General features: G+C 34.6%; 3 protein-coding genes across 6 annotated transcripts in view; 2 read left to right on the top strand and 1 right to left on the bottom strand.

Moving 5' to 3' along the window:
- Positions 1 to 11,322, top strand: part of LOC128549696 (uncharacterized) — an 11,415-nt gene extending 93 nt beyond the window's left edge. Inside the window, exons 1-7 of one of the 4 annotated variants that reach the window (XM_053527025.1) lie at positions 1 to 1,590; positions 5,183 to 5,257; positions 7,126 to 7,155; positions 7,662 to 7,697; positions 8,849 to 8,938; positions 9,445 to 9,565; positions 10,803 to 11,322. The exon at positions 1 to 1,590 is cut by the window's left edge and continues 93 nt beyond it. In XM_053527025.1, the coding sequence (XP_053383000.1) occupies positions 1,536 to 1,590; positions 5,183 to 5,257; positions 7,126 to 7,155; positions 7,662 to 7,697; positions 8,849 to 8,938; positions 9,445 to 9,536 (378 nt within the window). In that variant the 5' untranslated portion in view covers positions 1 to 1,535 and the 3' untranslated portion in view covers positions 9,537 to 9,565; positions 10,803 to 11,322. Of the gene's footprint in view, positions 1,591 to 5,182; positions 5,258 to 7,125; positions 7,156 to 7,661; positions 7,698 to 8,845; positions 8,939 to 9,444; positions 9,566 to 10,802 lie in introns of all 4 variants that reach the window. The other 3 variants (XM_053527027.1, XM_053527026.1, XM_053527028.1) reach the window with 3 other exon arrangements.
- Positions 11,323 to 12,744: 1,422 nt separating this feature from the next.
- On the bottom strand, positions 12,745 to 13,188 carry LOC123540816 (cuticle collagen 1-like). Its single transcript, XM_053525934.1, has one exon. The coding sequence runs from the start codon at positions 13,186 to 13,188 to the stop codon at positions 12,745 to 12,747; it is 444 nt and encodes a 147-aa protein (XP_053381909.1).
- An 18,329-nt stretch (positions 13,189 to 31,517) lies between these two features.
- Positions 31,518 to 47,973, top strand: LOC128549334 (uncharacterized). The gene is made up of 7 exons (XM_053525933.1): positions 31,518 to 31,633; positions 33,594 to 33,707; positions 39,935 to 39,954; positions 41,589 to 41,645; positions 45,211 to 45,303; positions 45,676 to 45,806; positions 46,269 to 47,973. The coding sequence occupies exons 1-7, from the start codon at positions 31,518 to 31,520 to the stop codon at positions 46,551 to 46,553; spliced, it is 816 nt and encodes a 271-aa protein (XP_053381908.1). The 3' UTR covers positions 46,554 to 47,973.
- Positions 47,974 to 72,089: the final 24,116 nt, after the last annotated feature.

The following is a 72,089-nucleotide window of genomic DNA, read 5'->3' as shown; positions in this document are numbered from 1 at the left end:
GTAGTTTTTAAATAACGTATAAAACATAATATAATTATATTGAAATACAAATTTTACAGACACGTATAAAATGAGGACAACACAGATCGAACCATATAATAAATATAAGATATATTCTGATGTCAATCCTCCAAAGTAATAATAACACACTTAAAATTTCTAAGGCGATGAAAATGAAAAGTAACGAAATATAAGTCTCGCTCGAATCTGTTTTCTTGTAAAAATTTATCATGTTTCAATAGACTATATAAACAAAAGCTGGAGCCGAAAATAGCTCTTTTCTAATTATTTTGAAATAACGATCCTTTGTAGTCGGTTTAAAGTGCTACAAGTCATACGGCAATTTAAATCCCATCCATATTATGCAAATTTTACCATTAAACACGAAAACAAATGAATGATAGACACTCTATCTAAATATGTAGATGGTTACACAGAATATAGTGTGAATAGTAAAGGACCAATTATTGAAAAACTGTTTTCTAAGTGAAATGTTATGCTATCTTGATTATTGTCGGAAAGGCATGTAATTCTCATAAAACTTTATTGTAGGTTATCCTAAGCAAAACATATTTTTAACACTAGGCATGACAAAAATACATGATAACTTAAAAGGGATATGCGTAGAGAACCATTAAAAGGCCACAGAACAGTGTTTTGTAATGACGCAAATGTAAAATTCATATCAAGAAAGTATTCCAAAATAACTGTGAAATTCCTTTTTAAACAAAAATGTCAATTATGAATACATTTTCACACATCGTTTAATTGACTAAACTTGAAAAGTTGGAATATGTTGAAAATGCTACAGATTGATAGAGCAATTGATAATAAATGAATAATTTAAGAAATGTAAGTAGCGTGTACGAATTATTCTCTGATGAAAGTAGCGCATATAAACAACTTTGTAGCTTTGCAATAGCACAGAATAATGATTGGAAATCAATTTTTTTGAAAGGTATGAAACATGTCGTTTCTTTTGAGTAAAGATGTTTTATAAGTTGTTGTTATATGCATTTCAATAATTCTTAATAAATAATACATTTTAAAACAAAATTCCTGGAATTAGTACCGAGTTTTATATGCATTTCAATAATTCTGTACGTATGCATTTAATGCCACCTTTTCGACAAATTTGAATAAATAATACATGTACATTTTAATACAAAAACACTGGAATTAGTACCAAGTTTTATCTAATATATCGTGTCAAATTAAATGACTTTTAATATTAGAAGTAGAGCTAGTTTAATTTCAAAATTCAAAGCAAATAGGATATATGCATCTGTGTGCATCACGTAGGCTGCTGCTTCAAAAACGTAACGTATTTATTGGAACACTTATCTTTTAATATTTTAGATACAATTACTTAATACGGGACATTTCTCAAATGACTTTGAGTCACTGTTTCATCTAAATGCAGGATGTAAGCCAGAGTGAACTGGTATTCTGTCAATTTATTATTTAAAACTTAGTACAAATGTACCTTGTAATTTTTTGATTTGGAACAGGAGCAAAGCCAAGCGACTTAGAAGATGTACATTTACAAGCTTTTACTTGCCGTTGTGTTAGCCTGTGTCTTGAATGAAGGTATTTGTACGAGGGCTGTTAGAGAATAACGTAGACTTTGTCAATAACATTTATGAGCTTTAATGTGTTAGAATGATGATAAAAATATACACCATTATTCGCAGTCTAAATTTGACGCGAGAATGACAGTATTGCAATATACCACGTCTCCTCGTCTCCTCGAAAACAATCACTTACTCGGACCCGGCGCACTGTGACTGTTTTTAACGCCGTTAACGACGCGAATGATCGTCTAGTGCGTTACATTTTTTTTTCTTTTCAAAGTCCTCGCCGTTGTTCTTAAAACATTTCTAATGCTGGTGTATCCAATGTTGGAAGACATCACGTTAGCATAGCTGGTACTGGGCACTGATGTTCTTCGTTTCGGTCCGTAGCTCGTACAGAAACTTAAGTTTCTGTCATGGTTGCAGCTCTATGGAGTGAAGGTAGTGAAATGGAACATCTGGTTGTATTTTTCGGAGCGTCTGAGTTAAATCATGGCATATGACCTGTAGAAACTGCGTGAATCAGATATAATGATGAAAAACTATTATATTTATCATTAGTTTAATTTTAAGTCCTTTATTATTTCCTATATTTTATTCTTTGTGTGTTACCCCCGACCTATTATGACCTAGACATTTTTATAAACTGCATTCAATGGGCCGTAACTTAAATAATAAATAGGTTTGTGTGACGCTGTAATGAAACTAAAGATGACATTTCGTTGATAAAAAAATCGTCGTATCTTGTACTAACGACCCGTTTTAGTCAGTTTCAGAAATGTCTACCGAAGTTAAGAGGTAATGATTTTTGTTAGTTTTAACGTCGCACCGTCACATATGGTGACATTCCAGTTTTGATAGAGGAGGAAGACCCCGGGTGACCCTCCATGCATTATTTTATCACGGGTGGTAGAACTACCCACCTTCTGTAAGCCAGCCGGATGACTTCCTCACGTGAAGAATTCAACGCCTCGAGTGAGGCGCTCAAACCCACATCGGTGATCGGCACGTGATTTTTTTGCTTACTTTTATTTGCTTTATTTACTTGCGACCTTATAAGGTTGCATATTATGTGCAACTGCATACAAAAATTATAAAGGTAGTAGATAAGATGTGGCACTAAAACGATTGTAAAAAGGTGTATATATGTCAATGAATTTCTTGAAAAACTTTATTTTGATAAATGTTTGACAAATGGTACTGTCACTACTTAAAAACTTCAGCCCTGGGGGTGCAGCTTGGAACAGTTGCAGTAAGAAATTTGTAAAAACAAAAGTGCTTCTTTCAAGTGCTGTTTTTTCCTTATGACCTTTTCTTTCTAGAACCTCAAATTGTTACAACAGGGTTACCGTTATCATAGCTACGGAAAGCTTTTAGTAAATTTTACTACAGATCGTCTGAACTGTTAGAAAAATACAATACGACCCTTAAAACACTTTTTAAACTTGGACTTACACACCCGAAATACTATGGAGATGTGGTTTATAAAATTCGGAACATTAAACATACCCCTTATTTTAATCAAATGTTTGTAAAATTGGTTAAAAAGTTTATCAAAAGAGGATACGATGCGAACATCGTGAAGCACAGTCTTGTTTAGTGTTTGACCCCTCTACAGTTAATGGCTACGCTTTCCTATTTGATGGTGCGATGACTAATAAAGTGTAGGACTGTTTTTCTCCTAAATCCTACATACAACGGACGGATGGAGTCGATTTTTGTCTTACAGTTTTCTTAGTCGTGCCCTTAAAGTTAGGCTCTTGTTGCTCTGACTTCAGACAAGTTGTTGAGAACATTGGTGAAATTGTTCCTTAAATTTACCTTAATTTTATGTTTTGCTTTATTTATCTGTTACTTTTGCACTAATGTTAGAGCCTTTCTCAGCGGGGATTTTATTTACATTGTGTTGTTTAACTTGTTGAAAATAGGGTAAGTGCGAGGTTGGCATGCCCTAAACGCGTTTAAACCCCCAGTTTCCTTTATGTAGATTACTGACCGTTCCAAGGCGGTGCCCCTATTTTCAACAGGTTGTTTTGTCTGTCTTGTATTGTGTATTGCGTATGTTTTCTTGTTTGTTGTAAGCGTTTTTTTTTCCTCCGCCCCACTCCCCCTTTTGCCCTCTCCTTTCCCTTGCATTTACGCTACCTTTTGCATCCCCCTCCCTTTACTTTTAGGAAGTTTTCGTGGCTCTCCTTTGTTTTGGCAGCCGAATCCCAAAACGGTTCTTGATTGTTTTTTCCTACTTGTGTGGGTGCGTTTGTATGCTTGTGAGTCTATAACGGTGCCCTACTGTTTGCTTATGTGATGCTTGTTCGTTTTTCTATGTTATTCAGTTGATCGTCGTTGTGTTTTTATCTTTTGTACATGAGTGTCTGCGCTATTGTGGTTTACGTTGTAGTGCGACTGTTTTTAAAGAACATGGCATTCCCTTGTATATTCGTCCTTGTTCAACTTTCCCCTTCGGATTCCTCCCTCCACCCCCGACCCCATTTCGCCTCTTACCATTTCCTTCCCCTTTATCAATATTTAGCTTAAATTAATATGTACTTGTTGGATGTTTGAAGCAACCCGTCTGAAATATTTTTCCATTACAGCTTCTTTTCGTTGTGGGCCTACTATGTAAATGCGTAGCTCTGGGGCTGTGTTTTTGTTGCTCTGTGCTTCCGAGAAATCTACCCTTACCTATTATCTTTTGTGGTAAACAATGACTTAGCCATCATCAGTTGTTCAGTTAGGATACAGTAAAAAGTCCAAGCATTTAAATCAAACATCACAGACACGTTGCGCAACGAGAGTCGTTGGTTTTAATCCAAAACGTCAACGTCAGATCATTGATTTGGGTTTTCTGCCTCCTCTTTTAGCTGCAAATATTCTACCACTTAAGGATCAAGCCAAATCTTTGCAGAACTAAATAACTGCTCAATTTTCCGACGACGACATGCCATGCGCTATCAACAACAACGCTCAGTTTAAACGTTTTCTTCGCCTACAACGTCCGGATAACTACATAATTTCGGTGCACGTCACCCGTATACCGTCTATCGTAATCACGGGCATCTATGAAAACATTAGATAAAAAGTTGACTGTGCCAGTCAAGCGTAACCATGGCAATTAAAGCGTTGTATGCGCTCTACTGTCAGCAAAACAAATGTTACAATCAAACTTGAAATTCCAAATAGCGAGAAGATTGCAAATTACAATGATATATTTTTCATTGTTATTAAAATAGTTGGAGAATTTGACAGCAAAAGTCTACTTTATTTCTTAACATCAATAAGAAACAAATCAGACATTATTCATCATACATCAGTAAGTATCAGACATATATGTTTCGAACTACAGGATATATATTCATTTAGTAATAAGTTGAAAATATAAATAATCAGGGAGTTCATGAAGTATATATATTAATTACTAATGAAATGTAGTAAGAATCTTATGTTAACATATATTGGCTGCATCGATATCAAAGTAATAAAATATTGATTTTTTAAATACCTCCATTGCTATCTTTCCAGATTGTTTTTGTATTGTAATGCATATTGAAAAGAAAGAATGTTTGATAGTTCTGGAACGCAAACAATTCATATTTATATCAAATGTATAGGTTTAGCATGGTGGGGCGAAAGTAGAAGAAGCTCATCCCGTGGGGGCACCAGCAGGAGAAGCAGCAGCGGATCTAGTATGTTAAATACATTAGAAATTCTATCAATAAAATCTGTAAAAAAGATCCTTTGGAAGCAAAGAATGCAATCAAGCAGAATAATAGCAGATTCGGTTTGACTGAGTCTATTCATGAAATATGCAACACCTCTCAAACTCCCTAGCACCGGCTTAAGCGGAACTCTATTACACATCAGTTGAATGGACTACATGATCTATCAAGCCATGATGCTGTTATGGTGCTTCTACCAAGTCCTATGCTATGATTCTTCTGCCAAGTTACAAGCTTTGTGCACCTACCTCCATCAACGCCATATTTTATGATGGCTCTACCGAACGACTGGCTATGAGGTCTAAACAAGTCATATGTTATGTTACTTTCTTAGCCAAATACCAAGGGACATGCTATGGTACGCCTACCATGTCATATTACATCTTTCTATTACCAACCCATATGTTATGGTGCTCCCGTCAGTACTTATAACATAATTAAGTGATATGTCATTTTTATATGCTAAAATATAAAACATCTGTATATAGTTTTTTTACTAAGCTATATGCAATGATGCTTATACCAAGCAATATTGTGTTCCTATTAAGGCATGTGATATGGTGCAGCAAATAAGCCATATGCTATTTTTAGCTCACCTGAGCCAAAGGCTCAGGGTGAGCTATTCTGATCACTCACAGTCTGTCGTCCGTCGTCGGTAAACTTTTACTTTAAACGACATCTCCTCATAAACCGCTAGGCCAATTTCACCTAAATTTCACACGAATGTTCTTTGGGCAAAGCTCTATAAAAATTGTTCAAAGAATTGAATTCCATATAGAACTCTGGTTACCATGGCAACCGAAAGGAAAAAGTTTAAAAATTTTCTTCTCAAAAACCAGAAGCCGTAGAGCTTAGATATTTGGTGTGAAGCATTGCCTAGTAGACCTCTACCAAGTTTGTTCAAATCATGACCCCGGGGTCAAAATTGACCCCGCCCCAGAGGTCACTTTATTTTACATAGATTTTTACAGGAAAATCTTCAAATGTTTTTAGAAAGTAAACTAGAAGGCCTAGAGCTTAGATATTTGACATGTAGCATTGCCTAGTAGACCTCTACAAAATTTGTTCAAATTATGACCCCCGGAGTCAAAATTGACCCCGCCCCAGGGGTCACTTTATTTTACATAAGAAAATCTTCAAAAATGTTCTAAAAATAAACCAGAAGGCCTAGAGCTTAGATATTTGACATATAGCATTGCCTAGTGGATCTCTACAAAATTTATTCAAATTATGACCCCCGAGATCAAAACTGACCCCGCCCCAGGGGTCACTTGATTTTACATAGGAAAATCTTCAAAATTTTCTTAAAATAAACCAGAAGGTCTAGATCTTAGATATTTGACATGTAGCATTGCCTAGTAAATTTCTACAAAATTTGTTCAAATCATGATCCCCGGAGTCAAACTGACCCCGCCCCAGGAGATTACTTGATTGTACATAGAAAAATCTTCAAAATTTTCTAAAAATAAACCAGAAGGCCTAGAGCTTAGATATTTGACGTGTAGCATTGCCTAGTGGACCTCTACTTGCCTAGTAGATTTCTACAAACGTTGTTCAAATCATGACCCCCGGGGTAAAATTGGCCCCGCCCCAGAGGTTACTTGATTGTACATCGGAAAATCTTCCAAAAAATTTCTAAAAATCATCAATTTGACATTTGAAACATGTAGCTCATATTATTCAGGTGAGCGATCCAGGATCATCATGAAACTCTTGTTACTTTATTGCGTCATTTGTTTTGCTGCGACAATCCATCCATTTAACCAGTTAAAGAACAAATTTTCTTCAAATTGTTAGCCCTATTCTATATAATATTTTGTTTTAATACGTTTTAGGCTCAAGCCGGCGAAGCTCGGGATGGTTGGGTAAGAATGTAATAATATTTTATTGATACACCCGCATGTCAGATATTGTAAATCTGAGATAACTATTAACACTCAAGGCCACAACCGAGGGTTTCATTATTTTTCCGAGGTTGACGATCTGCTATATCACACGAGTAGGTCTGTGTTAGTTGTTTAATCATATCAAAATTCACATCCCCAGATACTTACCAAACGGAAAAGTTAGCATAATAAGAATCTTAAACAGCAACGTCGTTTGTTTTCTCGAAACATTGTATAATACTTCAAGAGAAAGAAGTCATTATTTTGAGGTAGGGACATCATAAGCGTCTCAACCGACTGTGATCGGACATTTGGAATGCTTCTCTGCACTTGGTGTTTTGGAATGCAATTATTACATTTTGATCGAAATGTAGTATTCAAAATTAACCCCTGTTGATCTTTGGACATTGAGTGTTTACTAAAGGTATGATAATATTGTATATTTAACAGAAAAATAATCACTTGATTCAACTTTTTATTACCAGGTAGACGTAGAAATCAACAATCAAATCCCGCTCATAAGTTGTTTTGTTGTTTTTTTTTAAAGTGGCTTGTTGGGTTAATTAAAAAGACGACGTCTTAACGTTTGTTAGATATTATAACGTCTCAATGTCAGAGGTAGACCTACATTTTATTTTTTCTCAGCCAAGAAAGAAAAAAGTTCAAGGTCAGCTGTGAACGAGTACTTATGGCTTTGATTCAAAGACAGCTCTTTTTCTTCCAGTTGATTACTTGCAACGGTATTTACCTTTCGATACGAAGAGGGTATACTATTACTTTATCTGAAGTACGGATCTCGTGAAATTTGCATCCCACTTCATCATGCTATAGACTGGAGTCAAATAATGCTAGATGAATGGGTACAAAGTGTTAGGAAGTTGCACAATTTAATCAATTCATAGTTAGAACATAACCAATATCTACAAATGTATCATTATAAGCTCGTGCTTACATTCTAGGCTACAAGATAGGTCCATTTCAATGCCACATTTTGCTTTTCAAAATCAAAATTCATGAAATACTTTAAACTCTGCCTGACAAAATATTCCGAAACCACTTCGATATAATGTTTTATGCATCTGTTTCCTAATCAGACTTGACTACTTTTTTCCGTCTAAAACAAAACACTAACTGAAAACAAAATTCCAAGAGAAGAAAATCTTAGTATCAATTATTTATCAAAAAGTATGCATCGGATCTAAAAGGTACTTCCTAAAATGAAATTGTATATAATTACATTTTACGAGAAGTAAATTCTGAAGATCAAATGTTGCACTGAGCTTTTTCTAAAATATTTCCAAAATAAAAGTATATACAAAGAAATCAAGTAAAAGTCACATGAGGAAATATGTGTTAAAATTCGCTCTGTCAGTATATTCCTCGCCCGCCCTATAAGCGAGGGGTCCCGGGTACTAGCCCCGCATTGACTGCACAGTTTTCTCACCCTGTGATGTTGGACCGTGGCATGCTTGCTTGGTCAGTGTGAACGCTTAAAGTAGTGTGAACCTCCCGAATTCGGGAACGAATCTCTAATATGTTGAGATTTCAGCAAGCTCAGTCGGTAGAACACAAGCCCTGCAAGCGATTATCTGTACTGCATTAGTCACAGTTAAAATCTAACATTAACCGCAGTGTTTGAAAGATGTATATTATATATATTTCCATTTAGATATGAAGGAAGTGATAGAAGGATACGAAGGGATGAATTTAAAAACATACGATGCTCAACCGAATAATTCAAAAGTTAATGACACGACCATAGGTAAGTATACAAATTACTTCCCTTGTCAATTTTGACACTCTGTGTGAACTCTCTTTGCTCGTTCAATATTTACAGTACTACAATATTTAGACTCAAACGATGAATTTAATTTCTAAACTGTAACAATTCCAGTAGTTAATCTGCGGTATTTAGGTACTCTGTTAACTTTGATAAACTGCATTTTAAACAGTTTTGCAAGATATCCTTAAATCATTGTAATGTTATATCTCTAATCTGTGTACTGAAATATACTTTTACATACCAATGAATCATTTTAAATAACAATGCATTAGATAATGTCATGCAAATTCGAATTCCATTTAAATACCTGCATGTCATGTATATGTCCTGTAAACTCTTCTGTTTCTGTTCAGTTAGTGTGAAGAACCATAACAAGTTTACTTCAATATATACTTCTGTATAAAACGCATGATTGCATGTCTAAAACAATAAAGAATTTGCAGCAAAAATGAAAAGTAAATAAACTTGAAAAGTATAATTTTCAGGAATAGGGTTTAATTTAAACAGAGATGATGCCAAGAAAACGTTTGAGATGGGGTTGATTTCAACAAGGTCAAGTCGGGAAAGCAAACAATAACGGAAGACCAAGCTCGTGCTCTATTCAATGTAGTTAAAATTATACATATAATGTATTTCCCCAATATTATTTTTAAGAAAACAATTACTAGTATACAATAATAATTATGTAAACGTTGGTTTAACTATAACGAGAAATGATTTTATTACTGTCTGCAAGTTCAACAGTCACGTTGGCTTAATTAGGTCGAAAGTCAGTTGAATTAATAATCAGTTGAAAGTTTTTTTACGAAAGGTTATAGATGCGCTAAATATCAGTAATGCAGCCGAAATGTGCAGCATTATTTACGTTTAGAGCCACTGTTACAAAGCTGTGTAAAGGAATAGTCGAGTCTCAGAAATTTATTACTTTCCTGTCGTTCTTTATCTATTCTTATTTTAGATTAAGGTATTGGACCCCTAATGTTTAAAAAACGGCATTTGCTTGGTATATTCTTAAAGTTGACCACTGTGTTGCAAATTTTAAACAACTTTTACCGTGCCGTTTTTTTGTAAATTTTATATAATTTATGGTATTTCCTCAAGATAAAGTAGAGACAAATTTCAGTGTGATGGCCACTATCTAAAACGTTTGCAGAGAATTCATTACAGCATTAATTTTGATAAAAGAAACATCCAACTATTGTTAAACAATTATAAAACACAAAATAAAACAGTAAATATCATTTTTTTCTAGAGTGCTTCAAGTAAACAGATTTAATGAAACAGATTCTAACTCCAATATTGAAAAATTAAGGTCGAATCCTGTGAGTCTGTTTTGAATTTTGCTCACTTCATTCAAAAATGACCTTCGGGCAGAATTCTTCCACAGTATGTAATCTAAAGAATTAAGGCAAAATAGAGAACTTTTACCGCATGTAACTCAGTATTTTTAAAGATGTCTAACTCTACCCCTCCTGATTCAGAAGGAAAATTCACTTTGAACAGCAAGAAATCGCTTATAAAATGAAAATTTTCCATGTTTGTACAATACATCCATGGTAAGTCTTGAAAGAAGTAAAAACTTACTTTAAAAAAGGAAAATATGGAAAAAAAATTTGGTCCCAGTGGGGTTTGAACCTACGCCCCCCCCCCCCCCCCTGAAAATTGCAGTCAAAGTAGGTTTATGGTAGGAATTGAATACTCTTCAAAAAGGAGGTACTCTATTACGGGTCCAATACCTTAATGATTTCTAACGATATAACACCATTATAATTGTATTTATTCAAATTTTCATGCACATATTTGGCTAAATGTATACTGATTTCTTCTTTATGCTATTTATCAGCATGATATTGAAAACATATATGAACAACGAGCAAGAAATGAAGTGGGAAAAGATGTTTACGACAAACTGCCGTCCAAAGTAAAAACGGCGATTGTGAATGCAGTCTACAGGGAAGATCTAAGACCCAAAACAACAGATTTGATCAAGCAGGGGAGATGGGATAAAGTTGGGAAGGAATATCTTGACCATAAGCAACATAAGAATGTGGACAAGATGGGGATACCTTGTGGAAAGAAAAGAATGGACTGGAACAAAAAGCAGTTTGATACCATGATAAAACCTTCATAAAACAAGAAAAGCAAATTAAAATATAATTTGATGGGAACAAAGAACTGTTTAATACCGTGATAAAACTTTGATAAAACAAGAAAAACAAATATAAATATAATTTGTAACTATGAGTAGATGGGAACAAAGAACAGTTTGATACCATGATTGAATATGAAAATCATGATCTATAATACTTTGATTTGATTTGTTGATATTGTGGAATTATATGAAATAAAAATAAGTGAAAGCATTTATATTGATGTTGGGATTTTAAACCTCTGTTTAAACTATTGAAATATGTTACATTAACAGTATAACTTTCTAAATATATACGACGTATCTAGTTTCAGTTCCAGATTTATTTGTATATCGCCATATACAATATACCTTTGGCCATTCACAAATGTGAAAAGGATGGCCAAGCTATCACAAAATACACATTTAAGTTATAAAGAAGCAACAACATCTGCAAGTGTTTTTCCTTTCTTAACTGCATAGCATATTTGGCTTTATTTCTAATATCTATTATTGCTTGAAGATACTAGTAAATTTATTCACATATGCATATATAGAGGATATTTGTTTGTTTCAGTGCAAGATCGAAATATACTTCGCCGAGTGAATTTCAGATACAATATATTTATTGGCGAAGCCACGACTGAAAATGTATAATATACTGTTCACGACTGAAAAAAATTTCATCTTACATGTGAAACAAACAAAAATTCTTCTTATTTCATGCATTTGCAATCTGCAAAAGCTTTAACCAAATTATATTCACGCAACGTTATTATTCGAAGAGATTGATATATAGATAGACAAATGACATTAAATCACACACATGCTCGTGTAAATGTAAATGAAAGTACTCAAGGTCTTTGTTGAAGGCAGAGCAGAAATAGAAACACTATAAAGGACTAAACACAGACAGAAGGCAAACATCAAATCAGATTATTTGTATATCATCGGCTCCACTACTTGTTCCGTTGCACACAATCAAACATTGAAAGCGTATTGTCCAAGTGTAAAGAGGTTGAACCTCAAACGTCAGAAATAAGAAAAAAATTCATCAAGAAAGTTATTGCAGATGTGGGCCTTCGTGGCCGAGTGGTTAAGGTCGCTGACTTCAAATCATTTGCCCCTCATCGATGTGGATTCGAGCCTCACTCGGAGCGTTGAATTCTTCATGTGAAGAGGCCAGTCAGCTGGCTTACGGAAGGCCGGTGGTTCTACCCAGGTGTCCGTTCGTGATGAAATAATGCACGGAGGGGCACCTGGGGTCTTCCTCCACCACCAAAGCTGGAAAGTCGCTATATGACCTAAAATTGTGTCGGTGCGACGTTTAACCCAACAAAATAAATATTGTAGATGGGTTGGGTACTTGATGATATCAATATCGCATGTGAATAAAGAAATGATACTAATATTTTGTTTAATTTATTTAAGTTTATATACATTTGGGATACTTTGCTTAGTCAAGATCTAAAGGAAGTTGCCATTAAATTTCACCTAATTTTCAGACTTTGACTTGGACTCCTTTCGATACTGCATAGGTACCTAAGATTATAAATCATTGATAAAATTTTAAGGTTTTAGACAACAGTTTAGTAATAAAACTGACCTACTAGGCCAATCCATATATTAAGGTTCGCCTTTCGGTCAATATAGATGACTACGACCTCCTAAAGTTGCCTACAGTAGGCCAAGCTTCGCCTCTCTGCCCAGGCGAATGACTAGGACATCCTTGGCTTGCCGACGGCCCAGCAGGTTCTTCCTTAGATCCAGCTTCCCGTCTCGGTCCGGCAGGTCCAACAGGCCCTTCCGCACGACCTCTCGGTCTTCCTGGCTGTCCAGCAGCGCGTTCAGTCCGCACAAGCGGATCCGCTAAATATGGTATAGCAATTCCTGGATTTCCTGGTGGTCCAATAGGTTGGTCTATCCTTGTGGTTTCGCTACCTTCAGAAGATTGAGTGCAGATTGGCCGATCCGTCGGGCTCGGCCTAGCAGCTTCCGGGTTATATCTTAATGATCTAGAAGGCTCTTCCATTCGCACAGGTTTGACTTCTGACGTTTGAGTTCGCCTCTTCTGCACAGAAGGTCCGGCTGGTTTACTCATGACATCTCTATTGGTTGTAATTAAAATTATGCACTAAACGTATTTCAGAACATATAAAAATCAAGGAAAAATGCTGTGAACTGGGTCAATGTAGAACATCTGAACTATTACAAGAATTAACAGAAAGATTGCGCACTCGTCTATTCAAAATTGTAAGTCAAAATGCAGAAAGCTGGCTGCAATAGAAACATACGGAGAAAAACATGAAATCATATACACGACATATGTCTTTCTATAAAAGATAGAAAATATTGTGGGGTGTATTTTTATGCCAGTATTTTCTACCAAAACATTGCTTTGTCTTATATCACTGTCGGCATTAATGTCAATTGGCTATCCAGTACATTCAGAAACATTGTTTTAATGTTGTCGCAAGATGCAAATGTTGCTTTTAACATCAATTTACCTTTTTTTGCTGTAACGTATTGAGGATTTATACTGCCAGTAACTTTTGTCTCTTTTACGCAATACATTTTATTATAAGTACTAAATAGCAAATATATAATAAACATTGGAACATGAATATTATTTCTAAAAAATATCTAAAATCCAAAATTAAGGACAAAAAACTCAAATTTAGAATTTAAACAAAAACCGCAAAAGTCATTCGGTCAGATGTGTTGAACCTAATTCGTGTAACACGTTTACACGTACCATCGCTTCAAAATTGTACGAGTATTTTATACGAATAAAAAATGTATATTTATCATAATAAAACAAAACGTATATTCGCGTTGCACACTTTAAGTCTTACAGCTTTAAATATGTCTGTCTCAAATAAGTTATGTTATACATTGTAGATACCAGAATAAACTTTGATCTCTCTTCAGTTTGAAATATGCTCCAGTATTGTAGTATCAGACAAGGATGACGGTCAAAGGTGTTGCCCATAATTATATCAAAACAACATCTTAGAGCTTTTCATTTGGAACAATAAAAACGTCAGTTTGGGGAGTTTCTAGATTGGCTACATATTAGGCAAGTGGCTGCTTAATTATAACGGTAGGTGAACGCTAAGGTAGGATGTACTGTATACCTCTATCACAGTTCTACATTAAATATGTGCAAAAACTCTCTTTGAATCTTCATTTCATCTTACATCTCATCCCCAAAGCCTTCAAATTTTATTTATTGAATTTCTTTTTATGCCCCCGAAGGAAGGCATATTAGTTTTCAACTGTCCGTCTGTTCTTTAGTTCGTTCGTTAGTTAGTTCGTTCGTTCGTCACAACGTTAACTTTTGCATGAAGGCACTTTACTCGCAAACCACTGCACCCAGGACCTTCAAACTTCACATGCTGATAGTACTTATTGAGTACACGATCTCTACTGACTTTGGGTTCACCAGGTCAAAGGTCAAGGTCACCAGGTCAAACGTTAACTTTTTGCATGAAGGCACTTTACTCGCGAACCACTGCGCCCGGGACTTTCAAACTTCACATGCTGATAGTACTTATTGAGTCCACGATCTCTACTGACTTTGGGGTCACCAGGTCAAAGGTCAAGGCGCTGCGGGGGCATTTTTCACCATTAGTGACAGCTCTTGTTTTATATTTATATTGTCGAAAAATGACGATATGCCTGTGCGTATGTTAGTGTGTTGAGTTATGTGCCTGTCATCTGCATTATAGATCTACGCAGGTCACAAGAATAGAGCTTAAGTAACGGTCCATTCCTCTTGGATCAGTGTGGACACCATTCCACGAAAAAATAGTCCCGAGGACATCATTCCACGAAAAATAGTCCCGAACGAACTTATTTCCTAATGAAATTGTTTCTTGAACAAAATATTACTATTAGACGGCCATGATATGCACATTGCCCCTGCAACATGGCATTAGCTGGCCATTACAAAGCCATTAAAATGTCAGCTTTCATACTTCCAGTATCTCGCCAACTGCCACCACCTGTGTGCAAAAGAAATTATCTGGTGAATTAATATGACAAATCGTGTTTGTATACAATCCGATGTATTTACTATTTTTAGAACTGATAAGACTTTGATCAGGTGGGCAGACTCCGAACGTCCAAGTTTTTTTTTTTTGTAAATAGTAATGTTTTTCTAACTGTCAAAACTTTCTTAAAACAAAAATTATATCAATATTTTTATTTTATCAATGGAAAGGTTATAAAAACAAGCACTACATTTTTTTTTTAAACTATTATTTTTTAAAAAAAAATGGATTAATTATGAACGCTTAACTTACAGTGTTGTTCTAAAGGTTTTGAACATAACTACGCCGCTATTAAAATATATGTCTTATACATTTAAAAATATATTTGAATACGAAAATTGTAAGTATTTCAAAACTTTTTGAATTATTAAAATCTATAAATAAATGAAAAAAGTTATTGAAATTGAAAATTCCGATCCCATACACAAACAATGTAAAACATTTGTTTTGACCACCACCAGATAAACATATGTTAATGTATGGCGTCACGGCGATCTCTCCTATTGTGATGATGATACCTGCGTTGCATGTTACTCCCGATGTCTTAAAAAACGACTTGCACCTGCAAATCCGAAGCCAAAAATACCCCGGACTACAAGGATTTATCAAGCAGAGGGTTCCAGAAAGGTGCACCGCCGAGTCTTAGCTAATAAATCAACAGCCTTTATAGGGTCCAGGGTTAGATTAGAAAGACCACCTGAAAGGCACCAAGCCTGCAGATGTCGGGTGAAAGAATGGTCTAAGATCCAAGACGTTTGAAATTTTAAGATGTTGTAACAGGTGTATTGATAAGAAATAAAGGTTAAGGTAAGAAATATGTGAAGATGAATTAGTCTATGAATTTATGTAATTGTATTTCGAAAGTAGGTTTCTGCCGTAAAACAAAATACTGCGCGTGTTAAGAAGGTAACCTTTAGCAGTAAAACATGTACAGATTTCTAATATGCAAATAAAACTTTAATATTAAAAGAAGAAAATATAGAAAAAAAAACGATACTAATTATGTAAAGCTTCTCTGATCTTTGTTTGTTCTGCTTTCTGGAACGAGGCTTCTGTAGGTTATAAACCACTAAAAGTGCAGTAGGTTAAAAAGTACAAAAAGTGACCTTTGGTTTATATCCTCGCCTCTACCGTACAATAGTAGTATGAGGTCTCGCAAATATAAACGACTTTATATTGTCATATAAATTACCATTATATGTAATGAAATAGCCTTGCTAAAATCGACCAAATAGCTATTTCCAAACATTCACAAGGATTGCACTTTTATTCGCTTAACATTCGGATCCGAATTGAAATTAGCACCCCTCCCATCGCCATTTCGTACATAATCGGAGCAATAATTTACGGAACCTATGAATTTAGAGGTTGGGGGTTGATTAGATCCTCTACTAGAAAAGCTTACATACCAAAGATTTCCGGTTATTTTGTCTTCATTATAAATTCATTTATTCCAAACCCATTCTGATTTAAAAGTACGGTTAAGATTCAAAATAAACCGATGAATTTGTTGGTGCCAAAAAAAAATCATTTGAAACTTAATGATTTATTATTATAGTTTTTATGTATTTTATTTTTGTCAAAATATCATTGATGAACAACGGTGCGGTTTATTTTCACTTATTTTGAGCGCAAAGTTGCTGTTGAAGCGTCATATAAAGACGGTGAACATGTGGTATCATGATCTATTGATGAAACTTCATTTATGCTGTAACCATTGTTCTTTTCAACCTAATGAAGTTTAGTTTTATTTCTACCTCGCAAACAATTTATGAAAACGCATTCTTCTCTTATCTATGTGGTGAGTTATACTGATATCCAGTCTTTTTAGCGACATCCTTGTCATTGCATGAAAGAAGAACTGTTTTCATAGAAAACTAATGTCCTTTTCAGCAAGACAGCAACATTAGACGAAACTTTGATTGTATGGAAAATTGTTTGAACATTTTACATTTAATTGTAAACGTTTTAAATAAAATAGGAGCTCCATGAATAGAAACATTATACATACATCTCCCAAAATGTAAGTAAACTAACCATAAATCAATATTAATACACGGGGTAGATCACGGAGAGGAAATGGTATGTTTTCTCTTTTAAATAAAAACATCGCACCAAAGTGTGTTTTTCATATCATATATCCTATTTCTTTTTTGAGGAGTCCCAACAAACCCTCCTATTGTGGAGGGTGGGAAACAACCTCCCTAACTAACCGCTGTTACCATTCAAATTTACCTAACAACTACTGAAGAAAGGCGATAAATAATTTTTTTTGAGGTCCCAGCTGGGTAACCCTGTTTATTTTCCTTTGCATAACATACATATGACATACAATTTCATATACAATGTCAATGATATATATAGTCAAACATAAACTATACATGTTTCAAATCAAACTCACATCAGTTTCAATACGAAGATTATGCAAAAAATTTGGGAAGGTAAGAAAAAAGGAAGGAGAAGGGAATAGAAAAGAAAAAAGCTATGTCACTTGGGAGTTCTAATTTTTATTAATGAAAAGGTAATTAAAAAGAGGAATAAGGGATGATCGTTTCCTGGTTTCAGTAGTAAGTACGTAATATGTGTATGAGAGTTTTAGGGGTTGTAAAGTTTAGTTTAGTCAGCTGTTATATTTCATCGAAGTTTGACCATTTGTCTTTATGTCTATCTAACTTGTTTTACATCAATGCGATTTCTTTTTCAATTTTTATCCTAGTTTTCAAGTATTGTACAAAGCAGCCAAACACTGAAATGTTTTTGCTGTACTTAGATTTAAATATAAAATATTTACATAATATTATTATAAAGTTTAGAACATCGTTTTTCTTATTGTTTTGTGTTACACCGAAACATATGTTTTTGGTATTCAGTTTCACGTCAATTCCTTTAGTAGTCAATAGATTTTGTATATTGTTCCAAAAGGCTTGTACTTTGAGGCATTCCCATATTATGTGTTCAATTGTTTCTGTATTCATGCAGCAGAAGTCACACAGGTTATTTAAGGCCAGCTTACAGATAAATAGATATTTATTTGTAGGCAACAGACGCAATAGAAATTTGTATTAAAAACTGCGTAGATTTGTATCAATGGTAGAAAGGAATGGTAAGCTAAACATATTCTTCCAATATAGGTTTTCATTTTCAAAAATAAATATTCCCATTTCACAGTAGCAGTTGGTTTTTCATATGGTACATTGGTTGTTTGTAATTTATAAAGATACTGGTTGGGTGGGCAGTATAGACTGTGAAAATCTGTGGGTCAAAATTGAATTGAAAGGATCCAAGCCCCTTCTTATCTGTGCCTATTATAAACCCAAAGAATATGACCCTAATAGCATAGAGGAGTTCAGTAAATCTCTCTATATGGCATCAAAGACCAAAGCAACCATCTGGGTGGGTGGGGATCTAAGTATGCCAAAAAAATGGATTGTCAAACATTGTCCCATCCTCAGACTGTAGATATCAGTCCTTCTACAGGGAATTCATTAATATTATATTTGATAGTAATCTGACCCAAGTAGTCCAGGAGCCAACTCGTGAAAATCACATCCTAGATCTATTCATGACGAGTGACCCGTCAGTTGTCAAACGAACCAGTGTAATTCCAGGTATCAGAGATCATGATGCTGTCCTGGTACAGTCAGATGCATCTGCCCAAAGAAAGCCCCAAAAGCCTTGACAAATCCACCTCTATAAAAAGGCTGACTGGGATGGTCTTAGGTCACATGTATCAAAACTCCACAACTCCCTTACAATGTCAAACTCCTATGAAAATTTATCAGTAGAATCTCTTTGGAAGACCATCGCCAGCTCTATTGAAGAAGGAATTAAGAAAGAAATTTATCCCGTCTAAAATGTCATCATTCAAAGATATCTTCCCTTGGATCAAGGTTAACCTAAAACGACTCTACAGAAGACGGGATAAAGCATTTAGGAAATATAAGACAAACAAAATTCCAAAGGAAACTTACTTTAGTTTCAAACATCAATGTAGGAAAGAAACTAAATTAGCATATGAAGAGAACCTTGAAGATATCCTTAATGTGAACGTCGAAACTGATCAAACGCAAGCACAGCATAACAGACCAAATACCAAGAAATTATACAGCTTTCTCGAGCACTCAAAACAAGATTCCACTGGCATTGACACACTCAAACATGACAACAAACTTTACACACAGGACCCTGACAAAACCACAGTACTCAATAAGCAATTTCAATCAGATTGTACTTCAAAATCTCCTCTCTCTCTCTGAAATCTTTGGCTGATATGAAGGTCCAGGATATCGCAGATACAGGTAAAGAGATCCCAGGAAAAGAAACGTACAGCCCACACAAACCTATGCCTGATATTGAAATTTCAACACAAGGTATCGAAAAACTTCTTAGCAACCTTAATCCCCATAAAGCTGCAGGGCACGACCAAATAATACCGGTCGTACTTAAGAATATTATAGCCAAGAGATCTCCCCTATCCTTACAAAACTCTTCCAAAAATCCTTGCAGTCCAGTTCTCTGCCAGATATATGGAAAATGGCGAATGTCGCTCCCATCTTTAAAAAAGGCTCTAGGTCAGACACATCCAAATATCGCCCAATCTATCTTACCTGTATCTTGTGTAAAAGCCTGGAACACATTGTATCCTCTAGCATAACAAAACACTTCACAAAGAACGTTATGTTCTATGAATTGCAGCATGGTTTCCGAGAAAAGAGGTCTTGTCAAACTCAGTTACTAATGTTAGTAGAAGATATCCTTGAATTCTTGAACCTGAAAAATCAAGTTGACCTCATACTCCTTGACTTTTCAAAGACGTTCGATATGGTCAACCATGAAAAACTACTCTACAGTCTGCATTTCTATGGTGTAAGGGGTCAAACTCTTAAATGGATGAAAGCTTTCCTTGATACAAGGTCATAGTCAGTGGTAGTTAGTGGGTCCACATCAGGCACCATACCAGTCTCCTCAGGTGTTCCCCAGGGTTCGGTCCTCGGGCCTCTCTTATTTCTTATCTATATCAACGATCTACCTGACTTTGTTAAACACTCTAAAATTCGACTCTGCCCATGACACGGCTATCTATCTTTCTCTGACTGTCTCTTCCCATTCAAGCCTACTACAACAAGACTTACAGCAACTGGAACTCTGGAAAACACAATGGGACATGAAATTCCATCCATCTAAATGCCAAGTATTACAGATTACTAAGCGTAAAACACCTATACCAACACAGTACCTTTTACACAATACTATCTTACAAACAGTGCCATCTGCAAAATACCTTGGCATAACAATATCACACAACCTTACATGGAATGACCACATTGACAACAACACCAAAAAAGCAAATCAAACATTGGGTTTTCTAAGACGTAACATCAAAGTGCACTCAGAAGGGTTAAAATCACAAGCATACAAAACACTCGTACGACCCCAGCTGGAGTACAGTTCCACTGTGTGGTCCCCCCACTCTGATATTCTCATTGATCAGCTTGAGTCTGTGCAGCGCAGGGCTGCACGCTTGGCCAAGCGTGATTACGGCCGTACATCCGGTTAAGACAACATGCTGCCCTCCCTAAATTGGCGACGCCTTGCACTCCATCGCATTGACCAGCGCCTGGTTATGTTTTATAACATCTTGCATAACCAGTTCGCCATCCTACTACCGGACTACCTAACGCCCAATACTAGATCTTCCAGAACCAAACCACCCTGATTTTAACCTGTTTTTAACCATTCTCCTTCTTGCTTTTTACCACTACTTTTTACTCTTTTAACGTTCTTGCTAGTTGACGCGCAAAGTCTCGGTCCCCAGCGGGGGTTTGACTTGACGGACGGACGGACGGACGGACAGACAGACAGACAGACAGATAGATAGATAGATAGGGTGTTTTACATACTTTTAGTTTTTCGATATGAATATTTGTTTTATTTTCGTACAGAAAATTTTCAGAGATGTTTTCTATTAATACTTTCGGTATCTTTGTAACTTATTTCAGATAATCACTTTTTTCCAAGTTAAGTATTCGTTCTGCTTCTTCGAACTTATAAAACCTTTTTGTTCGGAAATCAAATAATTGATCAATATATATTATTTCATTTCTGTTCTAATTGTCCCAATATATTGTATTGTGCTGTAATTTAATATCGGAATTGTTCCATATTATGTGTTTTTTTTTTCTCACTTTGTTATTTGTGTTTAAAGAATTCATGATTGTAAACCAAGACGTTAATATATCTTTCAAAAATGTGTGATTTCTGCCAATTTTAGCAATATCTTGTGTGTGTAAATAACATTCGAAAATCAAATTGCCCCCAAAGTTTTAAAGGTATTTCTTGTACAATATTTTCCAAAAGCCGTTTTATTTTCATTCAAAATTATTCTTTTAACCCAACATGTTTTGATTGAGTATAGAAAAACTGTAATGTCTGTGAGTTTTAGTTCTCCCAGATCATAGTTATTAACTAGTGTTTTGCGCTTTATTTTTTCATTTTTACCGTCCCATAAAAATTTTAAAAAAAGTTGACGTGATATCTTTAATAGTATCTTCCCGTGGGTTTTCAAGCACCGTAAAAAGATAAACAAATCTCGGTAGAGCATATATTTTAATCACTGTTATTTTACCCAAAAGGGTTAGTTTTCGATGTTGCCACTGTTTTGGACAATTTTTGAATTTAGGTTCGAGGTAAAGCTTATTATGTGATTCTTAATCTGTGTAAAATGTCATTCCAAGTGTTCTAGCTTGTTTAGAAGTCAAAACGAAATTCATGTTTTCAGCATATTTTAAGTTACTATGTTTAAGCCTTTAGAACTATAGATTTTGTTATAATAAGTGTGAGTCCAGATATTTTGCCAAATTCATTTATAACTTCTATAAGTCGTTCAAAAGATTCTTTCTGCCCGTTATCTACATAAGTGGCATCATCTGCGAACAAGGTTTGTTTAATTTCTGTGTTGTCTATTGTTATACCTTTTATTGTATTATCGTTTGGTATAAAATTATTCAGTAATTGTTTTATGAACAAAGAAGAGGAAAGGGGACACCCTTGTCTAACACCCTTATTTATTGGAAAGCTTTCTGACATATAACCATCATTTAGTATTACAGTGTTTATTTCGGTGTAAAATAATTTAATCCATGTAATTAAAGATGGTCCGAAGTTGAAATGATGGAGACATTGCATCATAAAGCTGTGATTTAAGCTGTCAAACGATTTTTGGTAGTCAGAAATAAAGAGTAGACCAGGACGATTATTTGCTTCAAGATATTCAATGATTTCATAAATGAAGCGAACATTTTCACCAATATAGCGGCCTTTCATAAAACCAGTTTGTTCATGAGTAATGATTTTATCTAAAACTTTTTTTAATTCTATTGGCAATAGTTTTGGTTGCAATTTTGTAATCTATGTTTAAAAGACTGTTAGGTCGCCAGCTTGAAAGTAATGATTGGTTTTTTTCAGTCTTTAGTAAAAGTGTCAATATACTTTGCTTTTATAAATCTGTTAATTCGCCTTTTCTATACGAGAAATTTAAGGAGTCTATGAGCTAAAGTTTTATTTCGTTCCAATAGAGTTTATAAAATTCTGTTGTTATCCCATCAGAACCGGGACTTTTGTTGCTTTTAATATCAAGTAGTGCTTGTTTACACTCGTTTTCCGTCAATAAATCATTACATGTTTCCATTTCATTAATAGATAATTTGTTTATGTTCTGATACAAAAAGTTTATATTTGTTTGGTTTTGTTCATGTTTTTCGTATAAAGTTCTATAATAGTTTAGTTCTTCTTTTAAAATCTGATCATTTTTTGTTATTTCTTGACCATTAATTATTAATTTTGTAATGTTCTTTTTTCTCTATGTTTGAGAAATATTTAGATATCTTTTCATTGCCTTCAATATGTATAGCTTCTGATCTGATTAATAAACGATTGCCTTTTTTTCTCATATAAACAGTCAAACTCATTCTGTTTTTCTATTATTGTATCTTTAATATTATTTATGTCTTCATTTTCTTCAAGTACCTGTTTATTCAAACTTTCGATTTCTTTTATCAGTTTACTTTCATGATTTGTTTTAATTTTCTTTTTTGTATGTAGAATATTAATTGCTGTATGTACCTTTGATAATTTCCCATAAAATATCAGGTTCAGCTTCAGAGTTTGTCTAACTATTTCGTTAATATTGTCTTTTATCAATGTTTTAAAATCGTCATCTTAAAGAATACTGTCGTTTAGCTTAAAATAACCTGGACCTCGTTTACATTTGTCAAAATTTATTTGCAGATTAACACACGAGTGGTCGGTTTTAAAGTCTGGCTTTATATAACAATTATTTGATAAGTTACATAAGTATTCAGAAATTAAAAAATAATCGAGTCTACAGTATATACGTGGTGTTGAGTTTGAGTTCCATGTAAACTGGGTGGATGAATTGTTCATATGTCGCCATATATCAATTTAGCTACATTCTTGTATAACTGCTTTAAGTTTATTTCTTGATTTTAGCTGAGTGTCGAGTCTCCCATTTCGTTTGTCTTTTGTTATATCTAATACTAATTAAAATCTATTTAAAATCTCCCGCAAGATAAAGTTTTTGTCATTATTTTCAATTAAAAAATCTTCAAGTAATTTTAAAAAGTTGACGTCATCTTTATTCGGGCCATATATATTAATTATTGTTATATCTTGATCCTTATAATTTAATTCTAAGGCAACAAGTCGTCCTTTAACTATTTCTTTGAAACTAATTTTATTATGTGATTCTTCTATATTGAGTAAAATAGCGACTCCTTCACTGATGGAACTATTTCCGCTGAAGTAAGGTTCACCATTCCAATCAGATTGCCAGAATGTACTTTTATTATCTGGTAAATGTGTTTCATAAAGAAGAAATATTGAGAATTTTTTATATTTTAACTATTGGAATACTTGCTTTCCTTTTTTTGAATTTCCTAAACCCCTAACATTCATTGAGCTAATTACGGATGCTATGTACTATTGAGTAGTGCTATTAAAACATTACTTAACATGGAAACGATCATTGTCTTAACACTGATTTTTTTAGTGGAAAACTTATTTAGAAAAAAACGTCAAGGTTACTTATTATTAAATAGTGAGCTTATATAGTGAAAAGTATCGAAATATTTTTCTATAGCTAAAAGTTATTTCTACGTAAGATAACTGCAAATTACATTAAGAAAATAAAAACAAAGCATACACACAAAAAAAAAACACAAAACATACTTTATAACAGAGGCCTCAGTGCCATTTTTCAACATTCATATGACCAGCATCATGCAATCTTAAATTTCTATTTCAGCTAAAAAAAAAAAAGAAAAAAATCGTACCGATTAAATAGTCTATGTTTCGTTATCATTTTTTGAAAACATTTTTATTTGTATCCCTGTTTTAACAAAATATTTCAATACACTGGCGTGAAACTTATGAAACTTATTACCGAAGGTGGTAAAACACATGGCATGTGTGCAAAAGGAACAAGTTATGCACAGTTTAATATATATAAGGGTAAGTGTTCAAAACCACCGAACATTATATAGATTCATATTCAATAGTTCATGATCAGGGCAGTTGAAAGACAACAAGCAAATTCGATGAATAGGTATCCCCCGCCGAAAGGGTTTGTGGTGAGGAATGGCAAAAAAAATATACCCGGCAAACAGTTAAGGATGTTACTAAGAAGCAAATAACTTCATTAGTCAAAATCAATTTAAAGGGGGGGGAGGCAGCGGGGGTGACTGGGTGAGGGTACAAAGCTTCACATGTTGATTATAAATATTGATGGAAAATTGAAAATGAAAAAAAAAATGGGATGGGGATGCATGATCAGGGCGGTGGGCATGACTGGGTCGAGGAGTGAGGTGGGGGAATGGTACAACTTCGCATGTTGATAAATATTCGTAGAAGGTTTGAAACAAGAATAGAAAGGAATGAAAAACAAATCTTTTGGGGTGGCGGTAGGAGGGGGATGGGGTGTGACAAAGGCAACGTGTTGACCCACAACTTCACATGTTTATGATAAATGTTCATGGAAAAGAATAAAAGAAGTTTAATGAAATTCTTCCAATTGGTTGGTTTGTTATGTACAAATCTGTGGATTCTTAAACAATTAAAGGGCAATAACTCTAAGGATAATTAACCAATTAAATAAACAAAATGACGGGCATCATCGAAGTATGTTGGTTCATATTTATTTCAAGTTTCATGAAATTCTACTAGCTTGTTACTGAGAAATGGCTGCGGACGGACATTTTTGGGCATTTTTCATTAAATCAAGGGCAATAAATCTAAGGGAAATTGACCAATCAAAAACAAACTTGACAGGCATCATCGCAGTATGTTGGTTCATGTTTATTTCAAGTTTGACAAAATTCTGCTTGCTAGTTACTGAGAAATGGCTGCGGACGGACACACGCACGGACGCACGCACGGGCAACGCCATTTCAACACCCTCCCCCCGATTTCATCGGCGGGGGATAAAAATAGTTACTGACCAACATGGAAGCGCACTAATAAACAGGTGGCCACACTGTCATGCCGTACTGACCGTTTATGGGACTACGTCCTCCAATACCTAGTTAATATCTGCTGGATACTATGTTACATAGTGCCGATTCGAGACTGTTGCATCTATTTACATGTATATACAGATAGTTCAATATCAATTGAATAAGTAAAACACCTCATGAATAAATATGTGTTTTCTGACACAAAAAGCAAGAAGAGACAGTTCAACTTCCAAGACAGACTACATACTTAATATTAAATTAGTTTTACCAAATTTATCTTACTTTTATAGGTTTTCCAGATCTATAATTAGCTACCTACTATTCATTCACAGCTGATCTTGTGTTAAAAATAGTCTATTTTGAACATGATCAGTAATGCACTAGTGATTTTCATTGCACTTGATAAAGGTATATACCCATGGTTTTTGCGTTTTGTCAAATACAAAATACTTTTGCTCATTTACAATTCATCATATGAACATGATTGTAAACATTAAAGCGAGTTTAATTTGTATATGAAAATACAGATTTATCAGTATATACCATATGTATCTTTTGTTTTAGTTGAAATGCGTCATGGAGCTAGTAGAAGCATTGGAAAAACATAGAATACTGGAAACTGTGCTACTTTTTAATAAACTGAGTTTGCATCATTTCTCAAAATAAATACTATATGTACCTCAATATCACGCAATACAAAAAACAAAAACAAAAAAGAAACTAGGTATAATGATTGAACATCACTGTCTTTTATGTAATCCAATGTTAAAAGTTTAGTGAGTGGTGTATTGGAAGAATAATTTATCAGTGGTGCATACACATAGGTCATATACCTTTATACCGATTGAGTTGTTTTGTAAACATTACTGCCCTCAATATTTTGACAGTTGACCAATGTCAAAATCAAGGGATGTCAGATTACCAAAGATCCACGTTTTGCCCTTTACTTCAATTACAAAGCAGAGAAAGAACAAAAGGAGGAATTGGTTGAAGAATAAATTTATAATTCCTGTATGAAAAACTAGTCTTTTTTAGTAAAAAAGCGAAAGTCGAAAGAAAAGACTTGTTGACATGATTGTTTCAATTTTAAATGGTGCTATGCATTAAAGCTTTACACAGACTTGTCTTTTTTTATAAAAGCCCTGTTATAGTTGGTCTAAACCTACAGATATGCCAGACAGAATTTCAGTCTTAGACAATAAATGTTATACCAGTATAAAAAGTATCATATTTGTACCTTTTTCAGAATACTATGTCTACATATTTATGCAAAAGTTTCATGTATATGAGCAGTAGCAATATGTTATAGTCCCATAAAAGTATATCATTATTATATGCTTGTTTACACATAACTCGTGTCATGGAACATTTAATAGTATATGTTTATGCGATAGTTTCATATATGCACAATTTGATAAAATACTTTTCACTTTTTGTTTGTTTCCACATAAAGTTCTCTTTTCATATAGTGCGCACAGCACTTAGAAATATTTTCACCTGTAAGTATATTAAATAGTTTAATAGGTTTATACAAAATGCACAGTTCATGTCATGATCAGTTCATGTCATGATTTACACAGTATTTTCCAGAGCCAGAGGCATTCGCTCGGCGTTCTGGCCAGGGTGCACTTAACCACCATCCAAACGTTTTGTGCTGTATGTCAAAATAATATGTATGTTTGATATATTGATAACGTAACACATTAAGCACAGATAGTGCTTGACTCCCTTTCCATGCTATCATTGCTATAATTATTGTTAAATTGCTGTAATTAATAGAACTTGGGTCATTTGTGGCTGATTTGGGTTCATTACATGGATAGCTGGATCCCAGCATCACACATTATGTCATATACAAAAGTTAAAGGGAACCAGGTATTTGATAGAGCAAGTACTCGTTGAAAAACGTTATGTTTAAATTTGGACCAATCAGAAACAAGTTCTAAAAATAGCACGTCCGCTGGGGTATAAATAGGAAGATGGATGACAGAGAGCGCATTCGGTATCCAGCGGCTGAAGAAGACACAACGAGGATTCAACTAATAATTTATCCCAGTACCTTGATAAGGAGACTATTGCAGTTACCCTGTCAGGGCGGATAAATTATTAAAAAGAAGACGTTTGAAGTTCGTAGACTAAAGAAGAGTTGTAGAATTTCAACCAGGTTTCGAGCTATAGGGCCAGCGCATAGAAGTTTTACCTTAAGGGTAGTTGAATGCTATATACGATAGCATATATAGGCTGAGAATCGGGAAACTGAGACGGAGACCCAGGGTTTGGTAATCTACTCAGATAGTAAGAGAGTTCCAGCTTATAGACGGTTCAGCATTACTGGCGAAGTACAGCCAAGGCATCGGGGATATTCCTATATGGTAGTTGAATACTACATATGATAGCATATAGGTGCTGAGCATCCAGGAGTCAGGGCAATTATATAGAGTTTGAGAGGACAGAGGCCGAGCATCTATGCGATAGGACTCGTATGTTGTTGATTCAAAGACATTGTCTGACGGGAACTTCAACTAAAAGACCAGTCAAGTATAGAGTCTCCAGCCTATAGGAGTTTAAGCTAATCATTTTTAATTGAAGTTATTAGTTTGAAACATTTAGTGATTTGCTTGATACCTGAAATTGTCTAGCTCATAATAAGAAATCACTTACGAATCACTGGTACACGAATCATTTAGGCAAGGTAGCCGGAGGAAAAATCTATATATGAGATATTTGGTGTCACCAGCTCTACGTTTTAACAAAGGACATTCTACATCGTTTGTCAGCTAGTCTAAGACATAGTCACCTTAGCGATTGGACCCAAACCATTGTTCAAGATACTAAAGGCGTAGGCACTTCCCTGGGTCATATAACCAGTATCCTGACACTGTACTTGTTGTACAATGTCAAAGTGATTCTTGTAGAATATCTTCCCATTCCTGAACCACACAGACTTCACAAGATCTGGTGTTTTGTATTTAACCGATTGGAATGCCTGGTAATTTTGGGATGTCATGTCATCCATAATGGAAATTGCTTTCGGGAACAATGGGCGATTTCTCATTATTTTGTCTTTGGTCAGCATGGACATGAATTGAACAATAAAAGGCCTGGGCCTATCACCTGGCTTGGGCGGTTTGCCCGACATTCGATGACTAATACATATGTCCTCTCGTTTTTAGTTTATCCCTGGTATATATGAGTTGATCTTCTTGATAACGATATCGGTGGTCTGTTCCGCGTTTTCATGAACAAGTTCATCAGCTTTTCTTTTCATCAGCAGACTTTTGCGCAGCTTTTGCATACGTTTTTGCTTTTTCATCTTTTCCTGTATTTTCAGTCTCAGTATGTTTTTCATCATTTTCAGTGTCTACTTGTTCTATATTTTTATTCATGATTTGGAGGAATTATTCCTCAGGTATACCGGTGATACGTATGTTGTTGATTCGACTGCACTGTTCTTGATTATTCAGAGACTCGTAAGTTTTGCGCTCACTGTATTTCATGTCATTTCTCAGTTTCACTTGTTCAGCTTTCAATGTGCCCATGTTTTGTTGCATTTTTTTCATATCTGTCTTTAATTGCTCGTTCTCTTTTTACTTATCAAAATTTTCTTTCTCTAAGATCTCTGTGCGTTTTATCACTGAATCCAGCAGCTCATTTCCATTTGTTTGATGTTGTCTTTGATTAGTGTTTTTAATGTTGGATCATTTTTGTCATAACGTTCGTCTGTTTTTCATTTATTTCTTTCAACTGTTTGTATATATCTTTCATTGCATTGTCTTCTTGTTTCAATTCATTTTGATGTGTGTTTTGTTTCTTCTGTGGTTGCTTTGTAGGTGTTGCATTCATACTGGTGTCAGACTCACTCCAACTATTCAGTTCAAGTAATAAATAGAGGATATTACATGAGCGTCTTTTAATATTGAATTTATTAAACGAGTTGAATAAAATGATGACGAGAATTTTATCGATTTTATTCAATGTGTTTAATAAATTCAATGTGGAAAGTCGCAAATGTTATATTCTTTTTATCACATTAGATTTTCCTATCGAAACATAAAAAGAATCTACTTCCTTTTACTATATAAACAAGTCAATTTGACCAACGTCTTTTATACTATAAACGACGTCAACGTCAAAGCTTTATTACACTGGTGTATTGTCATTTTTATTTAATGGCTTATTACACTCCCGCGACGTCAAACATGTGATAAAACGTGTTATCGTCTGATGGCCCTTTCTCGCTTCCGTAGAATCAACATTTATTACACGAAAAAAATATTTCTGAAATGTCTAGGTTGCAGCTTTCAAATAAGGAAATATCTGACATCCGATGCATATATATATACTGACACTTTTAGACAACAACAAAAAGGACCTTTTGAACGATTACACGAATTTCCAAAAATCACCATATAACCTTGCTCGGTTACAGACCCCTGTGGGATTTTTGTTTGAGTGCAAATATTTTTCGTAGATGATAAGCTGACATGTCGTTCTAAGCCCGGGTATTTACAAATCGTTAAAAACTGCTGAAAATTTACTCCCCATTAGCAAAACGCATACATTTAGACGGGGTAATCCCTGCGCGTGAACCCTGATTACAGACCAATGAAAATTCATTTTCATTTTATTTACTTCCGGAAAACAAGTTTAAGATCATCTTACGTTATTTTCCGTGTTGTCAATGGCGAGATTGTATAAATAATGTGCCGGCCGTCCTAAGTATACGGTGTTATGCAAATGTCACAACAATACAGTAAGATGCTTACTTACGGTCGTCATTCGTTTCTATTCTTCAAGATTTTATAAGTATTTTCTAATTGCTTTGGTTAAACTAAATCAACACAAATTTAAAGGAAATAATAACTAATTATTAATATTAAAGTTGTTATATAATTTTTCCTTAAAGATAGGACAATTATACGAATGTGAAAGATCCCATTTCATTTTTATGCCCTTTTTTACATTTACGGTATCGTTAATCAGGCTAAACATGCGAGGTTGATAAGATATTCTTTGAATTATCGGAATAGCGGTACAGACAGCTAACAAAAGGCAGTGCCACCAGAACAATTTATTCACATCATTCCCAACAATTAATTTAATAAATATTGGGATTTTTATATATACAATCGATAATGTCATAGACTGCTTCTACTTATAAATATTAATTCTCGACATGTAAACATATTGATTAAGTCGCACCCGTGCAAGTTTCAAAATTCCCACCTCCGAAACAAAGATGGCGGCTTTATATATAACATATATAGAGAAAATGATGACGTCACACTCCTCGAGGATAGGCACATTACTACTGTTTGAGATATAGTATTTCGATTCTAACACGTTATCAATGATAATTATGTACGTCCTTGACGATATCTATCAAAGATGTGCCTGTTTTCTGTTCATTCCTTTTCCAGCGCGCCGCTATGCCATCTGAAGCTATGACTTAATAATTGTGGCGTCAGAAAAATAAATTGTTGATTAAAAATGCAGTTTGCAGTCTTCTTTGTTTAATAGGAGAACAAATCGGGTCGAGTTATAATGTTTTATTAACTATGCATAAAAGTTCACGAAACCCTTCATCCCCCCACCCCAACCCTCAAATAAAAAAAATCAAAGCTTAAATAGCTGTGCATTTATCTCTGTATGCCAGACGTTTGCACCAAAAGTGGTTTTATAACCAATAGTGGAGTCAGCAACCTTGATATCTCTAATATTGGCCTTGCTATAAACCCAAGGTCTCAGGCCGAAGACTTCAACGATATACCAAGGATTTATCAAAGTGTCATTTAGAAAATAGCTGAATAAAAACCTATCCTACAATAATCTAACTTACATGGAACATGTACTCAGAGTTTATAGTCTCACAGACGTTTGTGATGACGCGTCATGAGAAAAAGAGTTGTGCAAGACCTGGCGTTGGTTCAGTGAATGCTGATATAATGGTGCATGGGCTTGGGTGAAAGTAATTGTGCATATTGTTGGATATAGATGGCAGACTTTTGGTCAAATTTATATCTTTACAGCACAACTTGCATTAAGAAACTACTAATGAAGAGCCCGCCCGCTTACATATAGCTCAATATGATCTCGGGATCGTGCGTTCAAGCCCTGGGCGGGGCGTGTGTTATCCATGACGATTTGTTAAAAGACACTGTGTATGAAATAATTTGTCCTCCACCTCTGATTCATGTGGGGAAGTTGGCAGTTACTTGCGGAGAGCAGGTTTGTACTGGTACAGAATCAAGGAACACTGGTAAGGTTAACTGCCCGCCATTACATAACTGAACTACTGTTGAAAAACGGCGTTGAACCCAATACAACTATTCAAACAAACTACCACTATCGAAAGAAAGGGCTAAAAAGTAATCTCTAATCACGAGTGGTCTCTTAATACAACAAAATGTGTTCTTATTCAACATTAAAAGGTCTTTTTCAACATAGAAAGGTCTTTTAATTATGATCCCTCGAGCAAGTTTGACTTGCTCAGAGTTTCTAGCTACATAGATTGCGTCCCAATTTTGTGTAAAGACACTAATTCAATTAGCACTAGAGAAATTAATAAGAATTTTTAATGGACAGCGGATTTTGAAACTAATGCAAGACTAGCGGTCATTACTGCAACCATGTCAGAATCATGAAAAACTAACTTATGATATATTATCATGTACAATTATCATGTACAACGAACACAATACTAAAATGAGGTTGTTAGTTTCTGTGAATTGTAAATATATCGATTCATTTGAAAAACTGTTTGGACTACTCTTATTATAAAACATTTAGTTTTGAATTTTATTATATGAAGTAGCTTGTACAAATACAGACAGAAGTTGTGTTCGGCGACCTTAATTCTACGCGTCAATAGTTTTTGTGTCATAATTATGATAATATCAGTATATTAATAGGAATTACAGTTGCCAACGTAGTGGACGTAATTTAAAGCGATTTAAGCGATATATATTCGCATTTGTCATGTTCATTGTCGCATACGTACAGTGCTGAAAAACTAATAGGAGTATTGAGAAGGTAATTCTGTTGAAATATAGTTGAAATAAATAGCCGCAAGGACACAAAAATACATACTGCTGCTTAACATTTTAGGTATTTTTATTTTGCCGTTAACAGCTTTGTTTCGCTTCAAAGTATTTTGCGGAGATTTACATGAATTCTTAAAATATAGCCACAAGGACACAAAAATATATACTGCTGCATTAACATTTTAGGTATTATTTTATTTTGTTTCGCTCCAAAGTATTTTGCGGAGATCTACATGAATTCTTAAAATATATCTGAAAATTTTACATGCATTTGAACGCTCTATTCATGAGATAATTTGTTCCTTTTGATAAATAACAAAATGTACAAATGTTTGTAGTTATTCAAGTGTTTCTAAAAGGACACCTTTTGACAGCTTCTCTCTTATTTCCTCAACAATAGTTTGAGTTACGTCTAACCTCGTGCTATAAAAGAATACAGTCAGTTGCAGATAATTCGGGACAGGTGGGTAAGTCTCAATGTCGAAATAGTATAAATGGTAATGGTGAAAATACGAAACGCTATTACCCCTGACACGTCTTTAAAGTTCTATTTAGAGCGACAGGTAACTTGTAGGAAAACCATGTTATAATTTTCTTTAAAATGTAATAGGTAGATTATGTAGGGATAAAAATGACTTTATTGTTACATTACAAGCGGAAACTTGAACAAAGTGATTTGAAGTAGTTTCTGTGAATTGTAAATGTATCGATGCATTTGAAAAACTGTTTGGACTACTCTTATTATTAAACATTAATTTTAGTTTTGAATTTCATTATATGAAGTAGCTTGTACAAATACAGACAGAAGTTGTATTCGGCGATATTGATTCTACGCGTCAATAGTTTTCGTGTCATATGATAATATCAGTATATTAATAGGAATTACAATTGCCAACGTAGTGGACGTAATTTAAAGCGATTTAAGCGATATATATTCGCATTTGTCGTGTTCATTGTGTACAGTGCTGAAAAACTAATAGGAGTATTGAGAAGGTAATTCTGTTGAAATATAGTTGAAATAAATAGCCACAAGGACACAAAAATATATACTGCTGCTTAACATTTTAGGTATTTTTATTTTGCCGTTAACAGCTTTGTTTCGCTTCAAAGTATTTTGCGGAGATTTACATGAATTCTTAAAATACATCTGAAAATCTTACATGCATTTGAACGCTCTATTCATGAGATAGTTTGTTCCTTTTAATAAATAACAAAATGTACAACTGTTTTTAGTTATTCAAATGTTTCTTAAAGGACACGTTTTGACAGCTTCTCTATTATTTCCTCAATAATACTTTGATTTACGTCTAACCTCATGCTATAAAAGAATACAGACGCATCAGTCACTTGCAGATAATTCGGGACAGGTGAGTAAGTCTCCATGTCGAAATGGCATAAATGGTATTGGCAAAAATACGAAACGCTATTACCCCTGACACGTCTTTAAAGTTCTATTTTGAGCGACAGATAACTTGTAGGAAAACCATGTTATAATTTTATTTAAACTATAATAGGTAGATTATGTAAGGGATAAAAATAACTTTATTGTTACATTATAAGCGGAAACTTGAACAAAGTGATTTGAAATAGTCAGCTGTCTTAAATAATGTTAACCATTCGGTAAAGGATTTATATTTAATTGAACTTTAAAAAAATGTTTAAGACTTCTAACATATATCTGGCCTAACAGATTTGTTACAAAGACGGGTTGTCCATTACTTATCATTAACATGAATATTACCTTAGTACAAAGGGGCCAACCATTTTAACTTCTGTGGGGATTGTGAAAGGTAAGAGACTGGCTTTTATCTTGGGATCAGATGTTCTTTTTAGACATATTTTTTCATAACTTGAAGATCAGAATTTGCCGTTAAGGGAAAGGGACCGACCATGTGAACTTCTAGGGACGGTAGGACGACAGTTTTGGTTGGCGGCGTTGGGTAGATGCTTGGATTCCTCTCTGAGCCATTATATTCTAATTTTGCTTTTTGTGAAAGTCACAATGGTTTTTTCAGAATAATCCAAAGATAAGTGGTTTTTTTTTCGGTTTTTTTTCAAACTATTTGTTTTATTCTTTTCTTATTAACTAATTAATAAGCAGATAAAGTCCACGTATTGTATTGAGTACATAGGAAATAGCTAGATGCAAGCTTCTTGGATCAAGTATTTGAATAAGAAGCAGATTGGCCGTAATTATAGGTTCTACATTTTAGTACTGTCACACGCTGCTTTGAACAAAATAGATTGATTAAAAATTTGATATATATGTAAATTGTACGAACGATACCTCAAAAATAAATTTAAGGGACAAATCAGGGGGTGTAGGTGCATGTTACCCCTGATAAAGTTTGAATGGTAGAATAATTTTGGTGTATTTTGAGGTATCTTTGGATGTATAATCTCTCATATTTTTGGAATTAATAATGCAAAAAAAATCATACTTTTGGAAATCATGCGCATACCCGAGTCTTTTGACCTAATAGGTAATTATGCTTATAGGTATTCTATACACATCTTTTTGACTTATCTGATGTAAATTTAAGCAAACATGTCTGATAAAGTTCAAAAATATTTTTAAACAGTTTTTCGGTAAAAGGTCATAACAATCTAGACCTAATGTAAGGTAAAAATAGTCTGATGGTTAGAGAAAAGGAAACGAAGCAAAATATCTCGTACAACTAATAGACAATGAATATGTTGTCTGGTCTTCCTGGAGTTCAGCTAAAAATACTACTTTTGGTAACAGGTTTGCAAGCGTAGCGAGCAAACAACTTCTCTTAAAATGCTCTTTCGGCCTTAAAAATGTATGCTTGTTGGTTAATTAGTATGTATGTATGTATGTATGTATGTATGTCTGCATACCTATCTGTAGGAGGTGGGGTATCTATGGTGAGGTGGCTGTGGGAGAGGTAACCTCATCCTTCAAAAATTTGGTCTTCTGCATTACTGAGTTTTAAGAGAAAAAACATTTTGTCATAAACTGAAGTTTCTCAGGTATCTTGCATTTTCATTACATGTAGAAAAGTTTGTATTTTAATGGTGACTTTTATCATAAAGATTGAAAAAGTTATATAGATATTGTGATTTACTTTTGTGGTCTGTGTTCTCAATAAAATGATCATATTTAGAAAGTGTTATAACATTTTGTATGAGTTGTCAAATGCCGAATCCTGACTTCTAAGAGGATTTCAACACTGAAAATATAGTTGTCGTCATCTAGATTAAAGTAAAATAATGGCAAAAAAAAAGATAGTGCTGATATATTGAATTTATGAGTATAAAATAATGCAATAAAAATACACCATAGAGTTAAGGTATGAAAACATGTCGTTTCTTTCGAGTGAAGATGTTGTATAAGTTGTTGTTATATGCATTTCAATAATTCTTAATAAATAATACATTTTAATACAAAATTCCTGGAATTAGTACCAAGTTTTATATGCATTTCAATAATTCTATATGTACGCATTTAATACCACCTTTTCGACAAATTTAAATAAATAATACATTTTGATACAAAACTCCTGGAATTAGTACCATTTTAGTTTTATATGCATTTCAATAAATATCTCTACATACGCATTTAATGCCACCTTTTCGACAAATTTGAATAAATAATACATTTTAATACAAAACTCCTCGAATTAGTACCATTTTAGTTTTATATGCATTTCAATAATTCTGTACGTACGCATTTAATGCCACCTTTTCGACAAATTTGAATAAATAATACATCTTATTTAAAAAAATCCTGAAATTAGTAACAAGTTTTATCTAATATACCGTATCAAATTAAATGATTTTTAATATTAGAAGTAGTGCTAGTTGAAGTTCAAAATTTAAAGTATATAGGATGTATGCATCTGTGTGCATATTTTAGGCAGCTGCTTCAGTAATGTAAGGTACATGTATTTATTGAAACACTTATTATTTAATATTCTATATACAAGTACTTAATACGGCGCATTTCGCAAATGACTTTGAGTTACGGGTTCATCTAAATGCATGATATAGGTCAGAGTGAACTGGTATTGTTGTCAATTCATTATTTAAAACCTAGTACAAACGTACCTTGTAAACTTTTCTTTTGTAACAGGACCAAAGACAAGCGACTTAGAAGATGGACATAAACAAGCTTTTATTTGCCGTTGTGCTATTCTGTGTCTTGAATGAAGGTATTTGTACGAGGGCAGTTAAAGAATAACGTAGACTTTGTCAATGTCATTTATGAGCTTTACTGTGTTGAAATGATGATACAAATATACACCATTACTTGCAGTCTAAATTAGACGTGAGTACGACAGTATTGCAATATATTACGTCTCCTCGAAAATAATCACTTACTCGGACTCGGCGCACTGTGTTTGTTTTTAACGCCGTTAACGACGCGAATGATCGTCTATTGCGTTACATCTTTTTTTCTTTTCAAAGTCCTCGCCGTTGTACTTAAAACATTTCTGATGCTGGTGTATCCAATGTTGGAAGACATCACGTTACCATAGCTGGTACTGGGCACTGATGTTCTTTGTTTCGGTCCGTAGCTCGTACAGAAACTTAAGTTTCTGTCCTGGTTGCAGCTCTTTGGAGTGAAAGTAGTGAAGTGGAACATCGGGTCGTATTTTCCGGAGTGTGTGAGTTAAATGGCGTATGACCTGTAGAAACTGCGTGAATCAGATATAATGATGAAAACTATTATATTTATTATTAGTTTAATTATAAATCTTTTGTCATTTCCTATATTTTATTCTTTGAGTGTTACCCTCGACCTATTATGACCTAGACACTTTTAGAAACTGCATTCAATGGGCCATAACTTGAACATAAATAGGTATGTGTCACGCTGTCAATGAAACCAAAGATGACATTTCATTGATAAAAAAATTTCATCGTCGTATCTCGTACTAACGACCCATTTTGGTCAGTTTCAGAAATGTCTACCTAAGTTAAGAGGTAATATTTTTTGTTAGTTTTAACGTCGCACCGACACAATTATAGATCATATGGCGGCATTCCAGCTTTGATAGAGGAGGAAGACCCCGGGTGCCCCTCCAAGCATTATTTTATCACGGGCAAGTGATTTATTTGCTACTTGCAACCTTGTAGGGTTGCATATTATGTGCAACTGCATACAAAAAATATAAAGTAGGGAAAAGATCGTATGTAATAGTAGACTTGTCACTTAAACGATTGTAAAAAGGTGTATATATGTAAATTAAATTTCTTGAATAACTTTATCTCATTAAATGTTTGACAAATTGTACTGTCAATATTTAAAATCTTTAGCTCTGAGAGTGCAGTATAGCTCGGAACAGTTTCAGTGAGAAATTTTCAAAACAAAATAGAACAGTTCTTTTTTCAGTCTTCTTTCAAGTACTGTTTTTCTCTTAGGACCTTTTCTTTCTAGAACCTCTAATTGTTTTCATTACTTGTGATAAACAATGACATAGACATCATCAGTTGTTCAGTTAGGAAACAATAAAATGTCCAAGCATTTAAATCAAACATCTCAGACACGTTGCGCACAGAGAGTCTTGGTTTTAATCCAAAACGTCATGGATTGGCGGTGACGTCAGATCATTGAATCGGGGTTTTCTGCCTCCTCTTTTAGCTGCAAATATTCTACCACTTGAAGCCCAGGACACAGGTAACAAAACTGTTTCTTTGCGTCTGCGCGTAATTATAAATTTCATCTGACGTTTTAGCCAAATATTTGCAGAACTTAATAACTGCTCAATTTTCCGACGACGACATACCGTGCGCAACAACGCCCAGTTTAAACGTTTTCTTCGCCTACAACGTCCAGATAACTACATAAAATTCGGTGCACGTCACCCGTATATCGGACTTTACTCTAGCGTAATCACGGGCATCTATGACAACATTAGTATTGGAAAGATAAAAGTTGCCAGTCAAGCGTAACCATGGCAACATTGTATACGCTCTCCTATCAGCAAAACAAAAGGTCCAAATAGCGAGATGATTGCAAATAACAATCATATACTTTCCATCATTCTGAAAATAGATAGAGGAATTTGACAGCAAAAGTCTACGTTATTTCTTGAAATCAATAAGAAACAAATCAGAAATTATTTATCATATATCAATAAGTACCATACATATATATTTCGAATTACAGGAGTTATATTTATTTAGTATTAAGTTGAAAATATAAATTTTTCAGGGAGTCCATGAAATGTATATATAAATTACTACTTACTAGAAATGAAGAAAAAATCTTATGTTAACATATATTGGCAGCATCGATATCATCGATATCAAAGTAATAAAATATTGTTGTTGTTGTTGTTGTATTTTTTGTTTTGTTTTTTTCTTTTTTTTAATATCTATATTGCTATCTTTCCAGATCGTTTTTGCATTGTAATGCATATTGAAAAAAAAGAATGTTTGATAGTTCTAGAACGCAAACTTTTCATATTTCAAATACATAATTTATATCAAAAAGAATAGGTTTAGCGTATTGGTGGGGGGCTCCAGCAGAAGAAGCAGCAACGGATCTAGTATGTTAAATATATTTGATATTCTATCAAGCCATGAGGCTGTCATGATCCTTCTACCAAGTCTTATGCTATGATTCTTCTGCCAAGTTACAAGCCATGTGCACCTACCTCCTTCAAAGCCATATTCTACGATAGCTCTACCAAACGACTGGCTATGAGGCCTAACCAAGCCATATGCCATGTTACTCTTTCTTAGCAAAATACTAAGGAACATGCTATGCTACATCTACCGTGCCATATTACATCTTGCTAATACCAAACTATATGTTATGGTGCTCCCATCAGTACTTATAGCATAATGCCTCTACCAAGTGATGCATGATACATGGTGCCTCATAATATTATAGTGTACCTATCAAGCTCGATGCGATGGAGCTCATGTAAAGGAATGTCATATATCTGGCCTTACCAGGAGATATGTCATTTCTATATGCTAAAATATAATACAATTGTATGTAGATTTCTTACCAAGCTATATGCAATGATACTTCTACCAAGCAATATTGTGCTCCTATTAAGCCAACGTGATATGGTGCAACATACAAGCCATATGCTTTTTTACTTTAATGCGTCATTTGTTATGCTGCGACAATCCATCCACATTCTATGAATGCATTATAGTTCAGTTAACTAGTTAACGAACAAATATTCTTCAAATTGTAAGTCCTATTCCATATAATATTTTGTTTTAATACTTTTTAGGATCAAGCCTGCGACACAAGGTATGCTGGGGTAAGAATGTAATAATATTTTATTGATACACGCGCACACATAAGTATTGTAAGTTTTGTTGCTACATCACTACTTGAAATAGAATAGTAGAAGAAGGAATTATACACCTTGGTTAGAAAACTATTGAAACGTTTTAAATTATACAAAAAGATCATAATTGCGCTCTAAAGATGTCACAGAAGAAGTAGCCTACACTTACTCGAAGTGATAACTGTCTCACGTACTGAAATTGTTACAAGCAATGTCACATGCAGGTACCTATAATGGTTATATAACTAGCATAGGCCATCGATAGTGATATCAAATATTGTAAACACTCAAGGCCACAACCGAGAGTTTTACTATTTTTCGAAGGTTGACGCTCTGCTATACCACCCGAACAGGCCTGTGTTAGTTGTTTAATCATATCAAAATTCACATCCCCAGATACTTGCCAAACGGAAAAGTTAGTATAATACGAATCTTCAATAGCAACGTCGTTTCTTTTCTCGAAACATGGTATAATACTTCAAGAGAAAGAACTCATTATTTTGAGAAAGAGAGATCATAAGCGTCATAACCGACTGTGATCGGTCATTTGGAATGCTTCTCTGCACTTGGTGTTTTGGAAATGCAATCATTACACATTGATCGAAATGTAGTATTCAAAATTAATCCCTGTTGATCTTTGGAAATTTACATTGAGTGTTTACTAAAGGTATATTAACAGAAAAATGATCACTTGATTCAACTCTTTATTTCCAAGTGGACGCAGTAATCAACCATCAAAACCCGATCGTAAGTTTAATATTTTTTAAAGTGACTTGTTGGGTTAATTAAAAAGACGACGTCTTAACGTTTGTTAAATATTATAACGTCTCAATGTCAGAGGTTCATTTTATTTTTGTCAGCCAAGAAAGCAAAATGTTCAAGGTCAGATGTGAAAGGGTACTTATAGCTTTGATTCAAAGACAGCTCTTATTCTCCCAGTTGATTACTTACAACCGTATTTGCCTTTTCTGAAGATCTTGGCAATATTAAGAGTGTATACTATTACTTTACCTGAAGTACAGCTCGACTACAAGATAGGTCCATTTTAATGCCACATTTTGCGTTTCAAAATCAAAATTCCTGAAATACTTTTAAACACTACCTGACAAAATATTCCGAAACCAACCACCACAATATTGTGTTTTATGTATCCGTTTCCTCATCAGACTGGACTACTTTTTTCCTTCTAAAACAAAACACCAAATGGAAACAAAATTCAAAAAAAAAAAAATCTTAGCATTGATTATTTATCAAAGGGTATGCCTCTGATCTAAAGCGTACTTCCTAAAATGAAACTATATGTAATTACATTTTACGAGAAGTAAATTCTGAAGATCAAATATACTTCAATGAATGGTGCACTGAAAATATACCAAATGTCTTACCAAAATAAAAGTATATACATGATTTAACATTAATGCATCTGATCTGGAGAAACAATTTAAAAAAGAAACAGTCAATGTATGAACCTTGGCAATTTGACATCTACACGTAAATTTATTATTCACTTGTATTATTCTTTGTCTTAAAAATAGTGAAACATAACTTTTTTTAGATTATTCATTCAACTTAACAATACTATATTATACTTCAGTTCAAGCCAAGCCAGACACTGTACCAGAGAGGAAACCAGCATTGGAACCCGAAACAGGTAACAACTATATACATGCAGTATGTTTCTTAAACGAAGGCATGAAAATTCGTACTGTACAGGTGAATTTGTTACTGTATACACCTTATTGTGTTTGACTATAATATTAATACAACAGTGTTATTGAACTGAAATGCAGCTTGTTAACTAAAGATTTATATGTCACGGTACGAATTTAGTCACATGGGGAACAGTCGGTCAGAATAAGGTCAGTCAGTACAGCCATCACCCTTTAAGCGAGGGGTCCGCATTGACTGCAGTTATATCACCCTTTGATGTTGGACCGTGGCATTCGTGCTTGGTCAGTCTTACAACGCTTGAAATAGTGTGAATCTCCCGAATTCGTGGACGAATCTCTAATATGTTGAGATGTCAGCTCAGTCGGTAGAACACAAGCCCAGCAACTTGGCAGCAAGCCCCTGATGGACTGACTCACCATGTGACATTGATAATTATATGTGCGAGGCAGTCGGTTAACTTAGTCGAGTCGCTCTGTAAGGAAGTGTCTCGGGTTCGAGCCAATACCGAACCAAATGCACATTTTTCTCACTTTGTGACATGTAAAATATAGTTTTCCTGATTATCTGTATTTTGTATCTGTATTTGATATTCTTTTGTTAACTCCGCCTAACGTCAGGGTGGCGAATCACGTGATCGTTGTACGTCATATCGCTATTCCGCAAAGAAGAAATTATCAACAAAAGTCGTCGATTCAAATCTTCAAATCAATGTAAGATTTTTTTTCTCAACCAATTTCTATGAAATATGTTGCTTGCAAAGGAGAAAACAGTATACTATCTCCCATGTTAATGGTTTCCTTCTAGACCGTCTCTAAATATACAAACACCCTGGAAAACCTTTTCTACTCGGCCCGATCGCATTGGCTTATCCACCAAGAAAATGTTATTTTTGACATGTATCTTATACAAATTCTGTTCAAGTGGTCATGTATTCGCATAAAAAACTTCCAAAGTTTTCTAATTACTCGAAATAAACATATTTAATACGAAATCAGAGTATCAGTGAAAAGGAAAACGTGTGTTTTGTGAATATGCTAATCCACCAAGAAAACAATTTTACGCTAATCCACCAAGTCAGCTACCATAATCGTTCATTTTGACTTGCAAAGCGGTTTTGCTATTTACAGAAATGAGTTTTTAAAATGGAGAGATACAAAATGTAAAAACAGAGATAAATATTTCAAGGATATATTGATATATATTCGTTTAAAACATACGTCGTATAAAACATTAGTTACATGTACTAACAGCTACTCGAGATAAGGAACTTAAATGTTTGTACGCAGCATTACACACAGGGCATCTTTTCCTTTTTTCTTCTTGATGTGTTGCCATATGAGACTTCAGCCCAGAGTACTTGCTTGCCTTCAGTCCACAAATGTCACATGAATATTTCTGGTCTTTTTTTCCCATTTCTTTCGTGTTCATTTATGCCCGATTGTGTAGAAAATTCTATGTGGCATGTGGTACAAACAAACTGTTTGTTTTCTCCGTGAACGCTGCACCTGTAATAGAATAAGTGAGACACTCAGTAAAAGAATCATATGCGCTGAATTACCTGGATTAATTATTTCCTGATACTACTCTCTATAAAATACATAAAGAAGGCTACACGAGCGCAATCATTTTCAGGAACGGAAGTAGCTGGTTCGTATCTCAATGTGACAGTTGTATGTGTAACTGCGCCCTCTTCTATATATTCATTTGGGCTCGGTTACGCATAAAACTGACGTTATTAGGATAGAAACCAGCCACCCATTTCCATTCCCGTAATTCATGGCGTCCGTTTAACTGTCTATAATATATAAAATAATCTGTCCTTGGCAATCGAGTACCTATTTTCTATACGAGAGATACTGAAAAAAATGTTACAAGCCTCTAAATTTTTCAAAGTTGAACCCCTACGTACATGGATGATGGATGACTATTGTGTCTATGGAACCCATGATTACAATACTTATTGCGTGACAATTTTCGCCAGAGCCATACTTTTACGTGCAAAGAAACAAGATTTCTAACACGACCCGCAACATTTCCTATATAAACAAGCGCGTCCAATTGTCGTCCGTTTTTTTTTTTTTTTTTTTTTTGACGTTACAATGAAATGATGCAATACGTTAAACATAGTTCGGATTTTGTCGTGTTAGAGTCGAAATAATAAATATGTTTCTATATTTTATCGACGATTAATATATGGGCGGTCGTTTGGATGCGAGTAATAAATCACTCGTGCTATGCACTCGTTATTCAATTAATACGCATCCAAAGTCCCGCCCATATATTATTCACCTGATAAAATATAGAGACATATTTTTATTTCCTAAGTATATTTCATTCCTATCAAGGTCCGAGGCCCATCCTGCATGCTGGATGGTGTGGTATATTTCAACACTAGCGGACATGTACATGTATGAAAAATTGATACATTTATGTGTAAGCTATATATCGAACACGAAATATTGTTATTTAACTCTATATAATAGGTTTGAATCCCCCCCGTGAGACTTGACATTTGATTTAGTCAGCTCAGTGCTGTACATCGTATGCTCTCAGGTTTTATAAAGTTATATAAAATTCGATTTATAACTGTATAAGATATAGCCAGGATTCGTAGTTTACAAACTGAAGGACAATAGCAACAAAGCATACCAATAGTTGCCAAACAGATCGATCACTAATATGTCTACGAATTGTACTAGTGTAAACATGCTTATTACCTGTGTCGTCGTAGAATTTGGCGAGAAGCGAATGAATTTCCACAACAATGGAACGGCAAAGTACCAGCATGCTCTTTCTCATGGGTATAAAGATTTCTTTTTTACTTAAAACTTCTTCCACAAGTTCCACAGAGGTTAGCTAAATCACCCGTTTCTGGATCGGCCATGCTCCTGAAAAAAATGACTTGATTGTTTTCTTTATGGATTAGCATATTCACAAAATACACGTTTTCCTTTTCACTGATACTCGTATTAAATATGTTTCATTCGGGTAAATAGAAAACGTTGGAAGTTTTCTTTGCGAATACATGACCACTGGAACAGGATTTTTATAAAATACATGTCAAAAATAACATTTTCTTGGTGGATAAGCCAATGCGATCAAGCCGAGTAGAAAAGGTTTTCCAGGGTGTTTGTATATTTAACGACGGTCTAGAAGGAAACCATTAACTTGTGAGATAGAATACTGTTTTCTCCTTCGCATGCAACATATTTCATAGAAATTGGTTGAGGAATAAAAAACTTACATTGATTTGAAGATTTGAATCGACGACTTTTGTTGATAATTTCTTCTTTGCGGAATAGCGATATGACGTACAACGATCACGTGATTCGCCACCCTGACGTCGAAAGATACTTTTTTTCAGAATTTAGAAAGTACAGTTATTTACAAATAACTGTAAGTACACGGGATTTCTTGAGTTCTGAAAAGTGTGTATTCATAGCATTCTACTGCGTTAGTCACGGTTAAAATTTGACATTAATTTAGCAATGAATAACATTAACTGCAGTGTTTAAAAGATGTATATTATATATATTTTTATTTAGATATGAAGAAAGTGATAGAAAAATATGAAGGGATTAGAATAAAAGCATACGATGCTCAACCAAAAAATCCAAAAGTTCATGACACGACCATAGGTAAGAATACAAATTACCTCCCTTGTCATTTTGACACACAGAGTGAACTCTCTTTGCTCATTCAATATTTACAGTACTGCAATATTTAGACTCATACGATGAATTTAATTTCTAAACTGTAACAATTCCAGTAGTTAATCTGCGGTATTTAGGTACTCTGTTAACTTTGAAAAACTGCATTTTAAACAGTTTTGCAAGATATCCTTAAATCATTGTAATGTTATATCTCTAATCTGGGTACTGAAATATACGTTTACATACTAATGGACCATTTTACATAACAATGCAATATTCAACCTGTTGAGACAATGTCATGCAAATTCGTAGTCCATAAATGGAATAGAAATAAACATGAAAAGTAAAAATTTTCAGGAATAGGGTTTAATTTAAACAGAGATGGTGCCAAGGAAACGTTTGAGAAGATCGTACCTGGGGTTGATTTCAACAATGTCAAGTCGGGACAGCAAACAATAACGGAAGACCAAGCTCGTGCTCTATTCAATGTAATTAAAAATTATACATATAATATTTTACCTAATACCATTTTCAAGAAAGCAGTTATACAATGATATATGCATGTTGTTTTAACTATAATGAGAAATACTTTTATAACAGTCTTCAAGTTCAAGTGTCACATTGGCTTAATTAGTGGTGAAAGTCAGTTGAATCAATAATCAGTTGAAAGTTTTCTTACGAAAACGTTTTAGGTGTGCTATATATTAGTAGTGCAGCCGAAATTTGCAGCATCAGAAAATTCCATTCACGTTTAGAGCCACTGTTACAAACCTGTGTAAAGGAATAGTCGAGTTTCAGAAATTTAATTTACTTTCTTATCGTTTTGTATCTACTCTTGTTTTAGATTAAATAAATACTAACGCCATAACACAACATTCAAAACGCATTTATTCAAATGTCATGATATTTGGCTAACGGTATACTAATTTCTTCTTTATGTTATTTATCAGCATGACGTTGACAACATATATGAACCAAGAGCAAGAAATAAAGTGGGAAAAGATGTTTACGACAAACTGCCTTCCAATGTGAAAACGGCGGTCGTGAATGCAGTATACAGGGGAGATCTAGGACCCAAAACAACAGACTTGATCAAGCAGGGGAAATGGAATGAAGTTGGGAAGGAATATCTTGACCATAATCAATACAAGAACGCAGAAGAGCTGGGGATATCTGGTGTAAAGACAAGAATGGACTGGAACAAAAAGCAGTTTGATACCATGATAAAACCTTGATACAACAACAACAACAACAAAACAAATAAAAATATAATTTGTAACTTGAGTAGATGGGAACAAAAAACTGTTTGATACCATGATTGAACAAGAAAATCATAGTAATCACAATCACAATAATTTGATTTGAATTGTTTATATTTTTGAATTATATGAAACAAAAATAAGTGAAAGCATTGGGTCTATATATGTTGTCATAATTTTAAACCTCTGTAAACTATTGAAATCTGTTACATTAGCGGTATAACTTTCTAAGTATATACGACAAATCTAGTTTCTGTTTCAGATGTATTGGCATATCACCAAATACAATACAACTTTGGCCATTTAAAAATATACAGAAAAGGATGGCCAAGATATCACAAAATACACATTTAAGTTATTAAGAAGCAACAACATCTGCAAATATTTCCTTTCTTAACTGCATAGCATATTTGGCTGTATTTCTATAATTTATTATTGCTTGAAGATTATATTCTATTAAATTTATTCATATATGCATAGAGGATATTTGTTTGTTTCAGTGCAAGATCGAAATATACTTCGCCGAGTGAATTTCAGATACAATATTTTTAGTGGCACAGCCAAGATTGAAAATGTAAAATAAAGTGTTCACGAGTGAAACATATGTCCATCTTACATGTGAAACAAACAAATATTCTTCTTATTTCATGCATTTGCAATCTGCAACGTCTTTAACCAAATAATATCCATGCATATTTTCAACACAACGCCACGTAAATTGCGTCATGTGAAATAAAAATATTTACGCTGAAAAAATGTTTAATAGTTCTAATAGATTCCATTCTGATAGAGCCCTGTATAATGAACACAAGTAAGAAATCCAACTGAACATGTGCAGTTTTTTTAATGTGCCAACATTTTACGATAGTAAATATTGTTTGTGCAACTGTGTTGAAAAATGTGTAACTATATATCGACCTTATGACTACAGTTCATTTAGTTCCTTTGTGATTTTGAAAATGAACTTTAAATCCAATTATTTGTCATATTTTATAGACAGAATTTTTAGTAGACAACAGTTGCTTAACAAGAGGCAACAGTTTTTCAACTACCTTTACTCCTTGTCAAAACCTTAACACTTTTTTATTTGTTGTTCTTGAATATATTACTCAAAAACAAATAATGCATTGCGAAGGTCGAAGAACAACATTAAATATTAGAACTACAAGCCATTTCTAACTGATATTTACAAATGAATCTCGGCAACCGTTTATGGAATTCTTTAATCATTTACCTTCTTAAGAATTTGACCGTTCGCAGTAAAAATGCGGTATTTCACCAGTTAGGAATATAAATTTATCAAATCGAATGGTAACAAACATGCACTTTTCTATAACAACGTGTGTTCTTTCTTTTTTTCTAAAATGTTCGAATAACCAATAAATTACAAACTTGCCGCTCATTTCTTTTTTAAATCTACGATTTCTAAGCAGTATAGAAAGAGTGATTTTAATAAGCATAAACTTTTCCCTATGCTCTAACAATTTAATTGTACTAAACTTTAAATAATTATTACAAGAATTTTTAAATTAGTCGAAAACCGTTAACTTTGTATTCGGCTCAAGTGGCTCTTCTTTGATTTGGACCACACGAGGAACGTATTGAACCTAATTATTAGCAAATTATTTTGCAACAAAAATCTGTCTAAATGTCTTAACTTTTTAAACAAGAGCGCCGCCAAGCGGGGCAATATACGCCCGAAGGGTTACATCAGGATGGGAGTAAAATTTCAAGAACTTTACTGTTGAAGCCCAAAGGACAGGAACAACAAAAAGAAGAAATTCCAAAAATAAAAATTCTAAGTCCAAAAAAAAATCTTACCAGGTAAAGTTATGTCAAAATACATCTAAAAATTGGATGTACCATCCATGTTGTACCACAGAAAAGTGGTCTCGGTTTTTCCCTACTGCCAATAATAAAAATGTTTCAAAATAAGCTATTGATAGTAACCAAAAAAGGAAAGTAATTCAAAAAAAATATTGTAAGAGAACAAAAAGGGATCTGCCAAATAAAAATAAGAGCACTGCAATGCATAGCAATATACACAAAGCAAAGTCATATATGACCTTTGACCCCTAAGTGTGACCTTGACCTTGAAGCGAGTCATCGAAAACATGTGCTCTGCTCGTCGCCTCAGTGTGGTGAACATTTGTGCCAAGTTTCTTTGAAATCATTCAAGCAGTTTAAGAGTTACAGAGCGGACACAGCAAAGTCATATATGACCTTTCACTCCTTAGTGTGACCTTGACCTTGAAGCTAGTCATCCGAAACAAGCGCTCTGCACGTCGTCTCAGTGTGGTGAACATTTGTGCCAAGTTTCTTTGAAATACTTCAAGCAGTTCAAGAGTTACAGAGCGGACACGAAACACACTCATATGACCTTTGACCCCTAAGTGTGACCTTGACCTGGAAATGAGACATCCAAAACATGCGCTCTCTGCACGTCGTCTCAGTGTGGTGAACATTTGTGTCAAGTTCCTTTGAAATCCTTCAAGGGGTTCAAGAGTTACAGAGCGGACACGAAATTGCCATCGGACGGACGGACAGACGGACACCGAGACCATAACATAATACGTCCCTTCAGGCGTATAAAAATCTTTTGTGCCTTTGAAACTATTTCTTTGTCTCACCTATGGCTAACGACCTATCCGATAGTCATATGGCGACGTTCCAGCTTTGATGGTGGAGGAAGACCCCAGGTGCCCCTCCGTGCATTATTTCATCACGAGCGTGCACCTAGGTAGAACCACCGACCTTCGGTAAGCCAGCTGGATGGCTTCCTCACATGAAGAATTCAACGCCCCGAGTGAGGCCCGATTGAGGCTCGCGACTTTAACCACTCGGCCACGGAGGCCCCTATTTTATCACTATCAAATGCATTCATTGATGGGCAACAGCCACGCATGAATCTGAAAAATTGTCCTCATAATAAACTCAGGCCTCTCCAAAAGAATTCTTTAGTTTGTTTAGAATACCCCACTTCAAAAATCGTTTTGCAGTCGTACCATTGCAAGGTATCTTTGAACAACTTACATGAAATATTTGATATAGAATAGTCCCCATCCCATCTTTTAGTTTCCACTAAATACCACTAAATACCATCGTACATTATTTGTAAAAAAAACGTTTAGGTTTTTAATAACAAAAAAGCCATGTACCTCTTTGACCATGCAAGGGTAAGGCAGTGGTTCCAATTCTTTTCATATATAGATCGTCCCAGAACCACATGGGGCAAATAATCGAACCCAAATGACGCTTTTTTAAGTATACCATATGCAAAAAAAAACACAACATGTATTTCATTACTTTTACATTTTCACATAATCATGTAACCATCAATACATCATATACACTACACAGAATTCGAGGGGTGAATGCGACACAGTGCTAAGTGACATTTTTTGAAAAAATCACTTTTTTTTCATATATCAAGTGTTTATGACCTTGCCCATGTCCTGTAAAAATATCAAGATTATAGCAAGTCATTAAATGAATTTATAACAAAATGGTCAAAAAGTGCTAAGTGAAAATGATATACCATTTGAATGCGACACAGTGCTAAGTGCCTTACGTCACTTGGCGCTTTTTCGCACCGAATTATATCAAGTTTGCACTCAGTATATGTACCAAGTGACAAATATTTTTCAATAATTGTGCCATTTAGTTGGTTTCTTTTTAAGTATGATATCATTATCAGTATCTGGTATAAAGGATTATTTTTTTTTTGACAAACAGTTGATTTTTATTCTTCTTTTTTTTTTTCACTTGGTACTTTTCACAGTAATCATGTGGCTGTAAACCAAGTATTGTTTACTGTGAAAAAGTGCTAAGTGACAGAATGCATTTAAAGTTCTTCAGATGAAATTGTCTGATTTTGTTTTAATTTCAAACATTTGTCTCAAGATTTTTTATCTAAATGAGGACAGGGAAAAGTATATATTAGTGAAATATAATTATTTAAACTCAAAAAGTATTTCTATATGTACAACTGCACTAGTTCTGACTAACGTGTTGTAAATCTTTCCTCTTGGGTCAGGTGTACAAATGAAACACCCCCTGATCCAAGCAGTATACTCGGTTGCAACAGCTTAGGGATAATCTGATCCCACGATGCCTGTCAAATACAATGACCTTATTCTTATTTCAGCAGCATGTCATGTGTTTTATGTGCTGCTACCACACAAAACAAAAAGTACTTAACTACATTGTAATATATGAATACTAAGAACAATCGTGTAATTTAGCACACAACTAATGCGGAAACTGACAAATCATCATATTTTATTTTCCTTTTGTAAATTAATTATTGATATTATATACAAATGAGTTCTGCAATAAACCCTACAAAAGTACCATTTATTCATAACATACGGGTGTATTTCGGTTATGATAATTTCCCGCACAGTTATCGTTTTGAGTAAACGTATTTTATTTTACTTTCATATTTTAACGTTTTATGATATATATGATTGAATTATATCAAAAAACCTTCAAAAATACCTCTAATTAAAAAGATACAGGTGTATTTCAGTTATGGAAAGTGTATTCCGGTTTTTAGGTGGATTCCGGTTTAATGTGTGACCGATCGGCAAGTTATGACTGTTTGTACAGTTGTACAGTTCTTGTTTAATGTGAATCACAGTATACAATTGTACTGTAGCATTTTAGGTTACAAACAGTACAGTATAATACAACTTTTACATCAGTAGTGTTCAATGACATTTAACACAGTCATTACAGTAACTGCTATAATGATGAAACTGAAATGACTGCATGAAAATGGCTTTCAGCAAATTATTAGGAACACATGTATCTTATCTTATTGTTGGTTAACTGCCTTGTATAATTATAGTGATATCTGGAGAATTTCATAGAACATGTAATGAAATCTTTGGAATCAAAGTTTAATGATCTTGAAAAGGTTCAGTGTCACCTAAAGTGACTGTTGATTAATGCCAGCATGCCACAGAGAATATGATTGACAATTCCACACTGAAAATAAAGCTATATCTCTGGAAACTGTTTCATATTTGTAACCAAATAAAAACTCAAAATCATTAATATATCTTGAAGAAACATCTAAACCTAATATTAAAGTGGAATCTATGTTATACAATGACAGTCTGATTTGTAGTGTATGTTATTAGTATGCATGACCTGCACTGCAAAGAAATGGCAATGTGGCGTAGATTGACATTAACTCCTTATGTGTAAGTCACACTACACCGTATAGCGTTAACGGACGCCAAATGTATATAAAAACTGTGACAGAAAGTTATCCGGTGACGAAAGGCATTCCCCACTGCTGCTCGATGCTCTCGCGATCGGTGTACTGGGCGCATAAAACACACAATGACCGCAAGATTTACGCATATATACAGGACGAACAACGTTCAATTAACGGATATCACCGTACTAGTAACAGACTTGTACCGTGTAAAACAAAAGCGCAACGCTTGAGAAACTGACAAAACGTTCTTGTCAGTTATCGACATACGTTACATCCGTTGCATAATCCGGTAGTGGTCCGGCCGTGAATCAGGTCCACCGGACAAGAACGAATGCGAACCTGACAAGAACGGATGCGAACCAGTTAAGTTCAGAATAGGGAACGCACGAGTAACGAACAAAACGCATATCGGCGCATTGCTACCATACATCTAACGGATAACTTTGTCCGGTGGTGTACGTTCTAAATTTTGAACATGCTCAAAACCTTCCACTGGATAGAACGAATTTCGCAGAACAAAAAGGAGTGCAGGTGCCGCATGAGAAACGGAAAAGAAACGCATGCGAATGGACACAAATGGATCGAAAATTTTGTTATACGTTAAACCTCCGTTAACGCTATACGGTGTAGTGTAACTGAGACTTAAACTCTTATAATAGATTATTTAGTCGGGTTAAGTTATTTATTTATACTGTTTTGAGAGGCTAGATCTTGAAACAAGCTTTCCAACTTATATGTATATTTCTCAATAATTAAAGTATTGAAGCTTCATTGGGCAAAAAATAAATTGAAACACTGTTTTCTGTACTCAACATTAATCTAAGTACAGAATAGGAAAATGCATGATGATTTAAACATTATTTATTGTAAACAGTTTTTTTATAGGAAAAAAACATTTTGCTATTGAAAGAGAACTGTTTTACTTAATCAAAGCATTATACTGAACAATACCAGCTGTCTAGAAATATTTAATTCTAGTGATACAGTAATTAAGAAATAATTTACACCAAAGCAGTGTTTTAACATTATTTATGCATGATAGGTGGTTATACATCAGGTGTAATAATTTTACGAGGGCGCAGATCGAGTGAAATTATTTCGAACGATTATTACTGCCAGATTGTATAAATAATTTTGCTATATAGAAAATTTCCTTTCTAATATGTCTTTGTTGTAAAATTTAGATCAATATTATGGAACTGTTTCCTCGTATATGCATGGCGTGTCATCACGCTCCTTTGTTTATACATACCAGACTGGAAATGGTAATACGTCTTGCGGAAGAGTTCAATTTGGGCGAAAATGATGGCAAATTATTCTGTAAAGCAAATATACCAGATAAGTATGTGCGTAAATTAATCTAGACAGTTGTGCAGTGTTACATTTCGTTTTTAAAATGCTATCTAAGGTAAAATACTGAATCAAATTTGAAAGCACTACATGGTGCTAAATATCATGTTGACATGATGTTAACATAATAACGTTGTGATGAATAATGCATTGCTAGTCATATTAGAATGCATGAATTTTTAACTCTGAGGATAATATCATGTCTGAAATACAGTTTTTATAATTCTCTTAAAACTGATTCACTAACTAAGCCAAAGAATATAATTTATAAAGATACATTGTGATTGGCTAGCCAATTTTGTTCAGTGCAATTGTGAGTCTGAGAAATTACTGAAGTTTAAAAGCTTTAAATAAATAAAATGGAAAACAATTATGTGTTGTTTCTTAGTTTGATAAATATTTTCATGTATTATTGAAAAGATAATCCGCAGATAAAGCAGTTTCATTCGTTATGCTATGCTCTGTACAGTGAACACTACTTTTGATTACTGTGAAAGAAATTAAAGGTCCCACTTCTTGTGTCCAGCCATCAAACACCATGTTGTTTTACTAGATACATGAAAAATATTTCCTTCTAAAGAAAAATAAGCTCAAAAGCAAAAACTTTGGATGACCTATACATTGTAAGGACTTACTTATAATGTCACTTAGACTCTTTTCAAAGTCACAAAGTTTTAGAATAGTAAACAAAAATGACTGCGAAAAAGTTTTAAGTGACATGGTTTAAGTAAGGTTCATTTTATTCAATGATTTCAAACACTACAAAAAACTGGGTACAAAAAGATGAATTTTATGTCCCTTTAATAATAAAATATAAAATCACTTAGAATTTTGTCGCGCTTACCTTTTTTGCAAATTTGTATCTATTTGGAGTGCAAAAAAGTTCTAAGTGACATTTTGATTAAAATTTCTTTTCTGTCAGACATTTCTTTAAAAATTCCACTAGATTTAAAAAAAATAAAGTTGATTTTAATCAGATTTAAAAATATTACAACAGCTGTCAGAATAAAAAAGCAACAGGAATGTTTTTTCCTTCTCCTGTAAAATTTCATGAAATGCACTTAGCGCTTTGTCGCATTCACCCCTCGAGATGTCCACTTCTTTTATAAGTATTTTCAAACAACACATACGCCCTTCTTCTTCTTTTGTACTAACACTAACAACACATAGGCATTTTTTCATATTAGTGTTCTGAACATCTGTCTTTGGCACTGTGTCATTCCTTTACTGCATCACTGAAATTAAAGTCATTCAATTTTTGTCCCTGCATAAACACCATGAGTAAGGCATTGAGCACTTTCATGCTCAGTGATGAATGATGTGTGGTATTTACGCGATTCAACTGCTGAAACCTCTCTCACAATCTGAAAGCACAAAAAAAAATATTTGTTATTTTCCCAGAGCAAGGATAACTATTAAGAATGGATTTATATAGTAAAAAATTCTAAGATTTGACATTTATCTTGTGTTTTTCTGCACATTGAATTGCAACAGTATTTCTGATAAATATTTCTGGGAGTTAAAAACACCATTGCAGCTTTTTTACACACAGAAACAGGTTCTGTATTTCAAGTTTAACTATGAATTTTACTGCAATCAGCAGGTTTCAGAAAGAACATGTATACACACCAGCTGTGGAGGTTGGTAGAAGCAGTCCTACTGTAGCGACTTTGCTCAGGTTTGGGTGAGACTGACAGATTACCAGCAATCCACTCCACGGTGCTCACAGTGTTCATCCTGGACATTTATGGCGGGGTAAGCCTGTGCCCATTCAATATCTGCCCGGTCGTCTTCAAGTATGATGAAAGAGCCTGAAATGAAACACAAGTTTCAATGACTTGACAAAATGAATCATAACTTTTTTGTTCTTGATAAGTTTTTTTTTCTTTTACAATTCTTCGGACCATACAAGTTTTTTTTTTCTTTTACAATTCTTCGGACCATACATGATGCTGTAAATATATTCAGTAAATAAATAAATCAGCTGTTTCTTTAATATAGAAATATTGACTTCCTTGAAATACAGCAGAAGAGAATTCAATCCTATCGACAAGGATTCTTTACGTGAGAAAGTAGGCAGCTGCTTACGGATTTGGGGTCTTTAGAACTGGTCTTTCTCAGGAACGATGGTTGTTAACCTGCCCTAAATTTTGTTATTCCAACCAATCTTGTATCATTTGGTCTTTTCATGTTCACTTTGAGAGATACAAAAGCAAAGTGAAACGAAATATAGAAAGTAGATAAAGTTTTATACTTAGCAATTAGCACCTTAAACAATGGTAATTAAACATCCTCTAAAAAGGTTGCTTCAGTTCATCCAGAACATAGTCAAAATAATTCGACGTTCAGATTGTTTTATATTTGTGACGGGCAATCTAAACGAGTGGGGATATTGCCAATATGAAAAAAAATCTCAATATTTCCTAGGATCGCTTCAAATTAGTTGGACTAATCCAGAACAATGATTTCAAACTTCGAACTGGTCATTTTAATACTGTCGCCTTTCTCTGCTAATTAGATCTATTACTCGATAACAAATGAACTCACCCATGCCTGCTGCCACCAACTGTTATCCCATTTCTTTGCATAGACTAATTATAATCCTTAACTAATTATAATCCAATCACTCCTGTTCCAATTAACTGCAAGCAAGTCAAATCTCAGACTTTCATCAACACGTGTCTTCTTTAAACCCTTAAAAGTACACGGTAAACAGGTAGCTACACTGTGTATTCATTAACTACCCCTATCAATATCTACCTGAGGTATCTCATGGGGATATTTAAGCGCTGCGGGAAGTTGTTTCGTGTTTTAATATTATTACATACCGGACATAACGCTGTAAACTGACCCCCATAGAATAATGATCCCCGGTCATTATTTTATATAGAATAATGACCCCTTTTCTATAAAATACTGACACTCCTTATAATATAATGACCCCCCGATTTTATTTATAAAGTATTGACCCACACCTAACCTATTACTAATTTACTCTATATCAATTCAAGTCACTGTCGTGTTTCTATTGCTTATATTTGTTGTTGTTGTTGTTTCTGCTGCACCAGCAGCAGCTGCTGCTGCTGCTGCGTCTACAGCTGACACATCAGCAGTATAACTTAGTGACCCCGCTAAAAAATGAACGTACATCTATTGAAAAATGAAATTTAAAAGGGGTTTCATTTGAATTATCATTATTGTACTTAAAGAGAAGTATTACAATAATAGAAGATATACCTAAGTCGTTTTAAGGATACTATAGAAATAGAGAGAACCGATATTTAGGCTGGAGGATAATTTGGTTTCGTTTACAAACAGTGTATTATCATCTTTTATTAGTCATCTGAAATGATTCTGGTCATGTTTTCTTGATAGAAATTGAGATCATCTTTTAGAAATAAAGCGTTAACGAAAATAGAAACATTTGGAAATATGCTGGTTCGTCATCGATTTTGGGCCTTTATATAGCCTATTTTACGGAGAAGATTTGTTTCTTTGCTTCTCCAGATATGGCATTTGATAAACTTGTTCGGATTTTTCCTAGCTAAAAGACTGCGTAAGTCGTTTGTAAATTGAATCGTTTTCCGTCGACCAAATCGTTCAAGCTCGTATGGTGCTACTCTAAGATCAAAAGAATCGCGCGTTTTTTAAAACATTTAACGCCCATCATAGTGACATTTTATGAAATTTCCGATTGACAACACTGACTTATATCATTCTGTTTCCCTTGTCAAGAGCATATGAATGTTATTTTTGAAATTAATCCAGCGAAAAAATAAGCCATTTTTACTCCAGATACTTCAATTTTTGTACGAAACAGCCCTTTGCTAAACAAAAAAGGAATATAAAAGATCCGAATCGTACAAAATGAAGAAGAGGCGTCCTTGTATATGAATACCAAATATCAGGACAATACGATATCTTTACTTTTCGACCATTAATACGTCGACCGAAGTCACAGAAGACTGGCAAGCCGCCTTAATTCACTCTGTTCTTCGAATTGCGGTGTCATAACAACGCATCTTTAAAACCACCTATCTCGGTTGAGGCCGATTACGCATCCGCTTTTAAATACTTACCACTTTTGTGAGCCTCGGTGGCGCAGTGGTAGCGCGCTTGCTTATTAAAGTGGATAGGTCTCACTAAAGGGATATTGTTTCGCCGTATCAAACCTTTGCCAATAGAAACAGACGACCTAATGGAAGAGGGGTACCTAAAGGAATTCTTTTCCAACTTGGAACCGCTGCAACTTTCTAGGTACACGGTAGAACATACTTAGAACATAGATCACAAAACTCCTGCTTTAAAGGTGCATGACTTTTTGTTTAGAACATGTTATAGATCTAAATATTTTTGTTGCCTATAAATGTTTCATGCTTCAAGTATTTCAACAGGCTTAAGTTTCATTTTTCCAAGATTTTTCCAAGATTTGGTGAGATAGTACCTTTAACAGCCTCGTAACGTTGTGACATCGCATTGTATACAAGGTATAACGTATATTTATGTTACGCATACATGTATATAATTATTAATTAACCTTCTGTACAATGCAGTGTAAGCATTCTGGAACTTCTCATAATGGTGATTTTGTCCGAAATTTAAGAGGAAACATCATTTTGTTATTGCATTCTACATGTTGCACTAATTTCGCTATAGCATGGGCTCGCGGGCTCATTACGAAAAAATGCTATTGACGGTAAAATAGTTCATTTCCTGGAGTGCAAGATTGTAAAAAGGCAATTTATACGTGGAAAAGCACAATGTTTTATGCCACTCCTGAAAGTGATTCCAAATACACTTAACCTTCATTATGTCACCTATATGTCACTCATATATACCTCCAAAATAGGGGAAACGGGTGTGGGGTAGCCCAGTGGTTTTATTACCTGTGACGCTCCTCGTCGTTAGAAATTATTCAAATTTCAGCATATTGTTGAAGAGACATCCTTCTTTGGATTTTGGATATTTTTGTCACTTTTTCAGGCGTTTTTAAGTGGAAAAGTCAACAATTATATCAACACAAGGCATAAAATATGCAAATCGGTTGTGGAGAAGTCCCATGTTTTATGACCTGTGACGACCATGACGATAAGATGTTGTTCGAATTTCAGTATAATATTGAAATATAGTCATTCCCCTGGAGGTCTGGAAGATTTTTGTCACTTTTCAAGAGCATTTAAGTAACACGTCTTGAGCAATAATTATACCCCTTTATAACAGTGAAAGCCATTACACAATATGTTAACTAAGTTTCTGTTACGATACCCGTCACGATTTATATATAAAGTTGTAATGTGTTTTTAAAGAAACCAGGGAAGCCAGGACCGCTTCATAGAAAAAAAGGGCTGCAGTCGAATGACAGCAATATCTCCCGTCGATGCCATTTGAAAAAAGGGCCATTACTCCAGAACGGGTTGTGCAAATCCAAAGATTTTTTTCTTCCTCCACAACTAAGCATTAGTAGTAGTAATCCCAGAAACTTTGAATCAATTCCATCGAATAATGAATGAGGAGTTATATATAATTATATTTATAAGAAAAAAGTAACAAAGGGCCATAACTCCCGAACAGGTGGAACAAATCCAAAATGTTTTTCTTCCTGCACAACTAGGCATCGGTAGTAGTAATCCCTGAAAGTCTGAATCAATTCTGTCCAATAAAGAATGAGTTGCGGTCACAAAAATGTTGCACGGACGCACGCACGGACGGGTGCCATTACCATATTCTCCTCCGATGCCTATCGGCGGGGGATAATTATGTTGTAAGTGTAACTTAGCTGGATTAGGGTTAGGGTTTGGGTTAGGGGTCGTTAATCTATAGGGGGTCACAATTCTATGTGAGGGTCATTTTTCTACGTGTGGGGGAGTCATAATATTATGACCGTGGAGTCACTATTCTATATAAAATAATGACCGGGAGGGGGGGGGGGGGGTTCATTATTCTATGGGGGTCAGTTTACAACGTTACACCGGCACCTCTTCATGCGCTGCTTATCGCACTTTCTTTCGTCTGCTAAATTTAATGGCCTTTTTGCAGCTAAGCATGATGGAAACGCGTCTTCAAAATAGAATATGAAAATATATTAAAATTGTTTTCAAATAATTATTTAACTAGATTGTTTTATACATGTAGTTTAATAAAGTCAGTGCATTCAATTGTAAGTCGCGCAATACTCCCTACCAGATTTCATGAAAATATGACATGGTTTTTATGAAACAAATTGTTATTTTAAAACATCAAAGGGCCGCGTGATTCTGCACAAAATGTACAACATTGATCTGGACATATTTTGCACAAGTAAGTCGAACACTGTTTTCCAAGTAACAGTTTGCGTCGGAAATTGCTTGAAGTTACAGGGATAAAGAAAAATGTAATACATGCAATTTAAAGCTATATCGGTGTTTTATTATTAGTGATTGTTTACTGTATGTTATGACTATTAACAGTATTCATCAGTTTATGCTAGGCTTTTCAAGAATTGTGTTTTAGCAAAAGCATGAGACGGCTGATGATGGAACAAGAAATGTCTTTAAAAAGACAAACGGCGTAGAAGTAATAATGTTTGGCGCATCAGATCAGAATTAAACAGGATGTGCAAACAGAAAAGATTTGGATATGCATCTATGAGTACATGATTCATTTGCAAATATTTCAACTAAGCAGCAAATTTAAATGATCAATAGATATCCTTTCAGTGATAGAAGGTTAAAATCATTTGACGTCCTGTGTCGATTCTTAGATAATTCCGTGTTTGGTCCGAATCCTCCATAAGTAACCCACTAGCAGCATACAATTACTTTTTAGTTTGGCAACTGCTGCATCTAAATCGTCGTTACTGCGCTGTCTAGGCATTTTATCTTGAAGGCAAAATATATGCAAGGAATAAAACACCTGAAAGTGAGATTTAAAGCAGTTCTTAAAGTGAAAGCCGGGTACTTAAACCCTGTTTTACACATAAAGGCAGCTGAATATCTGAAATTGAAGCTTTTGGATCACTAGTGGCCCAGGCAATTCTAATTACTTAAGTTCACAGTTTTAATAAAGCTTAAAGCAAAATCTCAAGTTGAAGTCATTTGAACATTTGCAGTTTGGAAAAGTTCAGTAACTGTTTGGGTAAAGTAATAGGTAAATACTTACATTTATGATGGAACAATGATTTTTCAATTAAATCTGCACACTGGTGTTGTTTGCATAGTCATTATTTTCATGAAATGTAAGATCTTTCAGCTGACATACTGGCCTCCACTGGTGTTGTTATTGTTTTCCTTTGCACTTACCAGAGCGAGGCTCCAGTGGAAAACGAATGACTCAGTTTCGTGAAATAATAACATGTAGTATTGTTAAATTTTCTGCTTTATTTTCACGAATAACATAAATTTGCCAGATGTGTGAAACCGCGTACAGTGATGAAACCGGGCAAACCATCCATCGTGCGACCGCCCCCGTAGTCGAGGGGTTAGTCGCCGACTTTTCACTGATTGAGGGCATGGATTCGAGCCTTGCTACCGACCATATCTCTTTATGTGAGAATATTGGACGGGAGTCTAGAACTGATTCTTCCCAGGAGCGATGGTTAGGTAAACTGCCCACCCGACATAAAGGAAGAACTGTTGAAAACGGGCGTTAAACCCAAGAAAATAAATAAATGAATTTCCATCGTGAGCAAGTTTCTTGGCAAGGAAACTTACTTAGTGAGGATTCCCGAATCAAGTTATCGCTATTAAAGTCAAATGAAGGAGTCCAGCACTTAAAGCGACTAACCAACTCATTGTGAATTGTACTTTTATTTTTAAAAGTATCACCGAAAGTCAAAATGACGCCACGCGTTTATTTTGCTTCTAATAATAGAGCTCATAAATGTCTGTAAGTATCGCACAGTATTGTGTCGTTTTTGATTAAAATACAAACTAAAACAATAAGTAGTACTCTCGTTTATACTGAAGATATACGCTGGAAATCAATAGATGGTTTCATGGCGTGTAGATGAAATTTGAAAAATAAAAAAGGTCAGATGCAGTACTTGAACAATCAACACCGAGATTGCCAGGTAAACGATTTGTCCGCGAAGCTACTTGCACATGCGATATAAGTTAAATTATAAAGTAATTTTTCATGCAACTACTATGCAAACTACAAAGTTCCTGATATCACTAGCCTGATATTTTATTTTGATATCTGGTCATTGAACTGATATCAAAATTAGGCACCTCCCATATTGATGGACTAATTTTACATCAGCTTCCTTCCACATCAAATTTTACTACAGATCCAATTTTGATGTTGCATGACTTTTTAAAAAAAACAAATTCTGTAATCTCAACTCATTTCCTTAAATATGCTTGTCTCCACATTTATCACTTAATGACGTCTCTATGGAGCGTTCATCATGACATCACAATGTTTACATGCCATTAGGTCAATTCTTGGAAAGGTTTACAATACACTTGACAATTTACTTATTCTTGATTTATGCCTAACTTAAGGCATCCGTTTTTGTTAATTAATAGCAAAAATGTTTGTGTTATTATTATTTCTTGGATCAGTGTAAATTTAGTGATTACATTTTTAAGTGTCTCTGAGTCTGGAAATGGAAGTGAAATTTTCAGGGCTTTGGACACTGTAGTTGTCTGAGTCAAATGTTTAATAATGAAACATGTTTTGATTTATTCAAGAGGATGATTTTTACGCAGATAAGAGTTTATTTCATTGATATTATATTTTTATAAGAATATCAGAAAGTCAATAAACATTGTCGAAGTTCTGTATGGCTGCTGTATTGTTTCGTTCAAATGTTTCAGGGGCGGATGAATGTTCAAATCCGTAAAATATGAATTTATTAATTTCTGCTTCAAAAGTCAACCTTTACGAAATAAGAGATGAGGACATATGTTGTTCTAGGTAGGTTGTATAAGTTTCATGGTAAATAGAATAACATACAACTGTCTTTTGATATCAATGTTATCAGGCTCGGCAGATATGGGCGGAAAGGATTCGGTTCCCTCACCCCTTCCAGGTCAATACTAAGCATGCGCGGATCCAAGGGGGACCCGCCTCTCTGGTAAATCCAAAAAGAGAAAAGAAAAGAAGAGAAGAAGGGAAGAAAATGTTTTTTCGAAAAGGCAACAATAGGACCGCATTCAAAGTGTATGTGGCTGCTGTTAGATACGACCTTGACGTAATTCATATTTATGTTAATTATCTCAAAGAAACAAAGAATTTTACCTTTAAGAAAACCTAATCTTATTATTTTCCCAAATTTAACTGGCGAGTTCATAAAAACGTGAAAATAAGGGGTATATTGTTTATAAAATTGCAGTAGAAAATGTGTTCTATAATGCTCCTAAAATGCCTCAGAATGCAGGAAATGAAGCGCTGAATTTCAAAATTGTCCAGGGGGGGGGGGGGGGGCAGGCCCCCGGACCCTCTGCTGTTCGGCTACTTTTTTATTTCAGCCTGTTCAACAAAAACTTATTGGCAACCCTGTACTTGTAAACGACTAGCATCCGCACAAGTCACATCAAATTATTTAGTGCACAAAGACACATGTTTGTCATAGTGAGACTTCGGTCGGACCCCCTCTGAGAAAATTGGCTGGATCCGCGCATGCTAAGGACAATAGTATGCTGACTTCATTTTATATTATTGTTTTATTTAGTTTCATTTTCAAAACGTCATTACACTATGCGATACCTGTACTTGTACGCTCTATTGATTGTCACATGATGTTTGCAAGGTGCTCGCTGAAGGCCGGGAATTCCGTTTTATTATAAACCGGTGACCCTTATCAGAAATGGCAATTTTCGTAATTATAACCCGCAAACGAAGTTTGAAGGAGGGTGGTATATAGGAGTTACCCTGCGGTCTGTCTGTTCGGTCTGTTTGTATGTGTATCCTCATAAGTTTGGTCGTGCAATTACTTGAATACTATTACACCTACTTCTCTAAAACTTCGCACACAAACATCGGTAATACGTAGTTAATACCCGTCCTATTCTTTCCCTTTCTTTTCAAAGTCAATGTGACGCTTAAAGGTAAAACAGGGTCTATTTTTCGTGTCCGTGCCATAACTTCTTTATGCATTAAGGGATTCTGAAATAGCTTAGCACAAATGTTCACCTTCATGAGACGATGTGTCGCGCACAAGACTATATTTTCTAGAATTTCAACCCATTGAAACCGAAATATCATCGCAAACTACAATTAAAAAACTGTCAAAATATGAACAAAAAGTAGAGTGATTTGTAGTGAAACTGTGCAAGATTGAAGCCACTAACCCTTAGTGGACGGCTATCTTGGCAGTTTCGCATAGTAAAAACATCTCTATTTTAGTTTAGTTTTCTCTTTGTATTTGCCATAAACACAAGAAATTTAAAATGAAACTTGTCTTATTCTACCGAAAATACATACTGCGAATAAAATAAGCCCCCCCCCCCCCCCCCCATTTTACAAGCAGAAGTGCCAAAAATGAAAAATTGAGGGTTTATTTTTAAGGTACTTCTTTCAACGAAGGCAATTACAATGAATTACTACATTATAACCTACAGGGGGTCCATTTCCTGAAATTTCTATTGGCAGACGGGCAGACAGACAGACTCACAGACGTACGGACGAGAGGGGGTGGGTGTAAACCTATAGTCCCCTCCTGTCTCATCTCATCGACATTTTAAAGTCGTCAGGTAACATTTCTTCGTGTGACTTCCATAGGGAATCGACAGACGGTAATTTCTTGTGTGACATAGTAGGGAACCTGTGTATACTTTCAGTTTCTAATTCTGTATTTTATGTCAGTATATGTCTGTAAAACCAACACGGAATACTTGCATGTAAACGATTCTGAAGCATTCAGTTTATTATATAATTAGGTAGGATAGCGAGTCACATACCCTCCTCCCCCACCCCAATGGATAAGTACAAGTATAGTACGAGGGGTTCGACATTAAACGACATTATATACATAAATACTGATCAATAGAAACAATTTGGTCTGTATCTTTTATTTGATTTACGCCTTTAACGGACATAAATCGCCTACTGTAGTCGCAAATGGAATACAGTGTCAGTCGCAAATAAGAGTTCAGATCAAATATCAAAATTGGCAAGTCGGCATACAGTGAATGTTTTTTACCAATGTTTTGTGTAATCTTGGTAACGTATGATTCATGATGTATGTGTCATTTTTTTAATTTTGGTAGAAATCGTCAAAATTTGAAAACAATTGTTACAGTGAGCCTTTAATTGATTTAGAACAGTTACATGAGCAAAACGCTAATATCTGAAAGTAGTGCGTAGCCAATAATACTTTCAAAGAATGAGAATTCCGCATTTTTCATACACAAGGTTTACTTAAATGAGTATAATTTTTGTTTGACATACGGTAGAAAGTGACATCCGGTCTGGAATGGCTGCAGTGGATGAACCTATGCCCAATTTCTGGGTTACGAAACCTAACAACTAGAGGACTTACAGAAACTGGCCCACAGACCATATAGCCTATATAGTCCGCAGTCCCACAGTAGCCGTTTTACTCGAATTTCACCTGCACGTGTAATTTACAATTATCTTTGTGAAATTTTATTGTCATTGGAAAATTGATGATTGACTCACTCGAAAAACAGCATACAGTTAAATAATATTGTTGGTTGCATGGCACGACTGAATCAAATTCGTAAACTGGTCAGATCCCATTATGGGTTCGAGAGTATTGGCCCCTTAAAGGGCTAAAATTTGCCCGTTTTGGCTTGTGAACATGATAGAGACCACATTTTGCAATCAATTTTTATCAAACTTGCACACAACTTTTATTGGCATAATATCTCGGTTGCTTTCGAAAACTGGTCTGATCCCATCATGGGTTCCAGCGTTATAGCCCCTTTAAGGGCCAAAATTTGCTATATTTTGGCTTGTGAACATGATAGATACAACATTTTGCAATCAACTTTAATCAAACTTGCACACAACTTGTATTGGCATAATATCTCGGTTCCTTTCGAAAACTGGCCAGATACCATCATGAGTTCGAGAGTTATGGTCCCTTAAAGGGCCAACATTTGCTGTTTTTGGTTTGTGAACACAATAGAGACCACATTTTGTAATCAACTTTTATCAAACTTGCACCCAACTTGTATTACTATAATATCACGGTTCCTTTCGAAAACTGGCCAGATCCCATCATGGGTTCCAGAGTTATGTCCCTTAAAGGTCCAAAATTTGCTATTACTGCTTTTGCATTTTAGGAAATCTGTATATCCTTTCCGTAGCCTTAACGTACTAAAACGTATTAGCGTCTAATGGCCCTTTCACGCTTCCGTAGAAACAACATTTATTACACGAAACTTATTTTGAAAATATTTCTGAAATGTCTAGGTCTGCAGCTCTCAAATGCGGGTATATCTTATATATACTGCATATACTGACACTCTCAGACAACATCAAAAATGACATTTTGAGCGATTTGATGAAGTTCCAAAATTATCAATGTACCCTTGGTCCGTTACGGACCCCTGTGGGATTTCTGTTTATCCAGAGCTCAAATATTTTTTCATAGATTAAAAGCTGACATGCTGCACTAAAGCCCAGGTAATTTCAATTCGTAATAAAGTGCTGAAAATTGGCTCCCCAATAGCAAAAAAAAAAAAAAAAAAAAAAGAAGTCCACGCGCATACATTTAGACGGGGTGACCCCTGCGCGTGACCCCTGACTATCTACGAATCAAAATGCGGCTTTCGTTTTCAAGCTTAGCATTTCTACTTTCATTTTATTTACTTCCGGAAATAGCTGAAGGTCGAGAGACGTCATTTTCTGTGTTGTCAAAACATACATATGCCTGGCGAGATTGCATAAATATGTGCTGGCCGTCCTAAGGTTATAGGACTAATTTGAAATTTCATTATTGTCATTAGTTGGACTGAGACAATCAGGGTAGATAACTTTGGACTAATTTTATGTCAAATTACCTCCCTTTATTTCAAACAAAAATGATATATCCACGTAACTAATGAAGATTCTGATCTGAAATTTCTTTTTTTGTCATCAGATTGACTTTGAAAATCAGTAAAGATACATATTTACTGAATTTATGACAAATTACCTCCCTTTATTTTTTATGTAAATTAATATTTATCCTACCACTATGCATTTATCAGGCCGATATCTGCCTGCCGTGTAAACTTGAGGTTTATTCAGTCAATGCAGGTTTATACCGTCAATGCAACTGACGGACTACTTTTTCAAGTATATGTGCTATAGGCAATGTAAACTGGGCCAAGAGTTCGAAGCTCAAACATTTCATCATTTTATGAGGACAGCCACGGTAAAAAAATCAAAAATTGGTTCACTCTAACCTGGTAAACCACCATACGGAATGGTACGGTGACGGTTTTTAAAGTCTGTGTGAATCGTCCTTGACTTTGTTTATTTTGGCGTTCACTCATTTTTAATTAGAAATTTACACAAATAACCAGATTTAAGTAGTCGTTTATTGTAATTATTGGATCTAAACTATTCATGGTGGAAGGAATTTCATTATCTCACATTGTCTTGTACGGAAATGGAGTAAATTTAAGACTGCGGGCATTTGAATTCGTCTCAAGCGTGGTTTTCGGCTGTATTTTATCCGAGTCAAAACCATTCTGCTTGTTTTGTACGCGAATGCCCTGTTAGCACCGATGATTTATAATACACAGAACTTCAGAAGGCAAAGTATGAGGCATGAAATAATGTTTTATTGTAAGGAATCGTGTGTAACTGCATCAAGCAGACAAGGGGGTTGAAGGCCTAGGAATTCACAAGTGAGTGAAATTCTGGATTATTTTTGTATAGAAAAAAAAACATTTTGAAAGTAAATATATGTTATGCACAGATTTTATTGACTGCAGGATAAATAGAATATTAGGTTACTGTCTTTCTTAACATAAGTATCCACCTCGTCTCCGAAAGGTTTATCACCCTCGGCAAGCCTCGGGTGGATAAACCTTTCTCAAACTCGGTGGATAAACTTAAGTTAAGAAAGACAGTAACCTAATATTCTCTATCACCCGGGCTGCACCCTTGTGATACAATCTCCAAAGAATGATTTATTCAGCGACAAATCACTAAATGAGATATATTATTTTTTAACTACTGGAAGTTGTTATATACTCTTTGCGGATTACGATAGTTCTGTATCCATAGTAATAAGTATTTTATCAAAGAAAAAACTTTTGGTTTCAAGTCACACTAACACAGTGCATGCCATGTGTTACTAACACAGTGCATGTCATGTGTTTATTGAAGTCAAACAGGTTAAGGTGCAAGTGATTCGCAGTCAGTAGCTGTGATCACTTGACACAGAGCCTCTGACAGAATAATAATATAAAACAGAAGTACGTGAAAAAATATTTACATTCGCCCTATTCTTTTCCACTGAAACTTTTGACATTCATTTCGTATGAACAGCAAAAGGAAAGGCGCGAAAGTTAAGTCACCGCTGCTTAGTGATAACCGACCGCTGTTTTCACAACGTCCGCGTATAGCCAGGGAGAACGTTTCTTAGATAGCGCGATTCATGGATTTGCCGATCCTTTTCTGTCGTTCATTTCGCATAAACACCGAAAAAGATCATTTCATTTCTTAAAATAATATTTACATTCCTCCTATTCTTTCCCATTAAAAATTCTGACGTTCATTTCGAATGAACAGCAACAGGAAGGCGCGAATGTAACGTCAACGCTGCTTAGAGATAATGGGCCGCTGTTTTGACAACGTCCGCGTAAAGTCAGGGAGAACATTCCTTAAATGACCTCGCCGTTGTTCTGTTTGGTGAACAGAATGGCCAGGAAGTTGTATTTAATGTTAAATGCAACAAAATGTGTACAGTTTATAATATTATCTTGTTTGCCAATGGTAAGGAAATATATTGTAAATATAAGAAATGAAAACTTTTTCGGTGTTCATGCGAAACGAACGACAGGATCGGCAAAAAAAAACACATGAATCGCTAGCGTGATTAAATGATCTACATCAAGCTGCTGATTGACAAATATGTTAATTCCTTTGTTTTATGATGTTTAACTTAAAACAAGATTTCAATGACCGTGTCTCCCTTCTTCTATTTCCGCTTCTCACGGCTAACTTCTCGAGCCTAAACTAGACAAGAAAATGAACACTAAGGTAGCAGAGTGCGCTTAGATTCGAAAATTTTGGGCACGACCAGGCTTACATGTAGCGAGTCGTAATATTGCTCTTCCACATGAGCAGAATCAGGGTGGCCATTTTATAAGTTGTTAGCATGTTTTGTGCTTTTAATTAATGACAAGATCAGGACTCTCATACAAGAATACATAAAGTTATCAAAACGAAAGTTTTACACCATTCATTAAAAATAACATGCCAAAATCATCAATTTTGCACTTTTTTAACAGTCTGCAATGATCCCGTTGTTAGAACAATGTCCAATTTTATTGCATTTCTCAGTTTAATAGTCCCTACTGAACAACAGGATATTAATGGAATGGCCCATCCATCTCGTTTTTTTTTTTTTCCTCAAAATAGCAAAATGTTCCTGAGTATCAATCAACAAGCATGGAACCCTTCTATGATTTGAATCCAGTTCTCGCGCCAAGGTTACTCATCGATTCATACAAAGCTATCAGCAGTTAGTTTTACAACTGACATCAGAATTTTACATGTATCAGCTGTTTAAATTTTCTTAAGAATTAAAAATCATTATCTCTCACATTAATTTACAGACATCCAAAATCACGAAGTACTAATTATAACAGATATTGACGGGGGCCAAAATTCGAAGTGTACCCTGCTACCTAAATATACTCTAGGAAACGATATCTATAGCTAGAGCTTTTAATGACTTGATTCAATTACGCCCGCGATGCGGCAGCCATTCTGTTTTAATCAAACTTATAGGCTGATCACTACCAAATAGAATGTAAGCCTCCGCAGGTCTAGTCACAAATAGTCCAAATATAAATAGTACTAATCTTTCTTCCTTATTCCTTTCCTAGTGCATTTTCTCGGCAGCAACGTGCTTACTTTTACCCTATCGCGTTTCAGTATGTATCACTTTGCATTGTAATGAAATCGGCATGTTCCTATCGCATGCTAGATAAAAATGGCGGCGTAAGAATTTAATGTCAGGAAAAGAGAAATTGAAATAAGCGAAAAGTAGTAAATTCAGCGGGTTGTATTTAACGAACTGTAGTTTTCTTATATAAAAGTTAACACCCACTTTTCTTTTTGTTTTTCTAAAGTAGCGATCTAGTTCTTTATAGGAATATAAGTCTCTGAAAATCTGATATGCTAGAAAATGTCGAAACACCGTTATGAAGTGAGTGGATTTTATATGAAATAAAGAACAGCTGGATTTAGTGGTGTTCAGCCTATAAGGGGCAATACATGTTATTTTCTGAAAGCCCTCGAAAATGAATGGAAATGCCATTAATCTATTCTTTATGATGTAAAACGGTAACAAATGGCTGAAAACGCTTAAATTTCTTGTGTTTTTGGAATTTAGATCGAATTTTCGACCAGGTGGCACTATTTTGGTTCGTTTTAGGATCTAGTAAATGTCTTTTCTCGCATTTTAGCACTTCATTTGTCTAAATGATATTGAAATTAGCATGTTTCTGAATGAAAATGACAAACATCGTAACGATTAAATGGATGGTAAATGTAAATTCCACGAATAAGGTAAAATTAATTGAAATATTGCTTGCACAGGGCTAAATTTTGCATATTTTTGGGGATGGGGGTGACCTGTAATGAATTGTCATTTCTCTACATTTTCTCAATATTTTGCACCAAAACAAAGCAGAATCATTGTGAAATAGGTGTACCTTGAGAATGAATGCAAATTCATGGAAAAATCAGACAAAAATTTTCTCTTATAAGGGGCAATACATGTTATTTTCTGAAAGCCCTCGAAAATGAATGGAAATGCCATTAATCTATTCTTTATGATGTAAAACGGTAACAAATGGCTGAAAACGCTTAAATTTCTTGTGTTTTTGGAATTTAGATCGAATTTTCGACCAGGTGGCACTATTTTGGTTCGTTTTAGGACCTAGTAAATGTCTTTTCTCGCATTTTAGCATTTCATTTGTCTAAATAACATTGAAATTAGCATGTTTCTGAATGAAAATGACAAACATCGTAACGATTAAATGGATGGTAAATGTAAATTCCACGAATAAGGTAAAATTAATTGAAATATTGCTTGCACAGGGCTAAATTTTGCATATTTTTGGGGATGGAGATGACCTGTTATGAATTTTCATTTCTCTACATTTTCTCAATATTTTGCACCAAAACAAAGCAGAATCATTGTGAAATAGGTGTACCTTGAGAATGAATGCAAATTCATGGAAAAATCAGACAAGCATTTTCTCTTATAGGTTGATCACTACCAAATAGAATGTAAGGCTCCGCAGGTCTAGTCACAAGTAGTCCAAATATAAATAGTACTAATCTTTTTTCCTTTCCTAGTGCATTTTCTCGGCAGCAACGTGCTTACTTTTACCCTACCGCGTTTCAGTATGTATCACTTTGCATTGTAATGAAATCGGCATGTTCCTATCGCATGCTAGATAAAATGGCGGCGTAAGAATTTAATGTCAGGAAAAGAGAAATTGAAATAAGCGAAAAGTAGTAAATTCAGCGGGTTGTATTTAACGAACTGTAGTTTTCTTATATAAAAGTTAACACCCACTTTTCTTTTTGTTTTTCTAAAGTAGCGATCTAGTTCTTTATGGGAATATAAGTTTCTGAAAATCTGATATGCTAGAAAATGTCGAAACACCGTTATGAAGTGAGTGGATTTTATATGAAATAAAGAACAGCTGGATTTAGTGGTGTTCAGCCTTATAGGCTGATCACTACCAAATAGAATGTAAGCCTCCGCAGGTCTAGTCACAAGTAGTCCAAATATAAATAGTACTAACCTTTTTTCCTTTCCTAGTGCATTTTCTCGGCAGCAACGTGCTTACTTTTACCCTACCGTGTTTCAGTATGTATCACTTTGCATTGTAATGAAATCGGCATGTTCCTATCGCATGCTAGATAAAAATGGCGGCGTAAGAATTTAATGTCAGGAAAAGAGAAATTGAAAGAGGCGAAAAGTAGTAAATTCAGCGGGTTGTATTTAACGAACTGTAGTTTTCTTATATAAAAGTTAACACCCACTTTTCTTTTTGTTTTTCTAAAGTAGCGATCTAGTTCTTTATAGATTATAAGTTTCTGAAAATCTGACATGCTAGAAAATGTCGAAACACCGTTATGAAGTGAGTGGATTTTATATGAAATAAAGAACAGCTGGATTTAGTGGTGTTCAGCCTATAAGGGGCAATACATGTTATTTTCTGAAACCCCTCGAAAATGAATGGAAATGCCATTAATCTATTCTTTATGATGTAAAACGGTAACAAATGGCTGAAAACGCTTAAATTTCTTGTGTTTTTGGAATTTAGATCGAATTTTCGACCAGGTGGCACTATTTTGGTTCGTTTTAGGATCTAGTAAATGTCTTTTCTCGCATTTTAGCACTTCATTTGTCTAAATAATATTGAAATTAGCATGTTTCTGAATGAAAATGACAAACATCGTAACGATTAAATGGATGGTAAATGTAAATTCCACGAATAAGGTAAAATTAATTGAAATATTGCTTGCACAGGGCTAAATTTTGCATATTTTTGGGGATGGGGGTGACCTGTAATGAATTGTCATTTCTCTACATTTTCTCAATATTTTGCACCAAACAAAGCAGAATCATTGTGAAATAGGTGTACCTTGAGAATGAATGCAAATTCATGGAAAAATCAGACAAAAATTTTCTCTTATAAGGGGCAATATATGTTATTTTCTGAAAGCCATCGAAAATGAATGGAAATGCCATTAATCTATTCTTTATGATGTAAAACGGTAACAAATGGCTGAAAACG

The sequence above is a fragment of the Mercenaria mercenaria genome, chromosome 16 (assembly GCF_021730395.1).
Source record: "Mercenaria mercenaria strain notata chromosome 16, MADL_Memer_1, whole genome shotgun sequence".
In the NCBI taxonomy this organism is placed as follows: Eukaryota; Metazoa; Mollusca; class Bivalvia; order Venerida; family Veneridae; genus Mercenaria; species Mercenaria mercenaria.
The sequence above is the reverse complement of the archived record's forward strand: the minus strand, read 5'-3'. Positions and strand labels throughout refer to the sequence as shown.

Coding starts and splice junctions, on each gene's coding strand:
- LOC123540816 (XM_053525934.1), bottom strand. CDS start 13,188: ATGAGTAAACCAGCCGGACCTTCTGTGCAGAAGAGGCGAACTCAAACG.
- LOC128549334 (XM_053525933.1), top strand. CDS start 31,518: ATGTACTCAGAGTTTATAGTCTCACAGACGTTTGTGATGACGCGTCAT. Junction 33,708..39,934: donor CTAATAGGAGTATTGAGAAG/GTAATTCTGTTG, acceptor AATACTTTTTAG/GATCAAGCCTGCGACACAAG. Junction 39,955..41,588: donor GATCAAGCCTGCGACACAAG/GTATGCTGGGGT, acceptor ATTATACTTCAG/TTCAAGCCAAGCCAGACACT.